This window comes from Rattus norvegicus, chromosome 8 (genome assembly GCF_021556685.1).
Source record: "Rattus norvegicus strain SHRSP/BbbUtx chromosome 8, alternate assembly SHRSP_T2T, whole genome shotgun sequence".
In the NCBI taxonomy this organism is placed as follows: Eukaryota; Metazoa; Chordata; class Mammalia; order Rodentia; family Muridae; genus Rattus; species Rattus norvegicus.
In genome coordinates this window covers 93,837,051-93,909,139 of record NC_141541.1, presented here as the reverse complement: position 1 = coordinate 93,909,139, position 72,089 = coordinate 93,837,051, and positions in this window count along the sequence as shown.

Below are 72,089 nucleotides of genomic sequence, written 5' to 3'. Positions count from 1 at the left end.
AATCACTTTCAAGGTGTCTAGCTTACTGGTACTATAATCGGCCCATGACAAAATTGCTATCTAATACACGCTGATTAGCTTGAAGTTTGTTGGTCATAAAGACAAAAAACAAACATAAGAATTTCCAGTTTTTCATGAGTCTGTATAATTGAGAGTAAATACTTAGTGAACTTAAAAAGTGATACAAATAAATATTTAAGAACAATAAAAAATTGTAAGTGAATGTATGTAGCATCATTATATTCAAAACATAAGTAATTTTATATTCTAATTATATATTTCATATTTTCAACTTCAAGTCTAAGTTTAGATTGAGATTACAGTTGATTCCATGTGTATGGTTCAGTCTTCAATATGCAAGAAAATTTGATGTATTGATTTATATTTCCTTAAACGTACTATGTGATTAAAGACTGATATATAAGCAAATGTTTCATCTTCCTCTTTAATGTCATTTTGAAACATTCTATGCATGCAGATTGAATAAAATTTCCTTCTCTCTACACATTACTTTCTTAGCTTTATAATTTGTTTTATTTTTAGATTGGTTGCTTCTGTGGTTTAAGTTTAATTAAAAAATTATTTAACAATTTAAGTCCTTTAATGTTGATTGGTTTTTCTTTTCTTTGAGAAGGAAGACTATGATTATTATTCTCACTGACTGTCCTAAATGAGGTTGAAGACTTCATTTCAGGCCCTGGTTTTGTGTGGAGGCTTAAGACAATTACAGAACAAAATTCTCTGTATTTCCTGATGTCTCACAATTTAACAGCCTGTGTACTGAGAGGTAGGAGTATTTTGAATGGGTCAGTGTTAACAGCTGTCTTCCTCTGCCTCCTTCTGCTTCACATTGCTGTTTTTGTGCTAATAAGATAGAGGTTGAGGAAAGGGTAAAAGTCCTGCAAAAACAATTACAATCAAAATGAGTCACAGTGCTAAAAGGCAAAGCAGCTTGTCTACATTTACAGTACAGACGTCAATCCAATGATTCTTGACTAATTAACGACATCACTGTGGGCTTTTGTTACCATCACAAATCTCCCAGATTTATGTAAGGGAATATTTCTATTTGAAATAAGAGGAGGCTGCAGATCTGACAAAGGAAAAACAAAAAGTACTCTTCACATGATCACTCTTTCTAATGGGATTTTAAATGTCACTATTTTCAAAATAGATTTGTGTAGAATCTATTTTTGTCTCATTTTTCCTCATAATGTCTGAAGTGACTCTTGTCTTGCTTGGAACAAGATATAATCACTTCTGTGGTTTACATATTGGTCACAGTTACAATTAAATTTCCTAATTGAGAAGATCTTTCCTTTTCCGCTCCCCACTCCCCCAGAGAGAGCATAGGAGGGAAGCTAGACTCCAAATAGTTAATGACTGTTACACCTTTCCATGTTGGCTTGGCAATAAATAAGATTTCAATATAAATTCTCCACTGAACCAAGCATCATATTAAACTAATCACACAGGGAATGAAGCAAATCACTATTAGGAAGGCAAAACAAAGTGTACCACTCATAGCATCTATAATTGTCTATAATTCTCCCCCATTCTCTCTCTCTCTCTCTCTCTCTCTCTCTCTCTCTCTCTCTCACACACACACACACACACACACACACACACACACACACACACACACACACACACTACAAGCCAGGTATAGATTAAAACCCTTAAGAACATATTTCAGATGACTTAAAATCTTATTTTTAGTGATTCACAATGGTAATGCTGCGTTCCTTCTGTTGGGCCTCTGGTCTTTCAACATGGAAAGGATGAGGTAGTGGCTTCAGCCCTTGAATATCATGAGGAAGAAACTTTCACACCCTCAATTCACTGACCATTTTTTTTCCATAGAGGTGAATACCACCGGCCTCTACCTTTCTGTTGCACACAAGGAAGTCACATTGGCTAGTTTCTCACCTCCAATATTCAAAGAGAATCTATCTCCCAGTACAGCAATGCTTGGAGAAAGTCCTATCATGGGGAGAAAAACTTTGTTGATAGACTGGCTAAAGGGATACCTATATGAGACACGGATTGCTGTTCTCTATAGAAATATTGACACAATCAGCTTACTCTGCCAATTTTTTTTGTCTTTTTTCAATAACTGCTATTTCTTCTCCCTCTTTTTACCTGTCTTGCATGGGTATGGAGGGAATATAGGAGCATGAGAACACAGCTTCATCCCTTGGAAAATTGAGAAGACAGAAAAGAGAGAAATTGAGAGTCCTTGCTCCTAAATTTCTGAAATCCTCAAAGGGGCATTTGAGAGTTTCTTCCCACTAAATATTTCATATAATATGCCCTTGTCATTTCTGATCTGTCAGTGATTAAAACAACAACGATGACGACGACAACAACAACAACAACAACAACAACAAAAACAACAGTCCTTTCTTACTAGTATTCCATGTGACTCTTTCACCTACACTGGGGAGGGGGTTGAGCCTTGGCAGTACCAAGGGCTTCTCCTCCCATTGCTGTCCAACAAGGCCATTCTCTGCTACATATGCAGTGGGAGCCATGGGTCTAAGGCAATCTTTCAGTGAAATCAAATGAGTAAAACAAACTAACCTACAACTAGAATATGTTTTTTTTTCCATGTGGTCACATTGAGAGACATAACCCAAAATATACTTTCTGCCTAGTTAATTACCTGGAATGACTCCTCTTAGCCATGAACTCAGACTGACCACCATTTTGAAAGTGATAAATGTGGCAAATTCAAGATGTCATGCTGAATAATTCTGATCCACTCATTCCATATGAGTATCTTTCTTGGGCTAATAAGACATAACAATAGCTAAAGACACCTGTGGGAAGATTCAATCAGGAATAAATCTAGACAAACTGTCAGTAAAAGTAATGATGAACTTAGAGCCTTTCCATGCTAGTTTTGGGAAAGAACATGTACAATGGTTGTGAAGAACTTTCCCCAGACTAGTTGTATTAGTCAAAGTTCTCTACTGTAACAGAATTTATAGAATGAATCTATCTATCTATCTATCTATCTATCTATCTATCTATCTATCTATCCATCTATCATCTATCTATGCCCCATATGTGTTATTTATAATTCCCTATATATCCCTCATGTATGATTTATTATAATGATTTATAGAATATATTATAAACATATATAATATGTATTGTACATAATATATGTACATATATGTAATATATAATACACAATATAACATATATATGTATTATATATTGTACATAACATATGTATACATAGTATAACATATTATGTATAATGTATTATATAATATATATCCTGTAAGTCATCTTAATAAAAATATATCCTATATAAATATACTGGGATTTATTAGAATGACTTTTAGGCAGAGGTCCAGCTAATCCAACAATGGCTGGCTATGAACAGAAAGTCCAAGAATTCAGTAGTTTCTCAGTCTACAAGGCTCATTGTTTCAGATGTTTTTCAGTATATGCTGTACTCCCAAAAAGGTAGACTTCAGTGTCCATAAAAAATGGACTTGCCAGCAAGGTAAAAACAAGCAGGCAAAAATACAAAAACGTCCTTCTTCCACAACTTTGTAGAGGTTTATAGCTGAAGGTGTGGCCCAGACTAAATTGAATTAAAGATCTGAATTAAAGGTGTGTCTTCCTACCTCAGAGATCCAGATTAGAAGTAGATCTTCCCACTAAGCAGAAATCTCTCACAGGTGGCTTAGTTAATTCCAGATGGAGGCATGTTGACATCCAAGAATAGCAATCATACTGGTTGTGTAAAATCTGTGTAGATTCCAGACCTCCACATAAACACAAATGATTACTTATGTTTATACCTTATGTGGTATATGTCAATAGCTCTTAAGTTCTAAAACTCGTATCATCTGAACAGTACATGAAGCCCTGCATTCAATCCACAGTGCCTCATAAGACTGGATGTGGTTGCACATGCCTGTTGTCCCAATACATAGGAAAATTTTACTTAACTAGATAGCAAATTCTAAACCAGCTTGGGCTGTGAGACTTTTTCTGACAAACAACAACAACCACAACAACAATATCAACAACCCCCCCCCGCGCCCCCCAGCCAAGGTTTCTCAGAGCTTTGTGTGTTAGGCAAGTATTGACTCTGGGCTATTTTCTCAAACCTTATGTGAGACTATTTAGTGGATTTGCAATTATTCTAGTGAATTATTTGTTCATATAACATAGGTTTAAGAACTGAAGAGCCTTTGACATGAATCGCATGGAGTTTAAATAGTGTCCTTGAACGCACGTTAATTTTGAAGAACTCATGTAGGAAAAGAACTTTATAACTATTGTACACTTTCTTCACATCTATAATCTATGAAAATTTACCACATGTTAGAATTAATATTGGAATTACTTGTTTAATGTATTTTAAAATGTCTCAAATATGTAGTGACACAATACCACAAAGGATATAGGGCTTAGAGAAATTGTACTGGAACTGATGTGGATGCCTTCTTCCTGAGGACTAGTTCTCATAGTATCAGATTATAGGATGCAATCTGCCAAGGAAAGAAATCAACCTACAATGACCATTGAACAAAGTATCCCCAAGGATACAACTGTGGCATGATAGTCTTGTGGGTAAACAACAGTTGTTTGTACTGACTTAAAGCCCACTCAATAACATGAAGTTCAGGCCTTAGCCAACCTTAGCCTAAGCCAACTATCTATGAGTGAGGAGATCATAAGTTCTACAAGAAAGCCTGCTGTTGCCATTTTCCAAAAGCATTATAGTTTCTAGCTTTATTTCAAATACTTCTCCCTGTTCTCACAGATAAGAGTGGGTTTCACCTCTTATTAATGAAGCTTCTTTTTGCATCGGGTGGAGGCAGCTATGGAGATGCCCGAACTGGTCAAATGGAGAGAATAAGTAATCGCGCTATTCTCAATACCAGATAGTATATCTCCAGTGTAACCCTTACACCTAAGGCTCAAATTACATCATGGACAAGGAGATGAAAGATACCAAGGGCCAGAGAACCATGTCATCTGTTGCATGGTAGCATCTCTCTCTGTAAAAGGAGCTATAGTCATAAGATCTTAACCATATAGTTAACTAAACGAGACCCACACAATGATAGTACAGGGACATTCCAATGCAGACAAGGTAAATATCATAAAGCTTTGCACCTAAGTGAAGAGCCACACCAATTAATGGTTACTGAGAAAGAGTAAGTCTTCTCAGGGACAATCACCCTGATAGAGTGTCTAGTTATGAGTGGTTGGTCAGCCCCCAAAATATGACAGAGGTCCAGCCTTAGTGAGAGAGGATGCACCTAACCCCCAAGAGACTTGATGTCCCAGGGAGGCTTGGTGGGGTAGGATGTGGGTAGGACATCCTCTTGGAGATGCGGGGAGGAAGAATGGGATGAGGAACTGTCAGAGGGCCAGATCAGGAGGTGGTTAATGACTGGATTGTACAAAAAGATCAAAGGTAATTTTTTGACAAGGTGTGATATATAATAAAAGGATATATTATTGATCCTTTTAGTATATACTAGCTATAGTTATCAATTAGATGAATTCATTGTATATTAGTACTAAAAGTTAATCTTGTATTGGTTGGTTATCTCCTTCTTTTTCTACAACTAAGATCCTAAGATTCTAAGACTTCATTTGACAGTAATAAGTTCTCGTGATGGGCATAATCTGATTGACAGAACAAATCACCAATTTTCCAGAGTACATTTAGTACCATGGGGGCCTCTTCCATTATTGTTATGTGATATAGGAAAGATTACCGAGTGGATGGTAGAAACATCTTTATGCAACTTTTTCACACCTCACAATTTCAGGGGAGAATTGATCTTATTCTAACACATCTGAGAAAGTGATGTAGCCTTGGCCATCCAAAGTTTCAACTCCCTGGAATTAAATCTGGCATTACGACACTTACAGACACACATACAAGATGGTTTCTTTTCTGGATTTGGTTAGGGAAACACATAAATCAGACACCTGAAATGTGCAGACAAAATTTCTGACTCCACAAAAATAAATATTTCCTTGGTTTGCATCTACTAAAACAGAGAAGTAACTCACTTGACAGAAAGTGGGCTTCCTAAAGCAGTGGCTGTGCCAACATCTGCTGTACATAGTACTGTATGTTCAGAGTAACTAGACCATGCCAACACGTTGTAACAAATGAGTTTCTGCTAATGCTATTTCTGACACTCACAAATGGGGAAATAGTTTCAAAGATAGAGTCTTCATAACTAAAATGTGATGAATCTTTTTCTTTGGCTGGTGCAGCCAAGGACAGTCAGATAGCTCCCACAGCCAGGGTTATATTCAAATTGTGTTTCCACAGCACTAGGCAGGAGGTGAATGCTGTTGACCACTTTCTTTGATACAGTTGTACTTGGCTTTCTTGTTTGTCTGTGTCTGTGTCTACACACTTAAAAGAAGACTCTTTTGACACAAGGATCCTCTATTTATTCTAACAGAAATGGACAAGGAATATATCTTTGTTTTCCATACTTTTTTCCTGTTTAGGCAAAGAGCTGGCTCCACATGCAGCAGACAAGTTGAGCATCTCTACCAGGCAACTTGAAGACGTGTATTAGTTCTTTATGGGAATCAGCCTCATGATATGAGTGCCTGATGGCAGAGGCAGAAGACTGGCTGCTCAATGCACATGCACTTAGGAAGCAGACCAGAATCGGGATATAGGATTGTGCTATAAATAGCCTCTTTTAAACATACTGTATACCTCGCGTTTCAGCTTTATTATATATTAAATATCCTGGTTTCCTTTTTTTTTTGGCTGAGATTTAAAAACCCAACAAAGGAAACTTTAAGGGAGATGGGGCTTAAAGGCTTATAGTTCCAGGTAACAGTACATCATTAAAGGAAAGACAAGGCATGAACTTGATGGTAATTGTATCCATAGTCACCAGCAGAGAGGAGTGTGGGTATGTGCATGCTGAACCCACCTTCCCCCTTGTTATATAGGACAAAAACACAGGGAATCAAGATACCTATTGTTTTGTGTGTTTGTTTGTTAATTTATTTATTTCTTACTTACTTATTTATATCCAAAACACTGCCCTCTACCAGTTCCCCCTCCCAGAATGCCCCCCTTTATCCTGGTTCATCAAGTCTCTCCTACTGAGGCCAGATAAGGCAACCCTGTTAGGGACAGAATACCATAGTCAGGCTACAGCTTTAGAGATAGCCTCTAATCCAGTTGTTGGGGGGACCCTCATGGAGCCTGAGCTGTGTGTCTGCTACATATGTACCAGGGTGTGTCAGGGCTCATTCCGGATCATACATCTTTGGTTGGTGGCTCAGCCTCTGAGAGCTGCTACAACTACTTTTAGGTTGAGTCTTTCCATGTCAGCTAACATAATCAAGAAAGTCTCTTACATGTATGCTCACAGACCAAGCCCATCTTGATAATTCCTCAGTAGACTCTTCCCAAGTGATTCTTAACTGTGTCATATTACCAACTATAGCTACCACACTGAATGTCTTTAGTTCTCTAAATATGTGATTCTTTCTTCCCTCCAAACTCACCACCTTTTTGTTGCTTTGGGATACTTCACTTTACTCTTCTGACCATTCTTACTGTTGCTCAAACAACACTTCCTGTTAGAGGCCTTTCTTGATCCTCTATGTTAGATAAAAAAGATCTTCTGGATTTTCAAGACTCATTGTACTGATCCTCATTGTATTTTGCAGAATGTGCAAAATTGATGAAAAGCTTCCTCATTGATATGTCAAAATAGACTATGATCTCTATGACATAAAGTATTAAAATTATGTTTAATATACAATACAACATCTGATACATAACGAAATGCACCATGAACCTGATATATGCAAAGTACTTGAGATGGCAAAAAATTTATTTTTATTGGAGTGAAGATGCCATAACTCTTTTAAAATATATACTAGAGCAATGCAAACTGTAGATTGATCTCCCTATCTAAAAGAAGGCCCACAAAGTTAAAGGTAAAATTTGACAGGTTTAGATAGGAGCTGGACAGTGAGTTCTAATGTGAGGGCCACAGATATTTTATGGGTATGGCTGTGGAATTTGGAATCATCTTCTGGACTCTATGAGCAATTGTTTGGGTAATTAATGTATCTTTCATTTAACTCCATGAATTAAGCTATTTGGAAAAACCTCTGGGAACATCTGTTTACAGAAGAGAGACACTTTATAAGATGGCCTAAATACAGAGGCTTGTAGTGCATGATTGTAGCGTGTGATTGTAGTGTGTGATGTGGCATAATAGAGACTTGGGAAGCAGATAGGCTGGGCTTACTGCTAGCTCCATGCTAGGAAATCCTGGATGGCACCATAACTGTTATCCTCCTTCAGATTCATCATTTGTACAGGTCTATGTTCCCATCTGTTGTGGCATATCAAGGAGAGTTTATGTGTATAAGCTAAGCATGGTGGCTGGCTTTGTAATGTCATCAGTGCCACATCAGAACGGAGAATGCTGGGAAAGGAGAGTGAGGACAGAAGCATCATCATGGATGTGAGAATGTTGGAGATCTTCACATGATGGAATACTGCTGAGCAGAAACATATTGTAATCCATATTGGCCACGCTCTAGAATATACCCATTTTCCATCACGCTTAGGTTCAAAGCTATATGTGGAATAAAAGATTTTAAAATACTGCTTTTGACTGTATACTTAATGTGCCAGGCGTATCATGTAAATGTTAAACACTAGCATTTTAATTTCATATATAAGAGATTTACCCAAGAAAATATGACCATGAATTGGCAAGATTAGAACTGTACATCAGGACTAATGTATGCTAGACCTTCATGAAAAAAAATAGAGATGTGGTAGTTTGAATTAGAATCCCCCCTCCCCTGTAAGCTCATATATTTGAATGTTTGGTCATCAGGTAAGGGTACCACTTTCAAAGGATTAGGAGGTATGACCTTGTTAGAGCAGGTGTGGCCTTGTTTGAGAAAATGTGTGACTGGGCAGGGTGTGAGCTCTATGGTTTCAAAAGCCAGTGCCAGTGTCAGGGTCTCGTTTCCTGTTGCCTGTGGGTCCGTCGTAGAATTCTCAGCTACTTCTCTAGTAGTATGTCTCCCTCATGCCACCATACTTCTTTCAGCCAAGATGGGAGTGGACTAAACCTTTGAAATTCTAAGCAAGCCTCAATTAAAAGCTTTCTCCATGTTGTCTCTTTACGGCAGCAGAACACTGACTAAGAGGATCTAACATTTTTTCAGGTTGCTTTGTTAACCATGTTCAATCTTACCTGATTCTTGCCATTTTTTTTAACACTAGCATCAGGTAAAGTCAATAGGCTCTAGAATATACACTGTGGAAACTGAGTGTGGAAACCTTGCTGCCTGATGAACTAGGAATGAAAGGCAGCAGGGGTGATTATAGCTCTCAGTGTGAGATCATGGATACATGCAATCTCAGCTTTCAGTGTTGAACTCTGTTCACCGTAATTAGGGTTTAGATGGAAGGAGTCTGACTAGAGATGGATTTTCTGTAGAAAACACAATCCTTAGGAACATCAGGTAATATTTCAGAAAATAAAAGGGGGTCTTAAAAAAAAGAGAAATAAATAGAATAAAGGAGAGGAAAGGGGAAGGGGGGAGCTTAGAGGAGGGAAGGAAAAGGTAGACAGAGAGGGAGGGAAGGAGGGAGTGAGGAAGAGGGGAGAGGGAGAGGGAGAGAGAAAGGAGAGAGAGAGACAGAGAGAGACAGAGAGAGAGAGGGAGAGGGAGAGGGAGAGAGAGAGAGAGAGAGAGAGAGAGAGAGAGAGAGAGAGAGAGAACAATTTAATTGGCCTGTGCTGAAACAATTCAAAACAATTGAATTTGGAGAAGAGATGGAAAGCCACCAATCTGAAATAGAATGTTGAAGACTTTGAGAAATTTAGAATTTTAATTTTAAATCAAAATGGGATTTGTTAATATGATTTGTCTCCTATTGACATACCATAAATATTTTATTCATTGGTAAAACTAATATTCATTAGTTCAGTATTTTTTTTACAGAAAGTCTTCTTTGAGATGGTAAAATAGTAACATATTTAAATATGTTGAGATTATACCAAAAATAAAAATAATTCATGTTTCTGATTATGTTAGATTCTTATGAAATGTTTTTTCAAGTGATATATATATATATATACATACATACATATATATGTATAAATGTGCCTTAAAATATCCTGAATGTATGTATATATGTATATACGCATGTGCATTCAGGAACCTGTGAATGTCAGAGCAAGCAGCAGATCCCACAGAAGTGAGTTACAAAGAGCTGTGGGTCACCATGTGATGCTGGAACTGAACTCGGGTCTTTTGCAAGAGCTCTAAGCCTTGAACCATCTCTCTTATACTTAATGCATATTTTTGAAGAAGATGAATTTTGTCATTGGTAATATCTGACCAGTTTAGTAAAATGTTCACATAGTCCTTCCTAGAAGAAAGATGTGGCTAAATTGGGGGAAAGCCTGAACTTCTCTCTTTTGCCATCATGTAATCAGATAGGAGTCATAGCCAGCCATCTGGGTGTTCTTAGTAACTGATCACAGTAGATTCTAAGTGAGGAAATTTTACTTTTGGCTGCAGTGATAATTATATAAAATTTGTAAGCAGGTTTTGTAATTTTGACTTCTGTAGCTCCCTTTCCTCACCCCACCCTAGTTCGGTTTTGCTGTCCTCGGCATCCTTTGAGTGTAGCTTGCTAAATTATACGTGGGTGTGTATCTGCTGAAGAGTGGAAATGACTACTTATCTCTTCTCCCATCTCTTTACTTAGCCATATAGTTACATCTTTGGTAATAATGATATGTACATTTATGGAATGTTATGATTTATATAGTATGTTCACAAACATTTCAATTTCATTATTACAAAAAATGTATTAGGCAAGCAGAATACATACCGCTTATCATCTTCACAGGCGCTGAGAACCAAGATTAGAGAGATCAAAGAGTTCATTTTTGTTTGTGGTTAAGGTGTAACAGATTGGACTAAAAAACATGCATACTCTTAAAAGCATTTTTAATAGAAAAGAAAATTTGTTTTCTGTTATAAAACAGAATTGGATTTATTATAAACTGATAGAGAAAATAAAATAAATCATGTCATCAATATCCAAAGATAAACTTTATTCTGTATTTTGCTCAATTTAAAAACTATATATATAATTAAACAGTGATTTTTTTTAAAGCTGTAATAGTCAGCTTCAATAATTCCTATATTTTCTTGTTTTCTGGTGCTCATTTAATATAAGTACTATTTTTAATTTAATCTTTCAAAAATATTGAAGAACTTGCAGATGATCTTATAGAAGAAAAGCTACACAAAGTCTATCCTCTCCTATCCCTAGAGCTAGTGCATGTCTCCTGGTATCGTTGTCCTCTTTATGTCTATGTGGTGTTCACAGCATATATATATATATATATATATATATATATATATATATATATATATATACACATATATATATAATCTGTCTCATGCTGATTCTTGTAGGCAATAGTATCTATTTGAAAATGTATAGATAGAAAAGCTAGAATAATGTTTATGAGAGACGAAAAGTGCTTTCCCTCTGTAGGTCATGTACAGTGAATAGGACTTATGTGACAAGAATTGGTCTGTATGAACCAGAAAGTGAGTGGTGAGAGACTATGCAGACTGGGATTTTACTCTCCATTGCCATTCACTTTATATACCCTGCACACTTGGACTACACTAAACTCATAAAAATGCTTTTCAACGAATAACAAACAGCTTCCTATAAAGTTTTAGTTTTATAAACTTAAAGTTTAAAACAATAGCATAGCAATGTTTTAGCTTACAGCACGTAGACAAAGCTATGAAAAATTATTTTGTCTTTGTATTCTTATTAAAGGATTGTCTTTCTCCTTTCAAATTTGCATTAACCTTTAAAGTTTTTCTGATTTTTTTCATTTTGTTTTGTTTTTTGCTGTTATTGTTAAAAAAAAAACTGCCACAAATATCAATCAGCCCAGTCCTACACAGGTTCAAGATCATCAGGAGCATTGTCTACCATCTTCACATAGTTCCCTGAGTGAACATTCCAACTCTTCTCTCTCTCTCTCCCTCTCCCTCTCCCTCTCCCTCTCCCTCTCCCTCTCCCTCTCCCTCTCCCTCTCCGTCTCCCTCTCCCTCTCCCTCTCCCTCTCCCTCTCCCTCTCCCTCTCTGTCTCCCTCTCCCACTCCCCCCTCTCTCTGTCACATTTATGTGAATGTATGTGGTTGGTTGATGCAAAATAATTTACAAAAACAAAAATATTACACCTAACAGGAATCACATCTTAAGTGATGTGTATGTGAAAATCTCATCTATCCAGTCATACACTGTATAGGGAAATTTCATTAAGGAAGAACAAGCTGCATATAACATGGAGGCCTATGCGGTTCTCTGAAGCTATTTTATTTCAGGTTTCTTTTGCTGTAATAAAACACCACAATCATAGGTTAGTTAGGCATGAACGTATTTCTATTTACATCTTGCAGATCATGCTGCATAAATGAGGGAAGTCAAAGTAGAAACCTGGAGGCAGAAACTGAAGCAGAGGTCATGGGGGAATGCTGCTTATTGGTTTGCTTTTCATGGCTTTGTAGGTCTAGATTTTTTTTTAAATTATTTTAAATAAGGGTTCTTAAATCCTTTACCTCCCTTTTAGCCCACCACCCAGGTAGTGGAAAGGGTTAATAATAGCAAAGGAGGATGTTGACCTGTTTAGAAATATTTCTTTGGAGCTAATCCAGTCTGTATTGTTGGGATATCAGCAGTTCAGTTCAAAAGAATCAGTAGCAGCAGTTCAACCCACTTGCAAACATTATTCATGAGTCATCAATGGCAGTTTGATCCAGAAGAAACTGCAAGGCTCTTACAATCGGCTTGAGTCTGGGGAAGGGACAAGAAGTTGCCTGAACACCACCAGAAGTGTTTTGGTGCACTTTTCTTTATGAAGTCATGACAAACGATCAGCAAGGAGGGGCAAGGTGTACCAACACCACCCAGCCTTGTCCATTGTCAGTTGGCCTATATTTATATCCTTTCTCAACATCATGTGTTTCCTCAAACTTCTGCTCTAGCAAAACATCACATGTCCATTCTCCAGGCTGCCTCCTGAAACATATAATGTGTCTGTTCTCCGCAAAACATCCTTCCATGTGTCTGCTTTAGAAAAAATCCCCTCATATGACACTTTCCAGAAAAACATCACATGACACAACTGAGTCTCCAAAGACACCAGATATTTCCACTTTATGGCCCGTTTAGCTATAACATACAATTTGGGACAATTTACCCAGGGAGTGACAGAACTGAGGAAGGATGGTACCCTCTACCTTCAATTATTAATCAAGATCACATCAATCATTAATCAAGAGTATATCCCATAGACTTGTATATAGGCAATGTGGATGGAAGTGTTTTCTTTTTTTTCTTTATTTTCCCTTTGGTTACTGTTGACCTGGTGGAGCATTATTTGTTTCTTTTTTTCTTTGTTTTGTTGTTTGTTTGTTTCTTAATTTCTTTCTTCTTAGATATTTTATTTAATTACATTTTGAATATTATCTCCTTTCCTGTTTTTCACTCCAGAAACACCCGCCCACCTCTCCCTGCTTCTATGAAGGTGCTCCCTTACCCACCCACCCACTCCTACCAACTTGCCTGGGCATTCCCATACACTGGGACATTGAGCCTTCATAGGACCAAGGGTCTCTCCTCCTATTGATGTCCAATAAGGCCATCCTCTGCAACATATATTGTTGGAGCCATGGGTCATTTCATATGTACTCATTGTTTGGGGGTTTAGTCCCTGGGAGGTCTGGGTGATCTGGTTGATTGATACAGTTGTTTTTCCTATGGGGTTGCAAATTCCTTCAGCTCCTTCAGTCCTTTCCCTAATTCCTCCATTGGGGAACCAGTGCTCAGTTTAATGCTGTGAGCATTTGCCTCTGTGTTTGTCAGGTTCTGGCAGAGCCTCTCAGGAGACAGTTGTATCAAGCTCCTGTCAGCAAGCATTTCTTGGCATCCCTATATAGTCTTGGTTTGGTGTGTGTATATGGCATGGATCCCCAGGTGGAGCAGTCTCTGGATGGTCTTTCCTTCAGTCTCTGCTCCACACTTTGTCTCTGTATATCCTCCAGTGAGTATTTTGTTCCCCCTTCTACAAAGGACTGAAGCATCCACACTTTTCACCTTCCTTCTTCTTGTGCTTCATGTGGTCTATGAATTGTATTGTGGATACTTGGAGCTTTCGGGCTAATATCTATTTATCAGTGAGTGCATACCAGGTGTATCCTTTTGTGACTGGGTTAACTCAGGATGGTATTTTCTAGTTCGATCCATTGCCTATGAATTTCATGAAGTCATTGTTTTTAATAGCTGAGTAAGACTCCATTGTATAAATGTGCCACATTTTCTGTATCAATTCTTCTGTTGAAGGATATCTGGGTTCTTTTCCATTTCGGGTTATTATAAATGAGGCTGTTATGAACATAATGGAGCATGTGTCCTTGTTATATATTGGAGCATCTTTTGGATGTATGCCCAGGAGAGGTATAGCTGGGTCCTCAGGTAGTACTATGTCCAATTTTCTGAGGAATCTCCAGACTGATTTAGAGAGTGGTTATACCAGCTTGCAATCCTACCAACAATGGAGGAGTGTTTTTTTCTCCAAATCCTCACCAGCATCTGTTGACACCTAAGTTTTTGATCTTAGCCATTCTGACTGGTATGAGGTGGAATCTCAGGGTTGTTTTGATTTGCATTTCCCTGATGACTAAGGATGTTGAACATTTCTTTAGGTGCTTCATGGCCATTCAGTATTCCTCAGTTGAGAATTCTTTGTTTAACTCTGTACTCCAATTTTAATAGGGTTATTTGGTTCTTTGCAGTGTAATTTCTTGAGTTTTTTTTTTTTTGATATATTGGACATTAGCCCTTTAGCAGATATAGGATTGGAAAAGATCTTTTCCTAATCTCTTGATTGCCTTTTTGTCCTATTGACAGTGCCCTTTGCCTTACAGAAGCTTTGCAATTTTATGAGTCACGTTTGTTGATTGCTGATTCTGTTCAGGAAAATTTCCCTTTTGCCCATGTGTTCGAAGCTCTTCCCTACTTCATCTTCTATTAGTTTCAGTGTATCTGCTTTTATGTGGAGGTTCTTGATGAACATGGACTAGAGCTTTGTACACTGAATCCTAGAGATAAGAATGGAATGATTTGCAGTCATCTACATGCTGACCTCTAGTTGAACCAGCACCATTTGTTCAAAATGCTTTTTCCCATTGGACGGTTCGAGCTCTTTTGTCAAAGATCAAGTGACCATAGATAGGTATGTGGGTTCACTTCTGGGTCTTCAATTCTCTTCCATGGATCAATCTGCCTGTCTCTGTACCTATATCATGCAGTTTTTACCACTATTGATCTGTAATACAGCTTGTGGTCAGGGAAATTCTTTTATTGTTGAGGATAGTTTTTGCTATTCCAAATGAATTTGCAAATTGCTCTTTCTAACTCTATGAAGAATTGAGTTGGAATTTTGATGGGGATTGCATTGAATCTGCAGATTGCTTTCGGCAAGATGGCCATTTTTACTATATTAATCCTTCCATTCATGAAGAAGGAATATCTTTCCATCCTCTGAGATCTTCAATTTGTTTCTTCAGAGAGTTGAAGTCTTGTCATACATATTTTTCACTTGCTTGGTTATAGTCACAGCCAGGTATTTTATAATATTTGTGACCATTGTGAAGAGTGTTATTTCCCTAATTGCTTTCTCAGCCTGTTTATCCTTTGAGTAGAGGGAGGCTACTGATTTGTTTGAGTTAACTTTACATCCAGCCAGTTTGCTGAAGTTGTTTATCAGGTTTAGAAGTTCTCTGGTGCAATATTCGCGGTTACTTAAGTGCACAATCATATCATCTGCAAATGTTATTTTGACTTCTTCCTTTCTAATTTGTATCCCTTTGACCTCTTTTTGTTGTCTGATTGCTCTGGCTAGGATTTCAGCTACAATATTGAATAGTTAAGGTAAGAGTAGGCAGCCTTGTCTAGTTCCTGATTTTAGTGGGATTGCTTCATGGGTCTTTCCATTTAGTTGATGTTGGCTACTGGTTTGCCATATATTGCGTTTACTATGTTTAGGTATAGGCTTTCAATTCCTGATCTTTCCAAGTCTTTTAAATGAAGGGATCTTGAATTTTGTCAAATGCTTTTTCAGCATGTAATGAGATGATCATGTGGGTTTTGTTTTCATTGAGTTTTTATATAGTGGATTATGTTGAAGGATTTCCATATATTGAACCATCCCTGCATCTGTGGGATGAAGCCTACTTGATCATGATGGATGATCATTTTGATGTGTTCTTGGATTTGGTTTGTAAGAATTTTATTGAGTATTTTTGTGTTGATATTCATAAAAGAAATTGGTCTGAAGTTTTCTTTTTTGTTGGTTTTTGTGTGGTTTATGTAGGGTCTTTTTGTGTTTTTTTGTATAAGCGTAATTGTGGCTTCAGTGAACAAATTGGGTAGTGTTCCTTCTGTTTCTATTTTGTGGAATAATTTGAAGAGTATTGGTGTTAGGTCTTCTTTGAAGATCTGATAGAATTCTGCACCTAAGCTATCTAGTCTTGGGTTATTTTTGGTTGGGAGTCTTTTAGTGACTGCTTCTATTTTTTTGGAGCATTTTCTAAATTGTGGTTTCTCTTCCTTGATAGTTGTAAGTCACATCAAGTGCACGATAAATAAATGAATGAATATATAAATAAACAAATCAATCCAAACAAACAAGGACAAGGAACAATGTCATGAATTTTGGGGAGTTGCCATCAGTTATGGTAATAGTGTCATCCATGGAAGCCCTCTTGAAGGAGCCCCTCAGGCTCTTCCTAAGGAAATATTCTCCAGAGACATGTGGTTGTGGGTATGCTTGGGTTGCTACATACTCATCACAGATTGCTTTGCAAACAGGTGAGGTCCATGAACCCTGCTCTCTAGCACTGGAAACTTTCCAGGGTTGAGTTCCATGCTTTTGTGCCTCATCCTGTTTCTTCAAATTTGTAAATCTTCTTCTAAACTTCACTGTGAATTTTCTTGATCATGTTATTGTTCTCCCCAGTGTTTCTTCTTCTCTGCCTTTTTCTTTGCACATACTATTATTATCTAATGGAAATATTTGATCTTCATCCTAACCCCATAGGCCTTTTAATGAGATTTCTTTATGTAGTACATGGATGGATAAATGAGACCATCACACAAGTATTACTTAAGGTTGTATTTCTTTTTTGTTAAGTATTTTTTTTTTGAAATTGGTTTTTATCTGGCTGTGCCCCTAACCTCAGCACATGGCAAATAAAATTATAGAAGGTTCATGAATGATGCCAAATTTTAATAAAGTTAAGAATTCTAGGACACAGGATCAAAAAATTAAGCATAATATTTTAAACACATGAAACAAGTCATATGACCTAAATCATGTTCATATGAAGCTCATGAATTATTGGAAAACAGTATGTATCAGAGAAAATGGTAACCAAATTTACATAGAGTTTTCTATCCATGTAAAAATTCATAATAATAGGAAGTAAATACACTAAACTCCTCATGGTAGTTTCCTTCAAGATGCACTTAAAATTTATTAAAAATTATTTATTTTTATTTCAAATAGATAAAATTACTAACAATGAGGATTAAATAAGGTTTGAGCTACAGATGGAGCTTTCAAATTTAATCCTTAATCTTTTCTTCACGTGTCCACAGATGAAAGCTGTTTTCATGCCAAATATTCTTCCCTGTCTGCGGTAACAATTTGGATGAGAATCAACACATGCTTCTTCATAAAAGATACCTGTCTAGTCAAATACTTATCAATTGATTTAAAGAGCTTATGCTTTAGAAGTCTGGCTTTGGATTAGATGCACTTGGGTAGAATAAAAGAGAAACATCTTTGTACTGGGGAGTCACGGCATTACTACAGAAAATAATAATGAGCATGCTGACATTCGGCTTTTGAGCGACTCATTTAGACAATCAAGACATGACATTAGGATACTCAGTTAAGCAAAAGAACATTTGAAAAAAATCACTGAAAATAAAAGAAATTCTCAATACTGTTGTGAGTGTCAGTAAGTATCAAAACACTTCAGGAAAGCTTTTAGTTCTTCAGGAAATGTGAAGCAATGCAAATGATCCTTCCCTCAAAATAAAATAGCAAGCTCTAAGCACTACAAAATGGGATTTTGCTCTATTTTATTTTAATTTTCCCTATCTTTATGCTAAGTGTAGTCTGATGAAAACATTTTATTACTTCCTTTTCATGTGATGTGTCAATTTGTCACCGAGGTAACCAAGCCTTTCCTTAATGTCCTAGACTTTAGTGAAATAAAATGCATGTTGTTTTAAGTGTAGCATTTTTATATTAGAGATGGTTTTCAATCTTACTTTAAATGAAAATGCAATTTTTAACACACCTACTTCCACGAAATACATGTTCTTAAAGTAAACTTTCTCAGAAATATGATTGCTTCATTCTTTCTTGCTGTTTCTAATGTTGATACAGTGGAAGTTTGTGTCTCTTTCTAATATAGACACATTTTTCAAAATTTCAAATTTATAGTCAAATTTTATAAATTTCCCTGATTCTTTCTGAGCAATATGTTAAGACTGTATCAGATATACACATAGTATCAATACTTACTCTTTGAGGTTTTTGTAATTGCCTTCTTCTTGGTAATGTATTTTTACCTGTTAGTAGAAATCACTGTCTCCATTTGCAGGAATGTGATCTAGAATAACTTTTGTAAATTTTCAAAGCCTTCAGAGTAAGTCCACTTCCACCGTAGGTGAGATAGATTTGGTGTTTTATACACCTAATGGTAGAGTTTGCTCTTCCATTAAAACGTATCTGTCTCAGAAAGTAAGGAGGAAATCTATTCAAATGTAATTTTGATCAGATCTCTCTGAGGATCTAAAGTACAGGGGTAAAGACACAAGCACTTGTTAACTCCTCAAAACACAGCCAGCTTCTGAGTCATATGTGTCACGACAATAAGAATTTTGTAAGAGTCTCAAAATTGATCATTTCTAATTGTACACTTTATTGCACATTGTTACTCCAAAGCTGAACAGAATAGTAGCTTACAGACTTGTGTCTGTGATTTGTCCTGGATGAAGTGAGAATATTTAGGGGCTATTGAGGAAGGAATGTTAATAATTCATGGTTTATGGAGATGTATTACAAGGAGATGTATATACCATGGAAAAGGATTAATACTGGGAACCAGCATAAGTTTGAAGGAGTCCAGTATCATATATGGTTCCCATCTCAGAATCTGGTTACTTAAATTGGTTACTTCAATAACATTTATGCTTCTGATGCATAAATGTCTGTCTCTGTTGTAGGACACAGAGTTTATAGATGGGCAACATTAATAATTTCTCTCTCTGGTAGAGCTCAAAGTTTCTTCCAGCACCATCAATACTAGTTAATAGTGATGAACTCGTAATTGGGCATCAGCTCCTCTCTTCTATGTTCAGAGACACGTAAGTTGTGTCTTCAGCAACAGGGCCTTGACATTGGTTTATGAAAAGCCACCTGTAGTCTTGACAATAGCATGTGATGTCTGCTTAGGGGCATCTATGGCCAGTGTGATCCTTTTGGCCAATGACTCAAAAACACATTACCCATTCCTGGCACTCACGGTTTTACTTGGAGCATTTTCTCCCTAATTATATGTTAACTCCATTTAACCTCCCTCCATAGATGTATATATTTTAAAGACTTTTTGTTATAGTAGATTTCTATGTGGCTAGTTAAAAGTCTGTCCATCTCTATTTTCCCTACCTTAACCTGGCCTCACATGCCATCATTTGATTCTGCTCATCTGGTTTGCCCTGTTTCTCTATGTAATATTACGATTGTATATTCTCACTATTGAAAGAGCCCTTCCTTCTTTGTGTGCCCTTACTAGCTGAGATTATTCTGACTGAAGCAAAAATATCTAAAGTTTAAAAGCTATCCTCTATGTACATTAGAAAACATGAAATATTTGCCTTTTTGACTCTGGGCTATCTCACTAATTATAATCATTTCTAGATCCATCTATATACCTTCAAATCAAATTTTCTTAACAGCGAAATAGCAATCACATGGTGTATTGTGCCACTTTTTCATTATCCATTTTTCAGGCAATGGACACCTAGGCTGTTTCCAAATTCTTGCTCTTATAGAGTTGCAATGACCATAGATGAGCAGGTTTCTGTGCTGTAGGCTGCAGAATCCTTTGGTAGATGGCAAAGATTGATCTACTTAGATCTTGTGATGAAGCAATTTTTAGCTTTTAAGGAACCCTCTCGGTGATATTCATCGAAAACGCACCAGTCCACACTTTTCTCAACAAAGAATATGTTTTCCCATTCTTCTGAATCTTCACCTGTGTGTACTGCAATGTGTTTCATTGACCTTGACCTTTCTGACTGGAGTAAGAGGAAATCTCAAAAGCATTTTAATTTGCATTTCCATGGTGGCTTTATATATTAAGCATATTAAATCATTTCTCAGCCATTTGTGTTTCATATTCTGATCTATCATATTTAATTGGCTTGTCCTCTTCACGATCAGCCTTTTGCTTTGTTTTATTTTTTTCTATTTATAGTTCTTTATGTATTGTAGATACTATCCCACCATCAGATGTATAATTGGTAAAGGTATTTTTTCATTCTGTATTCTGCCTCTGAGTGAATGATGGTGACTTTGGTTTTTTAGCCTCACGAGTTCCTCATTTGGTCTTTTATTTTAAAATATTTTTCCTCCATCTTTATTAACTTGGGTATTTCTTATTTACATTTCAATTGTTATTTCCTTTCCCGGTTTCCGGGCCAACATCCCCCTAACCTCTTCCCCTCCCCTTCTTTATGGGTGTTCCCCTCCCCATCTTCCCCCCATAACCACCTTCCCCCCAACAATCACATTCAGTCTTAGCAGGACCAAGGGCTTCCCCTTCCACTGATGCTCTTACTAGGCTATTCGTTGCTACCCATGCATTTGGAGCCCAGGGTCAGTCCATGTATAGTCTTTGGGTAGTGGCTTAGTCCCTGGAAGCTCTGGTTGGTTGGCATTGTTGTTCATATGGGGTCTCAAGCCTCTTCAAGCTCTTTCAGTCCTTTCTCTGATTCCTTCAACGAGGGTCCTGTTCTCATTTCAGTGGTTTGCTGTTGGCATTCGCCTATGTATTTGCCGTATTCTGGGTGTGTCTCTCAGGAGAGATCTAAATCCAGTTCCTGTCAGCCTGCACTTCTTTGCTTCATCCATCTTACCTAGTTTGGTGATTGTATATATATGGGCCACATAGGCTGAAGGAATACCCATTCAGAGCCCCACATGTGGTCGTTGTTGGTCTTAATGCCGGTGCTGCTGCTCTCCTGTTCAGAAAGTCCTTTAATGTGCCAATGAGTTCATGCCTATGCCCTCCTTTCTCTTCTATCAGAATCCTGGTACCTGGTTTCAAATGTTTTTGATCTGTTTGGAGTTGAGTTTTGTGTGGGGTGATAGATAGAGGCTCATTTTCATTCTACTACATGCAGCTCTCCAGTTTGATCAGCAGCATTTGTTAAAGAAGCTGTCTTTGTTCCAATGTGTATTTTTGTGTTTCTTTGTAAAAATCAGGTGTCCATAGGTATGTTGGAATTATGTTTGTGCCTTCAAATCTATTTCATTGGTCAACATGTGAGTTTTCATGCCAATACCATACTGCTTTTATCACTATAGCACTGTCATACAACTTGAAATCAGGGATGCTGATACTTCTAGAAGCTCTTTTGTTATTCAAGATTGTTTCAGCTATCCCATGTGTGTGTGTGTGTGTGTGTGTGTGTGTGTGTGTGTGTGTGTGATCCTATATAAAGTTGAGAACTTACTTTATGCTTTCTGTGAACAACTTTTTGGGGAAATTTTGATGTGAATTTCATTAAAACTATAAATTACTTTAGTTTATAAAGTAATAGGTAGGATAATCATTTCCTGTTTTCACAACATTAATCCTACTGACCCATCTTGTGGTGTCTTCTTCAACTTTTTCCTTCAAAGTCTCAAGTATTGTACTATACAAGTCTTTAACTTGCTTGGCTAGAGTTATTGCAAAGCATTTATAAGAAATTTCCTGAGTCCTTATGGTCATTTATGTATATAAAATAATATCTTATGTAATAGGGATATTTTGACCTTTTCATTTCCTATTTGAATTGTCTTTATCTCAGTTGTGCTATTTCTCGAGCTAAGACCCCAAGCGTTATGCTGGATAGGAATGGAGATCATGGACATTCTTATCTTGTTCTTTGTTTTAGTGAAAATGATTTGAGTTTCTCTCTTTTTTGGATGATGTTGGATATAAAATTGCTATAATTAGGCAAACTTACATTCCCTGTATCCCTAACATTTCCAATGACTTATTTCTGTATCCTTATTTACATCATCTATATCTATCTATCTATCTATCTATCTATCTATCTATCTATCTATCTATCTATCTATCTATCTATCTGATGAAGTCAATTGGATCCTGGCAGATAATCATTTTTGTTTCTTCTTGAATTTGGTTTCTAAGAATTTTATTGAGGTTTTTTTTTTTGCATTTATCTTCATGAGAAACATCAGCTTGTAATTTTTGCAAGTTGTTTTGCCCAGTTTTTACATCAGGGTTATAGTGCATCATGGAAAAAGTTCTTCTCTGAAGGTTTGGGAGAATTCTGCATTGAATTTATCTGGTCCTAAGCTTATTTCCATTGGGAGTTTTTTTACTTATTACACTGTCACTGGGGGCCATGGGTCTGTTTAAATTGTTTACTACATTTTGACTTATTTTTGGGGTTTATATATATGAAGAAATCAGTCCATTTCTTCTAAGTTTTTCAATGTGGTTGAATACAGATTGTTCAAGTACCTTCATGAGTCTGTGAATTTTTTCAGAGTCTGTAGTGATTTCTTCCTTTTCATGTTTGATTTTATTAATTTTGTATTTTTTCTTTTTGTGGTTATTTTGTTGAATGGTTTGTCAACCTTGTTGATTTTTCTCATAGAATTAAATCTTTATTTTGATTAGTCTTTGAACTTTTTGTTTTGTTCTTGAGCCCTGTCTTGACACAGTTATCATTCAGTAGTGAGCTGATTAGTTTCTGTGAGTTTGTATACTTGTTGCCATTCTTATGGTTGATGATACACATCTTCAATCCATGGTTATCAGATAGGATGAATGTTGTTATTTCACTTTTTTACTATCTGTTGAGACTTGCTTTACACCCTATTATGTGATCAATTTTGAAGAAAGTTCCATGGGCTGCTGAGAAGAAAATATATTATTTAGAGTTTGGGTTTAATGTTCTGCAGATATCTATTAAATTCATTTGATTCATGACATTATTACCTTCAGATTTCTCTCTCTCTCTCTCTCTCTCTCTCTCTCTCTCTCTTTATTAACTTGAGTATTTCTTATTTACATTTCGAATGTTATTCCCTTTCCTGGTTTCTGGGCCAACATCCCCCTAATCCCTCTCCCTCCCCTTCTATATGTGTTTTCCCCTCCCCATCCTCCGCCCATTACCGCCATCCCCCCAACAATCACATTCACTGGGGTTTCAGTCTTAGCAGGACCAAGGGCTTCCCCTTCCACTGGTGCTCTTTCTAGGATATTCATTGCTACCTATGAGGTTAGAGTCCAGGGTCAGTCCATGTATAGTCTTTAGGTAGTGGCTTAGTCCCTGGAAGCTCTGGTTGGTTGGCATTGTTGTTCATATGGGGTCTCAAGCCTCTTCAAGCTCTTTCAGTCCTTTCTCTGATTCCTTCAATGGGGGTCCTGTTCTCATTTCAGTGGTTTGCTGCTGACATTCGCCTACGTATTTGCTGTATTCTGGCTGTATCTCTCAGGAGAGATCTACATCCGGCTCCTGTCGGCCTGTACTTCTTTGCTTCATCCATCTTGTCTAATTGGATGGCTGTATATGTATGGGCCACATATGGGGCAGGCTCTGAATGGGTGTTCCTTCTGTCTCTGTTTTAATCTTTGACTCTATATTCCCTGCCAAGGGTATTCTTGTTCCCCTTTTAAAGAAGGAGTGAAGCATTTGCATTTTGATCATCTGTCTTGAGTTTCATGTGTTCTGTGCATCTAGGGTAATTCAAGCATTTGGGCTAATAGTCACTTATCAATGAGTGCATACCATGTGTGTTTTTCTGTGATTGGGTTACCTCACGCAGGATGATATTTTCCAGTTCCCTCCATTTGGCTGTGAATTTCATAAAGTCATTGTTTTTGATAGCTGAGTAGTATTCCATTGTGTAGATGTACCACATTTTCTGTATCCATTCCTCTGTTGAAGGGCATCTGGGTTCTTTCCAGCTTCTGGCTATTATAAATAAGGCTCTAATACCTCATCATGTTCCTCCTCTCCCCCTATACCTTTTCCATTCCAGGTCCTTCCCTTCCTTTGCTCTCTATGACTGCTTTATTCTCCATTCCAAGTGGGATTGAAGCATCCTCACTTGGGACCTTTGGGAGTTGTGTCCTGGATATTCTGTACGTTTTTTGGCTAATAACCACTTATTAGTGAGTACATACCATGTATGTCCTTTTGGGTGTGAGGTATCTCACTAAGGATGATATTTCCTAGTTCCATCCATTTGCCTTCTATTGTAATGTCAGATGTTATTCTAATTAGTCTTTCTTTTTAACTTGTTTTTTTCTGGCAGTTTTTAATATTTTTTGATGTTCTGTATATTTAGTGTTATAGTATTATGTGTCATAGGAACTTCCTTTTCTGAGCTAGTCTGGGTGTTCTGTATGCTTCTTTTTCCTTCCTGTGGTTAGTAAAGTTTTCTTCTATGATTGTGTTTAAAATATTTTCCGTGCCTTTGATGTGGGTTCCTTCTCCTTCCTCTGTACCTATTATTTGTAGATTTTGTATTTTCATAGTATCACAGATTTCCTATCTATTTTGTCCCTAAACTTTCTGAGATTTAACATTTTCTTTTACTGAGTTATCCATTTTTCTAACTGATCTTTAAAACATGATATTTGTTCTTCTATTCTTTTAATCTATTGGCAAGACATATCATTGGGGTTTTTTGTCTCACATCTTGAGTTTCATGTATAGTTTTACTTCACTTTAGTGATTCTAAAGTGAATCTTAAGTGATTCTGTTTCTCTGTACAATTACATTTCATGTCTAGAATTTTCCCATTGTTTTACTCTAATGTTCGTATTTTCATAGTCTTCATTAAGGCATTTATTCATATCCATTTTAAGATTTTGAATATATTCATAATTGCTATTTTGAAACCCTTGTGCTTTGGTAAAATTGCTTGTCTCAAAGCCTAACCTAATAGGACTTCTGGCTTCTAGAGGAGGCATATTACTTCGATTGTTCACATTCATGCTTCTCTGCTGGGATGTCGCAATCTGAAACTTTGGTGTTTGAACATTTTGTGGTGTACATGTCTGCTGTCATCTTTGTCACCATGGTTGTTATTTCCCAATCTGGTTCCTAGGCAAATATGACAACTCTAAGTCCCCGCCAAATATGGTAGCTTTGGGGTCCCCAGTAGAGAGCTGTTTTGTAGGTCAGCAATGAGTCACAAAGGAATGGAGAAAGGCAATAAGTAAAAGGTGAAAGAAGTGGTAAGAACAACTAGGAGAATGCTACATCTGCACCAAGACAAGAGGCTGGGTGCGTAGCCAATGAGGTAGGGCCATTGGTAATATTCTTAAATATAAAAATCTTGCCTTAAACATCCTGTAGTTTGGTGCTTGGTCATAATGTGCTCTGAGGCATGATGACTGTTTTAAAAAATTATTATTATTAATATTTTAGTAATGTTCTTTGGTTGGAGAACAATAACAGCTAAAACTTGTAGAGGACTTACGAAATGCTAAGTCAGTATACAACTCTGAGAGACACTGGCCATTGCCATTTACAGACATGAAAAGTAAGAGAAAATTGGCATGATTAAGTGGCTTTGAAATCTGGCTCCCCATATCTCTTTTAATTCTCATGCTTTCCCAAGAACTACCTCATGGGCTTCACTGAACCTGTAACTACTCTAACTCAAGGAAAGAAAAGGGAGCATTCGTACCTGTACGACATGGGCATGTGGCCATAACAGCTTCTGAGTGTTCTTTCTGTTCAGGGAAACTGTGAGTAGTGATTGCAAAGTCAGAGGACAACTTGAAAAACAAAAAATGCAGTTGTATCCTGTTGCCCTTGTAGTTTCTCGTCCTCAGGAATGTTCTTTTGTTTCTACTAGAAATTCCCACATAGATATGTTCATGCTCTGTAAACTGAGAAAGAAGAATAGTTACCACAATACCAACATTTATTTAAAATCTGGAGCCATAATATGCTGTCCAGCTAATGAATGTATGGCTTCAAGAGTCCATCAATTTGGGTGATTTTTGAAACTGTGACTCCCTTCCCAAATACTTTTAACCTGTCCTGAGAATAAATAGGTCATGTGACAGAAAGACTATATCCAATTGGGACAGAAAGACTCTAGGATCAATACTAGATGCCCTATGAATCAGCTACATGCATTTGGTGAATGTATATAACTTCACTGCTCCTTAGGGAAGGCTCACACTAGGGAACAATGAAGTATGTCACTATGGAAAATTCTAAGTGTCAATGTAGACAATGAGTATTATTGAGCTGCTCCCATTGAGTTGTGCCTGCTGTACCAGTAGGGCTGCTCATGGCTTCCATGTGTACTAGAGAAGTTACACAATTAAGTATTTCCCTCGAGCCTTGCAAACTGAGCATAGACTTCCAAGGTTCTTAGAAAGTCCAAATGATAATAGTTCATTGTATTTGCTGCAAAATCACTACATTATAGCTTCTGATGTTCTAAGAAGCTCTTGCAAGTGCTTTTCTGTGAATCTTAATTTGACACACAATAGATTACAAAATTTGTTTATATTGAGTTAATGGCTTAATGTCAAGTTTCTGAGTTCTAATGTAAGTCTAAAATACACACTTGTTATCCCATATGATTATAATAAATGCTAGCTAAATGTGTTAAAATCAAACCAATGGAGGCACAGCAGTCGAGAATATGTGATGTTTTGAGTTTTGCTTTTTAATTGTAAAAAGTAAATAATTGTACTTATCCAATATTGTCTGTTGGCAACCAGATTTAATAATGCAAGTTGTTGGGTCCCCCAGTATTGATGTTGACCTGAGCGATCATCTTGGTTCCTGCAAAACAGGAACTCAATATTAACTACTGGAAAGTCCCTCATAAGATGAAACAAATTGTTCTTTATGCATTTACAAATAATCTTCCCATAATTAAATCACTACATGTTAAAATCACCTTTACATAGTTGCTTCTAAATAAAAGAAAATTATTTCATATTTAGATTCAATTCTATGTTTTATTTCATTTCAGAATTTACGACTGGGTAATATATATTAACATTGTCAGAAAAAGTTTGATTTCTATTGAATTCAAATTTAACTCAAAAAAAGGGAAAATTTTAAGTGTACGTGGCTGAGAATTAGCCACAGATTAATTTGAGGCTTTATAGCTATTTACCTTTTCAAATTTCCCTGCATCTTGCAAGTGGGTAGCTTAATGTAATAGTCCAAATATTATATTAATGTATTGTAAGGGACTAGAGTCTTTGTTGTGGAAAGTTTGGAGCTATATCTAAACTTTAGCATAGTTTTAGGGAATTTTTATTTTAAAAAGAAGATATTTTTCCTAAAACACACAATATCAGAACTTTAAAAATTTAGGAAAATAAAAGCTTAGAAACAATAGAATTTCTGGCACAAAAATAATTCAATCTTTTTCAGGACACTGTGGACACTACAATTTTTATTTTCTAATAACCCCCCACCACCCCCCCAAACACGCACACACACACTAACCTCAAGGATTGAGATATTCTGAAATACATGTTTCCTCATCTATTGATTTATATCTGTGTGTGGCACCTGTGTGAAGTCAAAGGACTGGTTGTGGAAGTTAGACCTGTTCTTCCACCATTTGGCTTCTGAGCCTTGAACTCAGTTCCTGAACTTGGTTCATCCTATTTGGTGGTTTTGGCCCTTACCTACTGAAGTAATTGGCCTACATGTGGTTCTCTTGCTGTTCTAATGCTAAGTACTAACTTGTCCTTCTGCTCACTACCAGCCCTGTTCTGTCTGCTGCTGAACAGTTCTAACACCTATTAGCAAGGCGGAAGGGATTGCCACATCATTACAGGGCTCACAAAAACCTGTAAGAGCTGAAGATCTCTACCAACCACCCACCTTCATCCAAGTTTCTCTTATTTGTGTTAACTAAAGGGAAAATTATTTTCTAGAAGAAATGAACCTATGCTACTATGTAATACTGTACAAGCTAAGCAAACATCTGTCTCTAACCATATTTGAACATGAGTAAAATTCTTAAAGAAGAGAAAAAAGTCTAAATGTGTGATTCTGAGGCTAAAGGGTCTGGTTAGGTGGAGGTAAATGAGGGTCGATGCTGTTGAATCTGAAGAGATTATTATTCAGGAATTTTCTGGAGAGAAAATCTAAGGGCCATCATTGTCTGGCTATGACTATCAAGCTATATCTAAGGCCTATGCACTTATGATCTGTTGAGAGCTATTTATTTTCTTTACTTTAGCTATGATTCAACATTATATAAAACTCATTGGCATCTTTGAATTCTTAGAGACAAAAGTAAGTTTTACAGTATTCATTATGTCCAGGTCACAAAGCCATGGGAGAGGGGAGGATCTATAACTGACAGACTAGAGAGTGATGGCATCCGAGAAACTATGGGCTAATGGAAATCTTCAGCTCATAAGTATTTCCATGAGACTTGTCACTGTGTGGCAACTCATTCTTTCCTTCAAATGGGACCATAGCTGTGTTTAGACATCAGTCAGCAGCCATAGTCTATATAGGTTCATTTGTAGCATGCATACACATGTGGATGCACATCTCAATCCATTCATTTATTGGTATCTACACACACCCATTTTCCTATAGACAAATACGTTAATTTGACTTCAGGTCTCATCTACTTCTCTCCTCACATTTCTCTGAAACTTTTCTTCTGTCATTTGTGTTCTTCCTGAATTTCCATATGGAGCTAGATGTCTTTAGTTACTTTAAAAAGACTTTCACTGATTCCTATTTTGTACTTTCCTCTGATTTCCTTGATTCATGCTTCATGTTTGAAGTCATCCGGGATTTAGCAACCACACTGGCACATATCTTCTACAATTCCCAGTGAGTTAGAGATGCCAATAAGGCGGGCAGTGGTAACTCAGGTCCCACTACAGCTTCACATCTTGCACAGTGACACCACGGGTCCACTTTCCAATCTTTCTTCATTGTCCTTCTACTGAAAGCTTGAGCAACACTGGAAATCAGGAAGGCAAAGTTTCCTCAAAATACTATGAATAGAATTGTGAGAAAGCATCCCTCAGGGACTCCAGTCAGCATGTCCTAGAGACACTAACACAGCCATGTTTACTGATGGCAAGTGATGGAATCAGTACAATCACCCATAAAAAAGTGAATGGATAAAGAAATTTGGTATGTATATACAGTGAAATGTTACTCAGTGAAAAACTACAAAATTAATGACATGTTAAGGAAAAGTCATGAAACTGAAGATCATCATCTGAAGAAGTGAAATTATAAAACTCAGAATAATAAATCTTACATCTTTCATGTCTAGAACACACATGCATGAGCACACAGACATACACACATGACATAGCAGTAGAGAGAGATATTGGAGAAGTGAAGGAGGATTAGGGAGGGGAGCTTGGGTAAAATAGTGTAACAAGGATGAATTTGATCAAAGAATAAGTGTCATAATGAGGTCCATTATTTTTAGAATCATACACATGAACAAATACTGAAAATGTTATATTATGGAATAATTACCCCACAAGTTCTGTGCTTGTCAAGCTCACACTAGCAAACACTTTTTTTTTACAATAATCAGTAGTTTACTGCGAGAATTAATGGGGCTGACATTATAATCATAGGAACCAGAGAAAGGTTTTTCTCATCACAGTGGAAGACTATATTATAATTTTGATATGTTACTGATTATGTTTAGTGTCAATCTTTCTTTACAATGAGAACTCACTCACAGACAGTAAGGCAGGCCTACTATAAGAAGAAATTATGTTGTAAACTGAGAAATCCCCTGTATTCTTGATCTGTCTGTTTAAAGAATATGCTTGTTAAATGCCCAATTGTATTTGAAAAATACTCAAGAGTACTAAATATCAGGAAAATGGAAAATAAAGCCACAAGATATTATCTCACATCTGTTAGAATGAATAAGATCCATTATAAAAATCATCTGCCCTTAAATATATATAAATGTGATTTAAATGGACTTGGCAACTTGTACTTGCACACACACATATACACACAAGCTACAAATAACAACCTATCATCTATCTATCTATCTACCTATCTATCTATCTATCTATCTATCTATCTATCTATCTATCATGTATCATCTATCTATTTGTCTTAGGGTTTTTATTCCTGCACAAACATCATGACCAAGAAGCAAGTTAGGGAGGAAAGGGTTTATTCAGCTTACACTTCCATGGTTCTGTTCATCACCAAAGGAAGTCAGGACTGGAACTTAAGCAGGGCAGGAAGCAGGAGCTGATGCAGCGACCGTGGAGGATGTTACTTACTGGCTTGCTTCCCCTGGCTTGCTCAACTTGTTTTCTTATAGAACCCAAGACCACCAGCCCAGGGACTGTACCAGCCACAATGGGCTGGGTCCCCTTCCCTTGATTACTGGTTGAGAAAATGACTTATAGCTGGGTTTCATGGAGGCATTTTTTCAAGGGAGGCTCCTTTCTCTGTGATAACTCCAGCTTGTGCCAAGTTGACACACAAAATCAGCCAGTACACTGTCTGTCTTCATCATCATCATCATCATCATCATCATCATCATCATCATCACATATCATTGATTGATATAGATAGATAGATAATGATGATGATGATGATGATGATAATGCCATCAATTGAGAGCCAGTGAGGGTGCGATATAGAAGGGTTGGAGGAAGGATTGGAAAGGGAGAAAAGGAAAGTGATTTTAATTTCTAAAAACTTTATTTAAAAAGATAAAAGGATGATTAATAGGATGTATAGACTAAGCAATATTATATACTCATGCTGGGAATGTAAAGTGGCCCAGTAATTATGGAAAACTGTATAGAGGCTCCCCAAAAATTGAGTGTAAAACCATATAATATAATATACTAACCCCGTTATTGGCTACATATACTGTAAAGAAATTAAATCCGTATGTTAAAAGGATATGTGTATTTCCACATTCACTTTAACAATATCCAGAATAGTCAAAATGTAGAATTATTCTTGCTATCTGATGATGAAAGAATAGATAATGTCTGATAAGCTAATATGGAACTATTTATTCTTTGTAAAGAAGGAAGCTCTATTTCTGTAACACCATGGATAAACGTGGGCAGCAAAATGTTAAGTGAAAGCAGCCAGTTGTGGAAATATTGGATATCACTTTTCTGAGGACATAAAAAAGTTGAAACAGACAGTAAGATGATGGCTACTAGAGAGTAAGGGGCATGAAAAGAATATATAATAATGTCAAAAAGTATAAAATTTCAGGTAGACGGAAAAATAAATAAGCCATTGCGGCATCGAATCTATCATAGTGACAATAGTTAATAATCTATTGTCAGTAAGAGGATAAAAGCTGCATAGTTCACACTCCCCAGCAGTGTGCTACCCACAAGGAAGTTCTGTGTGGCCGCTCGGATTCCAGGTAGAGCTGACACCCACACAGGTTGTAGTTTCAAGCTAGGACTTGTCACAACGTTCTCCAACCTGTTGTTCATTTTAAAACAAGTGTGCCTATGGTTCAGTACCCCAACCAAGTAGAGAACAACTAACAAATGGACATAGGTAGTGGATACGTATGCTGGATGTTAAACAGATTTCTGGAAAGCTAGACTGGATTCAATCTATTATAGTTTCAGGTAACAATTTCATAGAAGTTTTCATTTTGTTTGTTCTGCTTTTACTTTTACAAAGAAGGTAAATGTTGCTGATTCAAAAGGATTGTAATTTTGCCAATTTCATCATCATCATCATCAGCAGCAGCAGCAGCAGCAATCATCAGACTAACTCCATATCACTGAAAATGCCTGAGTAAGGAAATAGAGATATAATGCTTTACAGATATTGTATAGAAAATCTGCTCAAATAGAGATCACCATTCTTAAGGAAAACTTCATGTGTGGCTGCCACCACATCTAATCCCTGGCCTTCTACTTGTTTATCTCATTTCCGAGCTTCCCCTGCATTAGGTATGAAATACATCATCATGGTACACTCCCCACTACACCTCCATCCTTCTCCAGTCATATTTCTCTCCTCATTCTTACACATCTGTAAGGAGTTATCTCTATATTTTTTTCAATGTTGGAAATCTCCCTTTATTTCTCAATCTATTTCCCAAAGTTGCTTTCCTTTCCACAGGGCAACCCCAGTTGAAATAGCTTAAACACATTGGCACCAAAAAGAATTGCTCCAGTGCTCATGGTACAGTCCTAGTCTAAGATCCACATCTGGTGACTGTGCAAAGGTCTCTTTACTTGCTTCTTTGTGTGTGTGTGTGTGTGTGTGTGTGTGTGTGTGTGTGTGTGTGTACTATCTTTTTTTCTTATTGATAAAACTTTTTAAAAATTCACCTTACATCCAGTTCACAGCTTGCCTCCTTCCTCTCTTCCCAGCCCCACCCTTACAAATCTCTCCCACAATTCCCTCCTTCTCTCCTCCTCAGAAAAAGTGAACCGCCTCCCTTGGGTACCACCCCACCCTGGGACATCTAGTCCTAGGAGGGCTAAGCACATCCTTTCTCACTAAGACTCAACCAGACAGTCCAGGTAGGTAGAAGGGATCCAATGCCAGGGAACAGAGACCTGGACAGCCTCAGATCCACTTGTTAGGGAACCCACATGAAAAACAAGATGTACGTTTGCTGTAAATGTGTAGATCTAGGTCCAGCTCCAGTACGCTCCCTGGCTGGTGACTCAGGGTCTGTGAGTTTCTATGGTCCCAGGTTAGTTGACTCTGTGGGTCTTCTGTGGTTTCCTTCCTCATGCATCACCAACTTCTATGCTTTCTTTCCTTCTTGGTATCTAGCTGTGATGAATCTCTCTCCCCATTTTTCTTCCTCTCTGTAGTCTGACATTTTAACTATGCATTTCTTTGGAGCCCCAATAAATCCAGAGCTTTAAATACTTCTCATGTTCTAGAGAAGTACAGCTGTCCATCTCTAGTTCTAATACTTGCCAAGTTCCCTGTGTGTAGAGTGAAAGCCATTGTCTGTTACCTGCATTTAAACTAGAAATTCATGGTTGGTTGCTGTATTTTCTCTCTTCTCTACCTAGAAGCCAAAAACATTTTTGACAAAACAAATGGTAGCAGGTCAAGGTTCTTTTTGAAGCTGTCCAACAGTTTATTGCCTGTCATAGTTGGGATGAATCTAAACTGTGTTTTCAATAAAATAAGGCCATAAAGCATTTACACTCATTTATCCCTCTAGTATCTCACACTGTCTGGTCTGTCTCCATCTCCTTTGCCCCATATAATTAGGTGTTAATGGAATTTCTTTAGCCCACAAGGTTCAGTCTTCATTAAAACATTGTGAGTGCTGTTAATCCTCTCATGATCAAGGCTTCCTGCTAAGTAGAGAGCAGCTTGCTGTGGCCCATGCATTTGAAAACTTCCAATTTTCTCTAGCCTTTTAAAAATAATAAATACTGCTGTACTCTATTTAACTCACAGATTATGTTTTGAGAGCAGATAAGGTTTACAGAAAACTAGGCAAAACCAATCAAATAAAAGCAAAACAAAACAAAACAAACAAACAAACAAACAAAAAACCCCACACAGTTCCTATATCTCCTCTCACCAAACTCCAACAATAGTTCCTCTCTTACCTGCACCTCTGACTGAAGGGTGTGTAATTTATTACAAGTGATGAGTCACCACTAGTGCATTATTATGGTTTACATTAGAGGTTGCTATTTGTGTTATATACTCTATGTGGACGATCTTAATTTTTTTATCATAGTATAACTGATAAGAGTCTCGTTTGGCACTTGTTCTTTTGAGGACCTGAGTTTTGTTACCAGCATCTGTATCAGATGGTTCACAGACACGTATGACTCCATTTCCAGAGTATGTCTTCTGGCCTGTGTAGGTATCTACACTCATGTATAGAAACCCACCCATACCCGCGGATCCCGGCCCGCAGCAGCTCTCTGCCCCCAGACCCTGTGAGAAAGAGACCCAACCGCCTGGTCAGGTGGGCACTCCTGAGGCTGCAGAGCGGAAGAGACCACCAACACTGCTCACCCCTGCCCACATCCCTGGCCCAAGAGGAAACTGTATAAGGCCTCTGGGCTCCCGTGGGGGAGGGCCCAGGAGCGGCAGGACCCCTGCCGGAGACACCGCCGGACCCTGAAGGAAACAGACCGGATAAACAGTTCTCTGCACCCAAATCCCGTGGGAGGGAGAGCTAAACCTTCAGAGAGGCAGACAGGCCTGGGAAACCAGAAGAGACTGCTCCCTGCACACACATCTCGGACGCCAGAGGAAAAAGCCAAAGACCATCTGGAACCCTGGTGCACTGAAGCTCCCGGAAGGGGCGGCACAGGTCTTCCTGGTTGCTGCCGCTGCAGAGAGCCCCTGGACAGCACCCCACGAGCAAACCTGAGCCTCGGGACCACAGGTAAGACCAAATTTTCTGCTGCAAGAAAGCTGCCTGGTGAACTCAAGACACAGGCCCACAGGAACAGCTGAAGACCTGTAGAGAGGAAAAACTACACGCCCGAAAGCAGAACACTCTGTCCCCATAACTGACTGAAAGAGAGGAAAACAGGTATACAGCACTCCTGACACACAGGCTTATAGGACAGTCTAGCCACTGTCAGAAATAGCAGAACAAAGTAACACTAGAGATAATCTGATGGCGAGAGGCAAGCGCAGGAACCCAAGCAACAGAAACCAAGACTACATGCCATCATCGGAGCCCAATTCTCCCACCAAAACAAACATGGAATATCCAAACACACCAGAAAAGCAAGATCTAGTTTCAAAATCATATTTGATCATGATGCTGGAGGACTTCAGGAAAGACCTGAACACACTTAGGGAAGCACAGGAAAACACTAATAAACAAGTAGAAGCCTACAGAGAGGAATCGCAAAAATCCCTGAAAGAATTCCAGGAAAACACAATCAAACAGTTGAAGGAATTAAAAATGGAAATAGAAGCAATCAAGAAAGAACACATGGAAACAACCCTGGATATAGAAAACCAAAAGAAGAGACAAGGAGCTGTAGATACAAGCTTCACCAACAGAATACATGAGATGGAAGAGAGAATCTCAGGAGCAGAAGATTCCATAGAAATCATTGACTCAACTGTCAAAGATAATGTAAAGCGGAAAAAGCTACTGGTCCAAAACATACAGGAAATCCAGGACTCAATGAGAAGATCAAACCTAAGGATAATAGGTATAGAAGAGAGTGAAGACTCCCAGCTCAAAGGACCAGTAAATATCTTCAACAAAATCATAGAAGAAAACTTCCCTAACCTAAAAAAAGAGATACCCATAGACATACAGGAAGCCTACAGAACTCCAAATAGATTGGACCAGAAAAGAAACACCTCCCGTCACATAATTGTCAAAACACCAAACGCACAAAATAAAGAAAGAATATTAAAAGCAGTAAGGGAAAAAGGTCAAGTAACATATAAAGGGAGACCTATCAGAATCACACCAGACTTCTCGCCAGAAACTATGAAGGCCAGAAGATCCTGGACTGATGTTATACAGACCCTAAGAGAACACAAATGCCAGCCCAGATTACTGTATCCAGCAAAACTCTCAATTAACATTGATGGAGAAACCAAGATATTCCATGACAAAACCAAATTTATACAATATCTTTCTACAAATCCAGCACTACAAAGGATAATAAATGGTAAAGCCCAACATAAGGAGGCAAGCTATACCCTAGAAGAAGCAAGAAACTAATCGTCTTGGCAACAAAACAAAGAGAATGAAAGCACACAAACATAACCTCACATCAAATATGAATATAACGGGAAGCAATAATCACTATTCCTTAATATCTCTCAATATCAATGGCCTCAACTCCCCAATAAAAAGACATAGATTAACAAACTGGATACGCAACGAGGACCCTGCATTCTGCTGCCTACAGGAAACACACCTCAGAGACAAAGACAGACACTACCTCAGAGTGAAAGGCTGGAAAACAACTTTCCAAGCAAATGGTCAGAAGAAGCAAGCTGGAGTAGCCATTCTAATATCAAATAAAATCAATTTCCAACTAAAAGTCATCAAAAAAGATAAGGAAGGACACTTCATATTCATCAAAGGAAAAATCAACCAAGATGAACTCTCAATCCTAAATATCTATGCCCCAAATACAAGGGCACCTACATATGTAAAAGAAACCTTACTAAAGCTCAAAACACACATTGCACCTCACACAATAATAGTGGGAGATTTCAACACCCCACTCTCATCAATGGACAGATCATGGAAACAGAAATTAAACAGTGATGTAGACAGACTAAGAGAAGTCATGAGCCAAATGGACTTAACAGATATTTATAGAACATTCTATCCTAAAGCAAAAGGATATACCTTCTTCTCAGCTCCTCATGGTACTTTCTCCAAAATTGAACATATAATTGGTCAAAAAACGGGCCTCAACAGGTACAGAAAGATAGAAATAATCCCATGCGTGCTATCGGACCACCACGGCCTAAAACTGGTCTTCAATAACAATAAGGGAAGAATGCCCACATATACGTGGAAATTGAACAATGCTCTACTCAATGATAACCTGGTCAAGGAAGAAATAAAGAAAGAAATTAAAAACTTTTTAGAATTTAATGAAAATGAAGATACAACATACTCAAACTTATGGGACACAATGAAAGCTGTGCTAAGAGGAAAACTCATAGCGCTGAGTGCCTGCAGAAAGAAACAGGAAAGAGCATATGTCAGCAGCTTGACAGCACACCTAAAAGCTCTAGAACAAAAAGAAGCAAATACACCCAGGAGGAGTAGAAGGCAGGAAATAATCAAACTCAGAGCTGAAATCAACCAAGTAGAAACAAAAAGGACCATAGAAAGAATCAACAGAACCAAAAGTTGGTTCTTTGAGAAAATCAACAAGATAGATAAACCCTTAGCCAGACTAACGAGAGGACACAGAGAGTGTGTCCAAATTAACAAAATCAGAAATGAAAAGGGAGACATAACTACAGATTCGGAGGAAATTCAAAAAATCATCAGATCTTACTATAAAAACCTATATTCAACAAAATTTGAAAATCTTCAGGAAATGGACAATTTCCTAGACAGATACCAGGTATCGAAGTTAAATCAGGAACAGATAAACCAGTTAAACAACCCCATAACTCCTAAGGAAATAGAAGCAGTCATTAAAGGTCTCCCAACCAAAAAGAGCCCAGGTCCAGACGGGTTTAGTGCAGAATTCTATCAAACCTTCATAGAAGACCTCATACCAATATTATCCAAACTATTCCACAAAATTGAAACAGATGGAGCCCTACCGAATTCCTTCTACGAATCTACAATTACTCTTATACCTAAACCACACAAAGACACAACAAAGAAAGAGAACTTCAGACCAATTTCCCTTATGAATATCGACCCAAACATACTCAATAAAATTCTGGCAAACCGAATCCAAGAGCACATCAAAACAATCATCCACCATGATCAAGTAGGCTTCATCCCAGGCATGCAGGGATGGTTTAATATACGGAAAACCATCAACGTGATCCATTATATAAACAAACTGAAAGAACAGAACCACATGATCATTTCATTAGATGCTGAGAAAGCATTTGACAAAATTCAACACCCCTTCATGATAAAAGTCCTGGAAAGAATAGGAATTCAAGGCCCATACCTAAACATAGTAAAAGCCATATACAGCAAACCAGTTGCTAACATTAAACTAAATGGAGAGAAACTTGAAGCAATCCCACTAAAATCAGGGACTAGACAAGGCTGCCCACTCTCTCCCTACTTATTCAATATAGTTCTTGAAGTTCTAGCCAGAGCAATCAGACAACAAAAGGAGATCAAAGGGATACAGATCGGAAAAGAAGAGGTCAAAATATCACTATTTGCAGACGACATGATAGTATATTTAAGTGATCCCAAAAGTTCCACCAGAGAACTACTAAAGCTGATAAACAACTTCAGCAAAGTGGCTGGGTATAAAATTAACTCAAATAAATCAGTTGCCTTCCTCTATACAAAAGAGAAACAAGCCGAGAAAGAAATTAGGGAAACGACACCCTTCATAATAGACCCAAATAATATAAAGTACCTCGGTGTGACTTTAACCAAGCAAGTAAAAGATCTGTACAATAAGAACTTCAAGACACTGAGGAAAGAAATTGAAGAAGACCTCAGAAGATGGAAAGATCTCCCATGCTCATGGATTGGCAGGATTAATATGGTAAAAATGGCCATTTTACCAAAAGCAATCTACAGATTCAATGCAATCCCCATCAAAATACCAATCCAATTCTTCAAAGAGTTAGACAGAACAATTTGCAAATTCATCTGGAATAACAAAAAACCCAGGATAGCTAAAGCTATCCTCAACAATAAAAGGACTTCAGGGGGAATCACTATCCCTGAACTCAAGCAGTATTACAGAGCAATAGTGATAAAAACTGCATGGTATTGGTACAGAGACAGACAGATAGACCAATGGAATAGAATTGAAGACCCAGAAATGAACCCACACACCTATGGTCACTTGATTTTTGACAAAGGAGCCAAAACCATCCAATGGAAAAAAGATAGTATTTTCAGCAAATGGTGCTGGTTCAACTGGAGGGCAACATGTAGAAGAATGCAGATCGATCCATGCTTATCACCCTGTACAAAGCTTAAGTCCAAGTGGATCAAGGACCTCCACATCAAACCAGACACACTCAAACTAATAGAAGAAAAACTAGGGAAGCATCTGGAACACATGGGCACTGGAAAAAATTTCCTGAACAAAACACCAATGGCTTACGCTCTAAGATCAAGAATCGACAAATGGGATCTCATAAAACTGCAAAGCTTCTGTAAGGCAAAGGACACTGTGGTTAGGACAAAACGGCAACCAACAGATTGGGAAAAGATTTTTACCAATCCTACAACAGATAGAGGCCTTATTTCCAAAATATACAAAGAACTCAAGAAGTTAGACCGCAGGGAAACAAATAACCCTATTAAAAATGGGGTTCAGAGCTAAACAAAGAATTCACAGCTGAGGAATGCCGAATGGCTGAGAAACACCTAAAGAAATGTTCAACATCTTTAGTCATAAGGGAAATGCAAATCAAAACAACCCTGAGATTTCACCTCACACCAGTGCGATTGGCTAAGATCAAAAACTCAGGTGACAGCAGATGCTGGCGAGGATGTGGAGAAAGAGGAACACTCCTCCATTGTTGGTGGGATTGCAGACTGGTAAAACCATTCTGGAAATCAGTCTGGAGGTTCCTCAGAAAATTGGACATTGAACTGCCTGATGATCCAGCTATACCTCTCTTGGGCATATACCCAAAAGATGCCTCAACATATAAAAGAGACACGTGCTCCACTATGTTCATCGCAGCCTTATTTATAATAGCCAGAAGCTGGAAAGAACCCAGATGCCCTTCAACAGAGGAATGGATACAGAAAATGTGGTACATCTACACAATGGAATATTACTCAGCTATCAAAAACAACGAGTTTATGAAATTCGTAGGCAAATGGTTGGAACTGGAAAATATCATCCTGAGTGAGCTAACCCAATCACAGAAAGACATACATGGTATGCACTCATTGATAAGTGGCTATTAGCCCAAATGCTTGAATTACCCTAGATCCCTAGAACAAACGAAACTCAAGACGGATGATCAAAATGTGAATGCTTCACTCCTTCTTTAAATGAGGAAAAAGAATACCCTTGGCAGGGAAGGGAGAGGCAAAGATTAAAACAGAGACTGAAGGAACACCCATTCAGAGCCTGCCCCACATGTGGCCCATACATATACAGCCACCCAATTAGACAAGATGGATGAAGCAAAGAAGTGCAGACCGACAGGAGCCGGATGTAGATCGCTCCTGAGAGACACAGCCAGAATACAGCAAATATAGAGGCGAATGCCAGCAGCAAACCACTGAACTGAGAATAGGTCCCCTATTGAAGGAATCAGAGAAAGAACTGGAAGAGCTTGAAGGGGCTCGAGACCCCAAAAGTACAACAATGCCAAGCAACCAGAGCTTCCAGGGACTAAGCCACTACCTAAAGACTATACATGGACTGACCCTGGACTCTGACCCCATAGGTAGCAATGAATATCCTAGTAAGAGCACCAGTGGAAGGGGAAGCCCTGGGTCCTGCTAAGACTGAACCCACAGTGAACTAGTCTATGGGGGGAGGGCGGCAATGGGGGGAGGGTTGGGAGGGGAACACCCATAAGGAAGGGGAGGGGGGAGGGGGATGTTTGCCTGGAAACCGGGAAAGGGAATAACACTCGAAATGTATATAAGAAATACTCAAGTTAATAAAAAAAAAAAAAAAAAAAAAAAAAAAAAAAAAAAAGAAACCCACCCATAGACACAAAGCCATATACACAGGTAAAACACACAATGTTTATAATTTATCCAAAACTAACTTTATGTTAATTTTGTATCTTGACACTATTGAAAGGTTTTTTTTTCAGATGTAGAAAATTTTTTTGGAGTCTGCTTCTTTATGCAGATGGGTATTTTGTCTATGTACCATGTGTGCACAGTGCTCTTGGAGATCAGCGACGGGCATCAGATCCCTTCAAATGGAGCTACAGTCTTAAAGCAGTCATGTGGGCACTGGTAAGATCAGCTAGCATTTAAACCACTGCACCATCTCTCTGGCCCAGTCACTAAGATTTTGTTTTGCTTTGTTTTGTTTGCTTTTGGTAAAAATCACAGCATTGACAATAGAGAATAATTTGACTTCTTTTCCACTCTTTATTCTTCTTAAAAATTTCTTTTGACTTACTGTTCTGGCGATAAGTTTGAGCACTGGGTGAACAGGAGAGGACAGAGTGGCACCTGCATCTTGTCCCCCATCTTACTTTCCCATGTAACGTAACCTTAGCTACAGCGTTGTGGTACTGCTACATAGCTTTCACTATGTCGTGATGTTTTCTGACTCTTCATAATTTCTTTAGGACTCCTAGAATAAAGGAGTGTTGAGCTTTGATATATGGCCTTTTGGAATCTATTAATATGCTTGTGTGATTTGGGTCTTAAAGTCTACTAAAATTATATAAGTTTAAAGTTTTAATTTTACTAATGGTTGTTGTGCATGTATGTGTATGCTGGGGTGTATGTTTGTAGTACACTGCATGTATGGAGGTCAGAGAATGACATTGTAGAGTCTCTTATTTTTCTCGATCTTAGATTAGTTGTAAGGGTTAAGCTCAGAATGTCAACCTTCTCTGGCAAGCACTTTTAACCAATCAGACACCACACTAGGCCTATGATGTGTTTTTTTTCAGTCAGAAAGAGGAATAAAATTAAAACATTTGCAGGAAAAATGGATGGAAGTGGAGATCATCATTTACTGTAAAATAAACCTGACTACGGAAGATGAATACCACAATATTTTTAAGTGTGTGTGTGTGTGTTTGTGTGTGTGTGTGTGTGTGTGAGAGAGAGAGAGAGAGAGAGAGAGAGAGAGAGAGAGACAGGGAGAGACAGAGACAGAGAGGCAGAGAGGTAGAGACAGAGAGAGACACAGAGAGAGACACACACACACACACACACAGAGAGAGAGAGAGAGAGAGAGAGAGAGAGAGAGAGAGAGAGAGAGAGAGAGAGGAGCACATTACCTCACTATCTGAGGGTGGACAGAGATGAGGGTAGGTAGAGATAAATTGAGATCAGGGCATCAGAGAGAATAGCTGTGGGTAAATCTGAGCCAAGCACAGTGATACACGTGGATGGAAAGGTCATAATAAATATTTACTATATTAAGAAGCCTAATAATACATATGTATGACCTTTCCACCCTATTTAGCTATCACTTTTCAGAAAACACTTTCCTGATCACTCCATTATTAGCTGAGAATATTTTGGCCAGAGGAGTTGATCTTGCAGTTTTAGTAGAAGTATTCTATCCTGCCTTAGTGGCATTCTCTATACAGTAGCTCACCCACATCATAGTCCCTGTATGCTTCCCTAATGGCAGAAAGGCAAAAAAGATACTGAGCTTTATAAGCAAGTGGCTAAGTTCAACTCACCCTCAACGTGTGTTCACATTTTACCATATGTGGCCAGCTTCTCCCCTGCAAGGGAGAATGCAGGGCTGGCTTTGTCTGACTCTGGTACAGGGTGAAATGGCCTTTGAGAGAAGTCCTAGTAGAATCATTCCATTACCGTGCAGCCAGAGCAGTGACTGAAGGAGAGGCGAGGCTGGCAGCTGTGGGCAGGCCTTGACAGGGAAGCACAGAGAGCTCCCAGCGCTGCTGCCCAGTGCCAGCGCCCCACACCTCCTGGCACATTCATTCAACACCTCAGTCTGCAGACTGATCGATTTTTTTGGTGAGGGGAAGGTTAAAGAAATCCTGGAGAGTCAAAACAGACAGAGACACAGTTCTTCTGTCCTGAATCAATGGGGCCATTTGAGCCAGCGTTTTGCATTCCTGCAACTAGAGTCCAGTGTGGAGCAAATCAATATTTGTTGATGCATAATTTTGTGGAGCAGTCTTGTGTTTTCTATAGCAAGGCTGCCTTTTAATAAGATGACCAAGCACGACTTTTATAAGGCAAACAAATGAAATAAAACCTTCCAGACGACTACTGGAAATGTTCCTTTTTTTTTCAACCCCAATACAGACCTTTTAGTGAAATAACCTGACAGTTTTATGTGCTTCTTCCTGTTTCGCATGGCACCGAGGGATGGAACTTGGGCTTATTCTGTCTGACTTCAGGTCCATCATGACCTGTTGAAGTCACTCTCTCAAAATAAAGACAGACTTAAATAATAAACTTAGACAAAACACCCTAAACCCCAGCTTTATTGGAGTTTTCCCTTTATTTATATTTTTTTACTATACAGATTTCAAAAACATAGAACCAAAATTAATTACATTAAATACAATAAAATAATTGCTCTACTTTCCTGAATACAAGTTACCATACAGATATGTAAGGATGTTTCCTATTCTGTCTGGACTTGGGTTAACAGCAGTAAGGAGGACTGGAGGAATTAATACAAGGGGAATTAATACAACTTAATAATTTTCTCTTCTTTAGCTAAAGAGAATTCCAAGCAAGAAGGTTTTTAGAGTGGCAACAGTGAGCCTCATATGGAAAAGGAATATGTGGTTTTCATATAATCTGCTTAATATTTATTGAAAAGATAGGTTTAGTTTGTTTGTTTGTTTGTTTGTTTGTTTGTTTGTTTTGCTTTGCTTTGCTTTTGTTGTGATGGAATTTCTCAGTAGACAGCTCACTGGGCTGCTGAGTGCCTGGACCTGCATTTGAATTTTCCAAACGCACTTGAAGCTCAGAAGGGAAGCACCCATCTATAATCCTAGTGTTCCTGATAAGATGAGAGATGGGGACAGGGGAACCTCTGGAAAGTTATGGGGCAGCTAGCTAGGCATATGCTGTTTCAAAAAAAGTTGTCATCTGCCAGTGTGCTGTGATTCATGTATGCTCATATTATATAAATGAATACATGTGTGTGTATATATTTCCTATTCTATTTTCATATATATTTTCATATATACATATATATATACACACACATACACACACACACACACTCACACTCTCTCTCTCACACAAACACACACACACATACTTTTTAACTCTATCCTTTTTGAGAAGAAGGAAATAGAAATCGAGTAGAAAGCATAGTATTTGGAGCCTTCTATCCTACTAACCCACAGCCTCTGTCTGTCTCAGCAGTCTCAGTACAGGGAATGTTTGACACATCCAAGGATCCTATGCCCCACACTGATGAGCTGTCCATAGTTTACATCAGGACTTATACTGCGCGTTACACAACCTGTTTGTTTGGACAAGTGAAAGATGCCATGCATCGATCACAGTAGTGTTCTATGCCAAATTTCACTAATACATCCTGTGTTCTGTCTGCTTTCCTGTCTTTGCTCTCTAGCTTCTAAAATCTACTGGTCTTTTTACTATTTCCAGGTCAGATATTCAGAATCATGCAGAATGTACTTTTCTGTATTTTCTTACACTTTCCATGCATATATTTCAGGATCCTCCATAGCTCTGATAACTTGATAACTCATTTCTTTAGCACTGTATGGCACCGTATTTCATGAGTGCACAGTATTTTATTTGAACATTCATAAAATAATGGACATCTTGTTTGCTTCCTAGGTTTGCCAATTAACTTTAAAGCTTATAAAATATCCAATGTGAAGCCCTAGCTTTTCATGTCATTTGGGTGAATACAAGAGTGTGGCTATTGAGTCATCTGACAAGAGTATGTCCAGTGTGATAAGAATTGTCCTAGAAGAGTTAGTACGGTAGTTTAATAGTACTTCCCTAGTGTGTGTGTGAGAATGTAGGTTCAGTCCTTAGCTTGAAGAAAGGAAGGAAGGAAGAAAGAAGGAGTGGATCAAGAGGTGAGGAAATAGAAGGGAAAGAAAGGAATTGACCAACTGTCTTTCAAAGTAGATGTCCTTCTCTGGCAGCATGGTGGCTCAGTAGTTAAAAGAAAAACATATTACTTGCCATGCAAACCTGACCATCTGCATTTAAAACTTTGAACTCGTCTAGGAAAAGATGCGTGGTTTGGCACTTATTTGTAACCACAGCACTCCTACAGAAAGATGGAAGGAAAAATCCTGCCCAGAAGCTGGTGGGTCAGGTGGCCTGGAGTTCCTTAGCACAATAGCAGAGATAGCAAAAGATTCTCTTCTTACAAAATGAAGATGAGAACAAATTCTGGAGGAGTGTCTTCTGACCTCTGTACACATGTGCTAACCTGCACTCACTCATACCCCCCACAAATACATACACAGGAGCACACACACACACACACACACACACACACACACACACACAGAATAATTAATAATGTAAACTTTGACTAAAATTAAACTCAAAGTGGTTCAAGCGTACATTTTGCTCCATATCCATGCCAGCATTTGGCGTTGGCTTTTGTCTTCTTTCGTTTCCATCATTTTGAAAGGAGTGTAGTGGAAACTAGTGTTTTCATCCCTACAGCTGGAAGATGGCCTCTACACATTCATCTCTGGTCTGAATGCCCAACTTTCAAGGAGGAGGAGATGCTTGTAAGATCTGAGGAAACATGGTAGGAAAATTCTGACTAGGTATTCCTGGACTTGAGGAGCTAACTCTAACATTCGATTTAAAGCCCTGATATACAGAAAGGAAGCTCAACTCCAAATTACTTCACATCAATCCCTGGTCCTCAGATTTGTTTTGAGATTTACGACATCATATTCAGAGCAAAAAGTTCATTGCCATCAGAAATAAACATCCTCATCTTTTCTTCTAGCCAATGCATGCATGTGTCCATGTGGTATGAGAGCTTGTCCTCTTTTTCAGAGGCAACTGCATCCTGCTGTCTTCTGCATCCTCACCTCCATGACGTGACATGACAAAGGAGTTACATTTCCAAATGTCCTATTCAACACTCAGGTGTGCACCACCTCTGTCTGTCTCTGGAGGGATTTATCCTTTACTCTTTAGAGCACAGTTTTCTCCCAGCCTCCCTCCTTCTTTGGTCCATTCTCACTCTTTTGTTTTCTTTCCAGACATCCTCTTTAACCCCCTCTCTCATTTGGCAACTCAGGATTGGTCTCAGGGTGTCACTTTTTCCATCTCACTTTTGTTCTGGATGAGCTCACCCCGTCTGATGACTCCCACATTTTCACAGGACTCATCCACTTCACTACTGTGGTCCTTGCATTCATATCCAGATGTGTGCCTGACATTTCTCCCTGGATGTAACTCAGGTTCTTCACTTAAAACAATGAAATTCTGGGAGGTGTTCCCTTCTATGTACTCCCTTCAAGTTCAGGTATTCTTTAAGCCCCTGTATTCTTTAATGTACAGCATCATGTTTCATCAAATTCTTAAGACCAAGCCAAACGAATACCTCAACATTGAGTATATTAGGAAGTCGTATTTGTAGGATGATGTCATTAAGCAGGTGAAGGCAGGTACAAGATAGAATGAGGCCTGTCATTGGACAAGAAGGACGAATGGGTGGGAGAAAAGTTTTAGAGAGGAGGAGACTGGAACTGAGGAAGGAGAGAGGCAGCCAAGAGAACATGGAGGCAGAGGTTAAGATTCCTCTCTGCAAATTTACTGGTGTTATGAATAGTCTTAAGGGATGGATGTGTACAGGGCCTTGTATGTCAAGATGAGCAAATTATATCTTATCCATTGGATCAGAGGTTATTATGTTGTGTGTTCTTTCATGTGGCGATTTATGGTCAAGAGAACATGTGGCAGCTGGCAATACTTGGCCGCCATGGAATTGGGATGTAGATTTCTGGCATGGTCGCAACCTGCCTTGGGAACTAGATGGGTAGAGAGATTGTTGCCAGGCTCAGAGAGAAGCCATTGGCAATGTGATGTGGAATGGAGCAAAGTGGGTGAGAGACTTTGCTGACTGAGATGAAGACGTCTATCAGATATCTTGCTGGACCTAGTGTGGGGTAAAAGATACCCCCCTTTTTATAAGTTTACTCGTTTGGGAATAAAAATCTAGTATTTTATTCTCCTCATTTCCATCTGCTGGGTTGAGACCTCTTCCTTCTCTTTTCATAGTGGACACGCCAAGTGTTCTGCCTTCATTCCTATGGATTGCAGCACCCAACAGCTGCATTGATAGAATCCATGTACAGAAGGTGGCTTCAGTCACTTCATTGTAATTCTAGTACTAGGTGATAGAAACATGAGAACCCTAATGCTCACTGGCCAGCCAGCCTAACCAATCAGTGAGCTTCAGATGAATGACAGACTCTCCAAAATAGCATAGATCGTTCCTGAGAAGTGACATCCAAAGTTGACCCCTGGCTTCTACATGCATATCCATAATACACACATTCTAAAGTATCCTCACCAATGTGCATTGCACCAACATGAACCTCCATGAAATATACACAAACAATAAAACTCACACAATAAGCCTACCCCTGTGGGTTTATTCAATAAGTATAGTTACTACTGAAGATACGAATTAAACAATGATAAATTTGCATGTATAATATCATGAAGGACTCAACACTTGTTAGCTCCCCTCTTTACCTCATCTCCTGCTTCAAGAAGCACTGTGTTTGGAGGTAAGTTAGCCATCATAAATCTACCACTTGTCCAGTGATACTGCACCGGTTTCATCACTGCTGATGCAGAGACTATGCCGTTCACCAAGTGTCTGCCCTGAATGGTGCGTTGTTGGCGGCTTCACATTATGTTTTGAGCCTCTCAGCACCTGGGTAGGTATTTTCGGATAGCTTTGGCAAGGTATTTTTTCAAGGAAATGTTTTCCTAATAACAGATAGTAAAGAAATTACGTGAACAGCTTTGCTGTATAGGTATAGCTTGTGCTCTCTTACTAGAAAAATCAAATGTCTGAAGAAGCTTATTGAAAAGGAAAGGTAAGCTGATATCAGTGTAGGAGTCACTCATTCGTGACTACCGTTTTGTTTGTTCGATGTTAGGGCATGACAAACTCTTGCATTCTGTGATCTTAATGTTCCTTGGCACACATATTTTCATTTAACATACTAGAGTTCAGTTAAAGTGTCTCCAGATTGCCTAAAAATCTAGCCTAGCAGCAAAAATCTTGAGGCTCTGTTTTCCTTCTTTCAGCAGTGACTTCTGCTTTATAGAAGCCTTTTAATACTATGCAACCCCAAGAAATACATCGGGAGAAAGAGAGAGAGAGAGAGAGAGAGAGAGAGAGAGAGAGAGAGAGAGAGAGAGAGAGAGAGAATATTTAGAAACTGTGAAGCCAGAATTTTATCCTGAATTAAATACTGAGATTTGGTTCTTAAATTTTTAAGCCACTGGGGCTGGTATTAAAATAAATATGACCTAGAATATGAATGTTTCATTAATTTTTTTTATTTTGGTGCTTTGAATCTTCTCCATGGATCTCCTTAGTAAGTACTCAAAGCTTCCAGTTTCTGATCATTTCTATAACTATCTAAGGTTCAGTTACATTCACCTGTTATTGTTTAGAATGTCCAGAGACAGCCACTGGTTATACATTTCATCTTTTAAAATAACGATTAGATGTTTCTTCTGATAATCTGTTGGAAAATTGTTGTCATTAGGCATATTAGAGGCAGAGGGCTCTGGTAGTAATGAGATATTTGACTCAACCCTGTGAAGATAGAATCAATAGATGAACGTCACTATAAGGAAACAGCAGTTAGTGGGAATCTGGAAAACAGGACATTTCCTGCTTTTTTTATGAGAATAGACCAAAAGGAGGAGACATCACAGAAGGCAAAGTGGGTGAGAAAGGAACTAATTTGTCGGTGGCTAGATATTATGGGTTGATATCCTTGATAAACTCACTTAAGCACAGCTCATTGCTAGAATTGCTGAATTTTATGTGAAAGTACAGGTGGCCAAAGAGCAAGGATGGTGTGCCTCACTATATTTTGGTTCAAGTAAGAATCTTTTGCAGAACTCCAAGTTATTGTCAAATATACACCTTGGTTTCATCATTAAAATTGAAATTCTTGCCTATTTGTTTCTTGACATTTTGTTTTGTTAAACTTAGATGTTTTTGTCCTTAGAATTTCTTTATCTACTCTTACATAAAATGCTAAGTTTTCTTTTATTTATAAGTCCCAGAGACTACCATAGGAAATAGCTAATAAATTACTAGACAACATTGTGTTCAAAGCATAATTTCTGCAGAAAATCATGAGCATGGGGTTAGTTTTATAATTCTTGAGAGTATCTGTATTTGAGGACTCATGGATAGCCAGGGCAGAGGTAGCAGTTACCCATATTTAGATAGTGAATATTTTCTTAAGAACATAACAGTTATAATGTTTTCCTGAGGCTAAACTTAGTTTAAGAACTTGTGGGACATTGGTTATAGACAGGAAAGTAGTACAGCTTGGGATAAACAAGTTCTTCTGGGTTTCTAGTTCCTTTGAGCAATGTATGGCACGGCCCTGCCACAAGTTCCAAGTGAAAGTCACTTCGCCCTTCAGAAGTGGGGACAAAGAAAAGAAGGAACATGTGCTAAGATTTGCCACATCTGCCTTTGCCAAGCTCTACTTCACTTAAGACCAGACTTCATTTTCTCATTTGAATACATTGGAAGCTTTATCTGACAGCTCTGTGGCAGGCAGAGGGGTTTACCTCTGTGTGTACATATGTGCTGTCCTTTCTGAAAAATGCTTGACTCATGAGACATAGCCAAAAGCAACAGGATGTTTGTCGGATTCCTCCTTGTTCAGATCAGTCATGTAGGTGAGACTATCTGCGTGTATAGCCAGATGTTACTAAGAGACAATCTCACAGCAAATTCCTTGATCCTCTAAACTTTATAATCTTTCTGGCCACTCTTCTGCAATATTTTCTGAGCTGTAGGTGTGGGAGTGTTTTGTTGGTCTATTCATTGGGACTGGACTCTATAACTCTGTGCCAGGAAAAGCGCAGGAGGCCTCAATGCTGCACAAATAACTACAGGCAGCTCAGTCAACCTGGGAGTGGGAGAGGTGGCCCTAGCCTCCAGAAGTATTCCCCAGGAACGAACACACCAGTTGGTTGTACAATGCCGAATGTCAGCCCTGAAAACATATATATGTAACATTATATGGAATTATTACATTTAGAAATATATATAATTATTATACTAGGGATTATAGACTTCTTATTTAAGAATGTATTTGTGTATAAATTATATATAATATATATGATACACACATATCTATATCCGTATCTATCTACCTATCTATCTATGAATTACAATTGGTGAAAAAAGAGGCCATGAATTTGAAAGAGACAGAGAGGGGTTATAGGAGAGTATGGAGGGAAGAAAGAAACGTGGAAATACTAGAATTAAAATACAATCTCAAAAATAAATAAGAACAACAAAAAGCAACATGAAATGAAGTTTTAGGAAGGCTTTATTTATGCATGTGTAAGTAACACTGATGAAATAGTCACTGAGCTAACATATAGAACACTAGACACTGATGGAGCTGAATAGTGAGAGAGCTCAGTGATGCCTATCTATTGTGGAGAAGAGCATGCTTACCCTTTTTCTGACTGGAAATGCAAACCTTTCTGCTAGTTATTCCTTTTATGGTTGGTGGAGTTTTCACAGGTTAATATCTCCTTTTATGTTAAGCTACTCTCTTTATCTCAGCCACCATCTCTATATGACTTCCATCACCCTCTGCTCTATGAGGATACAAAGAACTAACTTCCTTTCTGCTCTGCATGACAGCTGGCCATTCAATTATTCATTCACTCATTCATCCAACAGACCTTCATTTAGCACCAATCATATGCGAGCACCAAGGACTAAAAGGTCAAGAATGCTAATACTTCTTCTCAGTAATGTTACAGTCCAGTATATCAGTTCTTTAAAGTCATTATTCTGCAGTACAGACAACCCTTATCCCCTTTGCCTTTTGCCATGTGTCACATTTCTAGCCTTGCTTAGCATTACACTCGTTCAAATAAATTGGAGTTCTGGTAAGTCAAGAAGTGGAGTCCTGAGCTGGACACAACCCCAGGCATTGCTTGACCAGAGTAGAAGACACAGAATCAATATTCCATGAGCAGACTTCTCTCAGGCTATGCTATAATCAAAATATTTGTTTCTCGGTCAAACCATATTGGCTAAGCATTTTTCTCTTAATTTTATTTAATAAAGCCCAAAATTAGTATCTTGCTTTGGAAATTGTTCCAAAGCTACTCCTGTTAATTTATCAAGCTCTGCTCCCAAGTGTGAACTCTGTGTTTTCTCTCCTTCGCTTTATTGCCCTCTTCTCTCTTTTTCCCGTTGGTCTCAGGATAATCTCTTTCAAATGAAAGTAATTTTTAAAAGGATGCCTGTTGGAGTCTTTTTGTTGCCTGGTTTTGAAAAATTATATCTCTGACACATGGAAAGTTCTATGACAATGGCTGTCAAATCAGAGTAAGGCTTACTATGGGATAAATATGTATGGGTATTTATTAAACAGTAAACATTGTCCTAGACTGTAAACTATAAATTCATTATCAGCTAATTCTGACAGAACTCTGAAAAGTAGAGATGACTTTCATTGGCTGACAGGATAAAAGTGAGCCCTTTATTACTGCTGCTCCTGGTCAGTGGTATAAGAATTACCCAACTGCATCACATATGTTGCTAAGGAGATGTTTGTTATTTTAATCATGATCCAAGAGCGCCTCTTAGGGAGGCAGCTGTCTCTGTTTAGGAAATTATCCAATAGATTGCTTTATGGTAACATGATGGGATTACAAAGGCATACTGTAGAAGAAGACAATGGAACACAGAAGTACTTCAATAGGTCAAGGGGAAATGGGACTTTGGGGGTAAGCAGGGATTTAAAGTGACTGGAAGGCTTCTGAGCAGAGGCCTCTCCAGTGCCACAATCAGACATTGTTTAGCTTCAGGATGTAGCTCTGTTTATATTATTGTCACAAAAGGTAGGTAGTATCTGTCACCTCAAAATGACATGCAAGGCTGACACTCGGCTTGAAATCAATTGTAAGGGACATGACTGGAAATCTAGATCATTCAGGCAGACAGAGAGCATTGAAAGAGAAAGTACAGAAGGAATGAAAGGAAAAGGTGTGTGTCCAGACAGATTCCCTACGTGTATGCTTGTGTTGTTGGAACTCTCAAATGACTGAGCGGCTACGGCGAACATACAGCTTACATTACATTGCCTAGACACTGACTAGACACGAAGCAACATGACTGTAGAGTGTGGATTCTATTCTGCTGTCCCCTGTGTCCAGCCTTCAGATTTCCTCATTGCTCACTTAAATTTCAACTTCTAATTTCATACTCAGCAATTTTTGGGCTGTTATTCAAATGTTTATCATTTGCAGGGAAATTTTTCATTTGCATGCATATCTGAAGTTTTAGGCCACTCTTTTGACCATGTTTATACAAATACAGTATGTTTTTCATTAGTAACTATGAAAGATGTTCGCATGTGCCATTTCCAATCAAGTCTGATTCTCTTGGTATTCTGTGGCACTGAGGTTAACATCAGCACTGTTTCTTCTTTTCAATCAAGAATTCAGACCTCTATTTATGCCAAAAGTATTCCAAAATTCTATCCCTTTTATGCTTTCTTGGACATCATATTAATTTTAGGAAAACAGTAGCAATTAAAATCTACTGCTCAAGCCAAGTGTTTATGTAGGTGCATTGTATGATCAAAACTTAGTTTTATGCTTGGCAACTTATATAATAATCATGAAACTGGATTTGTTGAGATGAATTTTAAGAATCAGTTTGATCTCATTTCATAGCAGGTAAAATAGCTCTAACATCACCATAAACAATACAAAATTGGAACATACCTCTGCATTTAACAGGAGTCAGAGTTTTCTTTTCAAGGAGTGAAAAAATGAAAGTGTATTTCCAAAAAGCATGGAATTCTACCCCATGTGCAAAGCAGTCTAAAGAGAGATGGGCATTTCATTTTATGGGGAAGTACTGCATTGTTTATGCTTCTCATAGGAAAGAGAAAACATCCACTGTCACATGATTCTGTGCTCGTAACTTACAATGTGCCCCTAAGGGTAGGGAATTTACTTCACAGAGTAGTGTCCCAGGGTCAGCGCTTGGTGATTATGTGACACCATCTTGGCTGTCATTGGCCTTCATCAGCTTGTCTCTAGCTCTCTGGTACTCTGCTCATTACTAGAAGTGTGGTTGTCTGTTGTCGTTGGTGTTGCAGAAGCCTGCCTGTTTCTTCCTGATTCTGAGGCTAATACCTTAGTCCCCAAGAATTACCGTCTTCCTTAAGTTTACATGATCTGCAGGGACATGGAACATCTTGTGGAGTTGTTCCATAGCCGGTCAAGGCTTCACATTTTACCTAATGATGAACTAGAAACCCCAGATTCCTGATCTTGGAGCCATGGTGAAAGATATTGGCTTCAGATGTCAACTGGCTACAAATTACATGTGACCATCAGTTTTACATAAAATTTTAATATCTGGAAGACATAAATTTAACCAAGAAATCAAATAGGCAGGCAGTACAAATAAGCAGTAAAACAAGAGGACTTAATGGAGTTTGAAGCCAAATGCACTTGGACAGGACAGCTTTTGACTCACACTGTGGCTATTGCTGCCTCTTCTATATTCTACCCTAAGGCAGCCGGTGCAAGGCTTGCTCTCCCTTCTCCAATCCACTCCAGCTCTCATCGTTTTGTATCAGCAGTTGCTCTCCTTTTGGCTACTCACTTTTGCTAAGCATTTAAGACCAAGTAGATTAGTTAGAGGCTTTGACTTCAACATTTGAACTGATTCCTTCAACAGGGGTCCCGGTCTCAGTTCAGTGGTTTGCTTGAGACCCCATATGAACAACAATGCCAACCAACCAGAGCTTCCAGGGACCAAGCCACTACCCAAAGACTATACATGGACTGACCCTCGGCTCCAACTGCGTATGTAGCAATGAATAGCCTAGTAAGAGCACCAGTGGAAGGGGAAGCCCTTGGTCCTGCCAAGACTGAACCCCCAGTGAACGGGATTGTTAGGGGGAGGGCAGTAATGGGGGAAGGATGGGGAGGGGAACACCCATGTGGAAGGGGAGAAGGACGGTTGAGGGGGATGTTGGCCTGGAAACCGGGAAAGTTAATAACAATTGAAATGTAAATAAGAAATACCCTATTTAATAAAGATGCACCTTATCAAAAATATACCAACATACTCAAGTTTATCATGGTATATTATGCAAATGATAGTATGTTAATGCTAACTCATATGAATGGGATTATGAAAAAATGTATGTATTTATAATTGAATACTAGCAAAAGAAAAGAAATCCTTACATATGTAGCAAAATGGCAAGAAATAAAGAATATTATTTTAAATGATTAAAAAAAGAAAGACACCAAAAGATAGCTGCATATAACAGCCATATAGTTCCCACTGCATGTGTATATTAAAACATCTACCCTGGTCACACAAGTGATGAGTGGGTGGTGAAAGGGGATGGGGCACAAAGGTTTAATAAAGGGAGGCTGAATTTGAACAGGGTGCACTTCTTAAATGTGTCCAAAATCATAGTAAACGTCTTTAGTATATAAAATTTATGCAAAATTAGATTTTTGAAATGTTATTGTATCTATAGCTATGTACTTATTCATCATCCATATGTAAATATATGGAGAGAGAGTGAGAGTGAGACTTGTCAAAATGTCTATAGAATCTAAAATTGTCAAGTTTAATCATATGAAAAAATGACTATCCTTAGAGTTTATAAAATCACACCTCATTCTCACCCCAAAATAGTCTAAAAAGTATAACCGCACACACCACTATTACATCTATATTCTACTTAACGGAATACTTAGTAGTGATCATACAATTCGAATAATGGGATAGTTCCGGGATGAAGGGATATTTGCTAGTAAGACTCAGAGATTAGTAAAAGTCCATGATTAAGAGCAGAACGATAGACTCTGATGCTTCCTGACTCTGATGCATCAACACATGTACTGAGACACGTCTGCCTCCACACAGAAGGGCGGCCATTTATTTATTGGTTTGGTTCATTTTATTTAGTCTGATAATGAACTCTATCATTTCAAAAATAACTTTGAGAGGACAAAAACAAAAAAACAAAACAAAACAAAACAAAACAAAAAACATTGGAGCAAAGATATCAGTGACCTCGTAGGCTTCCACCTTGGTGCTTGACTACTTCACTGAGTGTGCAGAAGGTCATTTTGGCATCTAAAGTCTCTTTGTTCCTGTGTCTCTTATTCCTCTCTGTAGCATTTCAAAGAAAGTTGTCTAATTTCATCCTGTCTGGCCAACTTACAGGGAGACGCTTCCTAGAATGATTGCCCAAGCTGTCAGTTCATTGTGGTGTTGTCCCTTTGGGAAAAGCCCTTTTGAAACTTTCACTGGGAAGAAGCCTGTTTCTCTAAGACAGGAATAAAATCGCCAGAGAAGAGAGCTCCAAAAAGATTGGTAGTTTCCAAAAGAACAAATAGATAAATTATAAACATTAAGAAAGGAAATGGGAGGATGATGAGTTAGGAATGGGAACATTTATCTGGAAGTGCATAAATACAACTGTAGCAGGGTTTTTTTTATAAATATATTAAAATGTAGTTCAAAATGTCGTATCCTGACTTTTGCAGCAGTTTTTTTTCATTTCTTTTCCTTTTCTTCTCAAAGTTTAGTGCTGTAAATATATCACTCAATAAAAGTATTTGTATAGAAGATGAGTCTTGATCTTTATATTTTGGGTAAGGATAAGATTAAATCCATTGGACAAATGGACAGGAATGTCTTTTCTCTACTAGAATTTAAGTACAGCAAGAATTGTATGAGTTTATATAGTAGCGATATTACAAACACACAAAGCAAACTTTCATGTAGAAATTATACATACATAAAACCAAAGTTTCCACCTAAGGATCCATCCCATCTGCAGACATCAAACCCAGACACTATTGCTACTACCATGAAGTGCTTGCTGACAGGAGCCTGGTATAGCTTGTCCTCTGAGAGGCTCTGCCAGACCCTGACCAATACAGATGTGGATGCTCACAACTAACCAGCAGACAGAACACAAGGACCCCAATGGAGGAGTTAGGGAAAGGACTGAAGGAGCTGGAAGGGTTTGCAACCCCATAGAAAGAACATCAAAATCAACCAACCAGACCATTCCACAGCTCCCAGGGACTAAACAACCAAACAAAGAGTACACATGGAGGGACCCATAGCTCTAGCTGCATATGTAGCAGAGAATGGCCTTATCTGGCATCAATGGCAGTGGAGGCCTTTGGTCCTGTGGAGGCTCAATGTCCCAGTGTAGGGGAATGCTAGGCTGGTGAGGCAAGAGTGGGTGGGTGGGTCAGGGAGAACCCTCACAGAAGCAGGAGGAAGGGGGATGGGATAGGGTGTTTGTGGAGGGGAAACCAGGAAGGGGGATAACATTTGTAATGTAAATAAATAAAATAACCAATTAAAAAAAGGGAAATTCCCCATAAGTTTCTTGAAAGATAAAATGCATAAAAATCTACTCAAAAGAAATTGAAAATAAAATCAAAATAGTAATATCAAGTGAAAATGAATTAAAATTTGGCAAACTGTGAACAATCGCCTGTCCCCTTCTTGACTGCCTACAACGGCGTGCTTTGTCATTGAATTCAAAGCAAAGACATGGCAATATATGATTTGTTAGTTAGCTTGACTTTGTTTGGACTGATGGGTCCAGAGAAGTTAGTGGTGAGATTTTACCTCATACAAAATGTGGTGAAAGCAAATTGAACTAGATATTAAAGGGCTCAATAGCCTGTTCCCTTCAAAGAATCCTCAGCATCACTCACTTCCTGAAAATTTTGTAGAGGCAGTGTAGGTGATAATCACTGTGGCTTACCTGAGATCTCTTCATGGCTCGTAACACCTTTAGGAAAGCATGAGCAAACCCACACAGTCTTCCACTCTCCGATCTCCCACCAACTCCCTTGGATATTGCTATTTCTCATTCACTGACTTTATGTTGCCAGTTTTATCACTGGGAATAGTAAAGGCTGGCAGGAACCTGTAGGTTTCTGAGTTGAAATAAGTATAATCTACAGAATTTCAGCTAAATCACATGTGAAGACTTAACTGATTTTTGATGGGAATATATCTTCACCCGCTATGACTCAGGCAGGGTTTAATAACCAGTCTGTACCAAGACCTGCAGACATTAAATACCAAGGAAATCAAACTGCTAATTGATAAGCAGTCTACTGAAATGAACAGCTTTCAAAGAAATATAAAAGCCCAATAACTAGTTTAAAAATTGTTCAGCATCCTTAGAGATTGAGGATATTCTAATTAAAAATATCTTGAGACACCACCCCACTATGGTCAAATGGCTACCATCAAGAAATCTGACAACTACTGCAGAGAATGTGGGAAAAAGAAAACTCTATCTTCTGCTGGTGGGAGAACAAATGAATACAGACATTGTGGAAATCAATTTGGAGGTTCCTTAAAAATTAAAAGTAGAACTACCATCTGACTCAGCTTTTTCACTCCTTGGATATACCAAAGAATGACATATTCTAACATAGAGATATTTGCATGTTTATGATTATTGTTGCTTTATTTAAATATAAAATGGATCCAATATAAATGTCATCAACTCATAATAAGACTATATATACAATGTTTTACCTCATTTGAAGATTCTAGACAATAGTATATACACTGATATATGTAAAATTGTATGGATACAGAATAGCCCTTCAAAGGAAGACAACAAATGATGATATTAAATGAGGAAGAAGGATAGAATGTAAGTTACAGGACACATGCATCATGAAAAGAGATAAAGAGCTATAATTGATTTTCTAGTTTCAGCTCTACCATAGATTTTCTATTCTCTTTTGTGATGGGTGTTCTGCTTGGTGATTTTTCAACTTGTCATCTGGGAAGAGGAAACATTGAAACTGCCTCCATTAAATTACCTATGAGAATATCTTTGAGAGATTCCCATGAATAATGATTAATGTTGGAGTGACCAGTCAACTGTGGGTGGTACCAATCTTAGGGAGGTGGTCCTTTCTTCTTTCAGAAAAACAAGCTGAGTAAGTCATGGAGAGCAAGCCAGTGTATAGCAATCCTCCATTGTTTCTGACTCACTTTTCTGCCTTTAGTTTCCTCTCTTGAGTTCATGTTGACATCCTTGAATCATGTGCTATTACCTATAAGCCACACAAACCATTTTCTTCCCCAAGGTTGTTTTGTTCAGTGTTTTAACATAGCAACAGAGAAACAAGCTAGGACACTAAGTATAAATAAAAGTAATTGATAGTGAAAATGAACACACTAAATGGGGCTTCATAGCTTCAGAAGGGCAATTCTTACTCTATAGAAATTCACACCCTTTGTCTTGTGAAGGCTCATTTCCCCAGTGTAGGGGAATACCAGGGTGTTGAGGTGGGAGTGGGTGGGTTAGAAGGGGAGCATCCTTATAGAAGCAGGGGGAGGAGGGAAGGGGAAGGGGATAACATTTGCTATGTAAATACGTAAACTATCCAATAAAATCAAGAAATTCACAGAGATGTGTAATGTCTAAGACTGAGAAGTGTTTGAGTGGCTACCGTAATCTAAATATGTAGAATTCTATTTATGAGTTTATTGAAGTAGGGCAGTTTCATTAAAATGAGAGAGAGAGAGAGAGAGAGAGAGAGAGAGAGAGAGAGAGAGAGAGAGAGAGAGAGAATGCTTGTGAGTATTTATAGAGCTGTCGTTCCCAGAAGCTTGGTGACCTTTGACTTGTAATAAAGATTTGGATGGAATTTGGACGTTGAGAAGGGTGACTCAGTCTCATGTAATGTCAGCTTAGCCAAGGAACCCAAGAAAGGATGAAGGGAATGTCGACTGTGCCCCAGAATTTTGAGTTTGAATGACCATAGGCCAGAAGGTGATCCATACTCTATAAGTGAGCCATTTGACTCATGGTATTTCTTCCATTTTTAAGTCCAAATTGGCTTTAGCTTTATGGAATATAGCAAAAGTAATTTTCAACGTTTCCCTCCAATTGTACCTAATTCCCAGCTCAATCTTTCAAATATTTTTTAGTTCGTATTTTGAAACTGTAACCATTTTGGCATTTTTAATTTAATTTAATTTTTGTTCAAAGTTTATTTATACTCAATCTTCAAAACTTTTCAAGAGACTATATTTTACCTAAGGCAGAGAGATGCTAAATAATGCTATTTAAGTTGAAATGGCAAGAGGAAAGTTTTAACATTATATGTCATTTCCTCCAAATTGTAAGTCAAGTTAGTAACAACTTTGCATCTGAATATTTTATTTGACATGAACTATGGTACATCGACTGACAGCTTACAGAGGGAGGTCCAGCTAGATTAAATGTCTCATTTGGCTTTGGTCTGATTAGCATACTATGAACGAACTGCCCATTTCAGAGAACTACAATAAATGCTTCTCAAAGTAGCAGGGCGATACTCAGAAATACTTGGAGACTTTTCCTGACACAGTAGAATGCTATTTTACATTCTGTTCTTCTAGAGTCGGATAGTTATGGCATATTCATTCTTTCCATCTAGATACCTAGGTAGACATATTTCCTCAAAGGTCTATCACACTACCTTTCTTTTTTATTTCTAATTTATAGATTTATTCACTTTACATCCCAGTATAAGGCTCCCTCCTTCCAGTACCCCTCACACGAGTCCTCCCTTATTATTCCCCCTTACCCTTCTCTTTTGAGAAGGTGAAGCCCCACTCTGGGCATCATCATCCCACCCCACCCCTGTTGCACATCAAATCACTGTGGGACTATGCACACTCTCTTTCAATGTCCTCTGAATCTAGGGAAACCATGAAGCTCTTAATTAGCCAATGAGATATGAACAGAAAATCCTTGAAATTCATGCAAGAAATCATGTTTATGTCAGTTTTCTTAATTTATTGCCTTAGGAGGGTAGACTATGGCAGACACAATAGCATATTGTCTGGACCATGACAATGTAAGTTTGCTTTTGTTTTTGTTTTGTTTTCAATGGAGTTTTGTCAGTTACGTGAGAAGTACTTTAAGTGTATTTTCTACTGTGTGTTATCAAGCATTCTAAGTATGGCGTAGAATTTTTCAAGAGAGGTGGAATCTCACAATAATAAATAGTAAAATGCCATCATTACATCGTATAGGTACTAGGTCATGAGAAGCAAACTGTGGTCCAGAGGGCGATGTACCACATTCCCTGCTACAGTGTGAAAAATAGGTGCCGGACATTCGGAAGCGGAGCATCCAGAGAGTGATACACCACATTCTGTGGTAACATGCATAGGGACAGGTGCCATGCATTCAGAAGTCGAGCATCTTGACTTTTACAGGCTGTATTTAAAGAGGTTTTAAGGTAAAACACAATGGAAGCCCACCTAACACAGGCAAATAGATTCAAACCCTTGGCTCCCTGTGTAACTCATTGCACTGGGATGTTGTAAACCTCTAGGAGGTAAAAATCACTGGAAGTGTGTAATATGGGGTGTTATATCTTAGCCTCACCTCTTGCCCACTCTTCACTTCCTGTTCCTTCACGATCTGAAGAATGAGGAATCCCAGCTGCCATGCCTGTCACCGCATATTGCTCCCTATGATGATGGACTACACCTCTTCAAACTGTAAGCCAAAATAAATGTTCCCTCTTAAGGATTGAAAGAGCTGAAGGGGCTTGCAATCCATAAGAACAACAATGCCAACCAACAAGAGCTTCCAGGGACTAAACCACTACCAAAAGACTATACATGGACTGATCCAGGACTCCAACTGCATATGTAGCAGAGAATATCCTTGTTGGGGCACCAGTGGAAGGGGAAGCCCTTGGTCCTGCCAAGGTTGGACCCCCAGTGCAGGGGAATGTTGGGGCGGGTTTTAAAGGGGGGTAGATGGGTGGTGAGCACCCATATGGGGGAGGTGGAGGGGATAGGGGGCTTATGGACAGAAAACAGGAAAAGGGGATAACATTTGAAATGCAAATAAAGAGATATATCTTTATATATAGAAAATAAAAATAATATAATATATAAAGAAATATATATATATATATATATAAAGAAATAAAAATAAAAATAAAATTTAAAGGTAAAAAAAAATTACAACAATGCCTGCAAAGTGCATGTGTTCATCACATCTCAAATACACTGGCTTCTTCCTTCAAATGGTTGAGTAAATTCATGGGCAGATTTCCTTTAGATTCTTTTTTATTTTTACCCCAACCCTGAGGCTGGTACCACTTTCATTCTACTGGGTCTCTAATGTCCACAGTATGTAAAAGAATATTCTAAAGTTTAACAATCCCAGACTTTCCTTTCCACCTTGTGAAGTCCATCTCTAAAATGAAGAAAACAAATGAAAAAGGAAACTTTTTACAAGATGACGTATGGAACTCTACAGTTGTATATTTGGATCTGTTGTCCCTAAATGAATTGGAAGTTGCTTTTTTAAACATCGTGTCTAGGGGACTGAAATTTATAAAGCTCTAATTATATTACTTTGGCCAAAATTTTTTAAAAAGTTTCCTCTTTTAACTTGCTTCTTATAAGATATTTAGTTCTAGTGACAAGCAGAGTCATCAGAACAAAACTTTTTGTGATGAGAAATTACTCTAAGCGTCACTTGAACTTGCCATTTTCTGATGCCTAGGAATGTCAAAACATTTTTTCCATGTAGTTGTAGGCTGTTCGTATTTCTTTGTTGGAGAGCTTAACATGAAGTTCATTTGCTCTTTGTCTAATTAGAAGGGGTTGAACAGCTCCTCCATTTTTTCCCTACTACTTTGAATCATCAAAAGTCCCCTCTTCACATGTTAGTCTTTGTTGACCATACAAAATAACTTAGAAGTCGAGTCATTAACTTTCTTACCTATACATTTACAAACACATTTCTTCAGTTTCCTCTTTTTCTTCCAAACCTTACAAAGGGGGAATGTTGTTCCTCCACAAGCTTTCTAAGGCATCAGGCAAAGTTAATTTTCTCACTGTCTGTATTGCCTCCACACATTGCACATCTTCAGGAATATTATAGTCTCAGTGATTTCCATAGAGACTTTTATGTATATATACATTATGCTTTCTCAATTAAATTGTAGGTTTCATAGGATTATACTATGCAGTGCAATAAAAATATATCCATAGGGGGTCATTACATATTTATTCAAGTGACTAATAAATTTTCACACTTAACTTATTTGTTGTAAATAAGTTTGTAAAATAGAAATAAAGTAATCCAAAGTAATAATAGTGACTCCTTTTTTTCTTTTCTGTTATAAAGAAAATCTCTGAAGGATCCTGGATTGCTTGGGAAGTTACAACATTTTGTAAGTCAAGAAATGTCCTTCATTTTAATCTACCATTTCATGATGGCAGCCGGAGCTATAGCCATCCTCTGTTGTGCTGAACCACATAGCCAGAGTGACAGCAAACTCAGGATTCTCAAAGTCCACATAATACTTTTCTTTCCATACAAATATTGAGAATTTAGTAATGATTACAAATCAGAAAGAATACTTGCTATGTCATCATGTTTTTGAAGCTATTTATCAGCTAAAACTTAGGTTCTATAATTATCAACATGATAAGTTTGAATACTAGATATAACTGGACATCTTTCCAATTTTTTTCCAATTCTTTAATGTGTGCAGGTGTTTTGCCTCTATGTGCATCTAAGCACCATGTGACTGTCTGAAGTCAACAAAGGCTAGAAAAAAGGGCAAGGATCCGTTGGAACTGGAGTTACGATAGTTGTGAGCCATCTTGTAGCCAGCTCAGAACTGAACTCACGTTCTTTGGAAAAAAGTCAGTTCTCTAAACTTCTGAGCAATCGATTTCTTCAGTCCCAGTGGAATAGAGCTTTTGTGTTTGTCTTTTCTAAGATGCCAGGATTCATTTAATTTGTCTGGTTCGCACCTGAGAGCACTCTATGCCAGACTCCAGTGCCAGCTCTGGAAGCCCAGTTTCTGCAAGGTTGAAGAAGAGTAAATCAGTGTGTAGATTAGGGCACAGGCAGAGAAGTGTGGGAAGAGCAAAGGTAATGAGGTGTGTGGTGACGTCAAACACCAGCCAACAACAGTGACACAAGACAACTGAATTTGGCCCTTTACAAATCATTTGTGACATTTCAATATCCACTTCTATTAAGAGGCACCTGACAGTGGAGAACCCACCATACATTCTGGAGAAAGGGTGCTAGTAAGTCACACACGGGCAAGTGTCATTGCCTGAGTTCACTCTGTCTCTTCGAACTTTGTATCAAGTTATAAACAATTACTGGAGTAGGAGTCTGGAAGCAAGTCCTTCTTTCTGGCCAATTGATTTTGACAAGGTACTTGAGATGGAAGGAACGTTCATCAAAAGTACAGGTACCGCTGCATATCCACAGCAGTAGGATGGACTTAGATACAACAACCATGCAATACCCAAGAACTAACAAGATGGATCCCAGACTGAAATATGAGAGGGGATACTCTTACAACTCACAGAGGAAATTCTTTGTGTATTTACTAAAAGTCTTAATAATATATTTAAAAAATGTTGGACTTATTTTTATGTGAATTATATCTTAGCAGCTATTAAGATAAAACAAAACAAGAAAAATGAACAAACCAACCAACAAACAAAAAAAGAGATGAGTCCAAATCAGGATCAGTTTTTATGATTGATAGTAACTGGCAGATATTATACTCTACTCATATAAGAACCTTGGATGTGAGCAGAGAATGTGTATTAGTGCCCACCCCTTGCTAGCTCCTTTGAGTAGAGTTTCTTTCTGCTCTTTGATATGGACCTTCCATTAGTCGCTACTTCATTCTTGTGACTATTTCCCTCCATCCTTTTCCATGCAGCAAACCAGAAAGACCATTTGCTTGGAGACCCAAGAGAACCATCAAATCTCCACTTACACAGTTTCCTCCTTCCTCTCCTTTTTAAGCCTGGCACTTGCTTCCCACTTGGGAGGATGCAGCAGAGGGGAGAAAGTATATTAGAGTGGCTGGACTGGATGCTACTTACTGCCTCTAGTGGTCTTTAGATGTCTTTACTCAGGATAATTGAATAAGAATTGGAATTTCTAAGCACTTCATTTACAATTCTCTGTGCTTACAAGACATTTAAATGGGCACATTAAGGAATTAAAACAGGTTCCCTGAGTAGATCATTCCTTGTATTTATTGTAATAACAGGGTGAATCTGTCAGGGACTGTGTACCAGCCATTCTAATTGGCTCATGTGTAAAGCATTTAATCTACATTGCATCCTAATGAAATAGCAATATTATTCTGATTTTACAGATCAATGCACTGACATTAGGAAATGTTTGACTGATCATCCAAGATAAAGTAAAACATCCTCAGAACACAAAAGCCTCTAAAGAAGACTGAGTACCTGACTATTTTACTCTTTTGGGCCTCTTCAGCTTATCTCGCACACACACACACACACACACACACACACACACACACACACACACACACACACACACCAAGAACATCTGGACGTGCCAGTCATGGTATGAATTTAGCATTGTCAGAACATGACTTAGTTACTTCTATACTGTTGTATAAAAACAGTATGACTGACAACACTCAGAAAAGGAAAGGTTTATTTCATCTTAAAACTCTCAAATTACATACTCTATCACTAAGGGAAATCAAGGGAGGAACCCGAGGCAGGAACTGAAGTGAGACCATGGAGAAATACTGTTTACTGGCTAATTCCTATGGTTTGCTCAGCGGACTTTTTTTTTTAAATAACCCAGTATCTAAGGGTGGCCAAGGATGCCAACCCAGATACCATAATCATTAGTTAAGAAACTGCCCTCTAGACAATCTGATGAAGACTTTTTCTGAAGTAAGGGTAACTCTACCATGTGTGATTGACAAAAACAAAACAAACCAACAAAAACAAAAACCAAAAAACTAAGAAGCACAAAAGAAAACTAGCTAAAACGTATCAAGGCATATTCTTGTTTCTTAAGAAGTATTCCAAGATTTGGAATTTTACTATGAATAGATTTATAGATTATTTTTCTGTGATAGGGCAGAGAGTCAAATCTGATATCTGTAGCTTTGGACACACAGCTGAGTGTAGTTGCAAGCTAAGTTGGCTTTATATGTGGCCAAGTGAAGGGGTTGTAACAAGTGAAGATGGGTCCCAGAGCCACTCTGTGAGCTGCCCCTGTGTCAGCTTTTTCCTTCTTGTGCTGGGCATGCAGATGTGTGCTATCATATCACACTTATGATAATACTAAAAGCCCCATTTGGGGATGGTGAAGAGGCTGGCAGCCTAGATCTCAAAGGGCAATAGAAAGGAGTTGTCTTTCTCATTGGAATGGAAAAGGCTGGATAAAATACATAAGAAAGAAAATTCTACAGCTTTAACACATGGAAATGCTATGGTCTACTTTAGTGATCCGACAAGCATTTATATTAATATGACTATTAGCATATTGTTCTTCTGAGCATTCTTAGCATTTTTCTGGAGTTTCATACGCTGTTTCAAATCTTCATGATCCCTGAAGTAAGTCATTAACATGGAGCGATGCCCATAATCTAAAAAATTAAGTTTCTACTACACCAGGATGTCTCAAATAATTATAGCCTCTCTTTCCTCTGAGGTTGTTAAGTAGAGAAGAAAATCAATCTGATTGCTCCTTGCTTATATCCGTAAAAGGACGGATGAGTTGATGAATTCCTTATGGTTCTAATTTTCCTAAGCAAAGTCTTCAGAGGCTTTGACACCACGTTAAGGTTTTTCACCTCAGAACTTAGATTCTTTTTTCACTTTCTTCTTTATAGCTATTTGTTTTCATTTTAAAAATACATTTTTATTACTTTGTGTTTGTGTTCGTGTGTGTGTGTGTGTGTGTGTGTGTGTGTGTGTGCATACATACCATTGGTATGGAGGTCAGAGTTCAACTCTGAAAATCAGTCCTCTCTTGATATGATCTTTGGCCCAGGAACTGACGTCAGGTGGTAATTTTAACTTGAGGAGATACTCCACCAGCCCTGGATTCTCCTCTGCCCTTTGGGTCTAATAGAAAGAGTTTAATTTTATCTTCAGTTGTAACATTCTCTTTACATAATCTCAGAACACATATCTACAATTTTATCCCAGGAAAGCAGTCAAATGCCCTTTCGTTTAATGTGGCTACCCTAAATCTATATCAATAAACCTGCAATAAAAAATTCTGGCAGATAAAGTGGTAACTTAAGATATAAAATGTTTTCTGTAAGTAATAAAGTAATAGTTTTACATATTTTAGAAAACATTTGTCTTTTGTCTTCTCCTCCTCTTCCTCTTCCTCCTTCTTCTTCCTCTTCTTCCTCTCCTTTTCCTCCTCCTCCTCTTTCTTTTTCTTCTCTTCTTCCTCTGTTTTTAAAATACATTTTTGACAGGATCTCATGGCATAGTTCTTGCTGCCTTGGGATTTACTGTGTAGAAGAGCCTGGCCTTGAACTCACAGAGTAAATTCTGCCTTTACTTCTTGAGTAAGGCACAAGAAAAGGCCTGTGCCATCCAACCCAGCCACAAAAATTGTTTGTAAGTGAACATTTTCTCAGTATGCAATCTTATCAGAATTATATAAACATGTTCTATAATAATAATATTAACATGTTAAGCATGTGTTATGTCATTTTAAAGAATGCATGTTAATGTTGATTTGAAGAAACATTGTATTGCTGCTGATTTTGCAAACTTCTATGCCTAAGGTAGCATTCCATTAAAGACTGGTTTGACAGTTAACTTAAGTAGGGATTTGTTTCTGTGCAGCTGGGAGAAGACAGTGACTCCTTCTAGAGACATTGTAGCATACAAGTCTGTTCTTAATCTAAACTGAAACGTTAGGACTGTAGCTACAAAATCTGGGCCTTGTCCAATTTGGATATCATTTGGAGTTGATTTAAGCTTATCACATGCAAACAGATTTCTTGTTTTAATTTCAACTTGACAGCTACAGATGCTTTGGAGATCATGTGTACCACAAGATGAAGAACTTCCCTTTTTCCTTATTTCTCCCCCCTCCCAGTGAATATGGATATTTATTGGGAAATTGGCCTTCAAGAACATTATTCTTTAAGTCCTAAGCTGAACCCATTTGGCAAAACATGCGAGACATCTCACAGAATGTACAAGTTTTCTTTATGTACAAATCACTGGAGAATTTTAAACAGCACCTGCATTCATGGTTCAAATGGTTATTCTCTTACTCTTGCTGTGCTGTGTGCTTAAAGTTCTCATCCATAAATCATTTTTACAGAATGAATGAATGACTTCTTTCACTGACCAGGTACAAACTGACTGCCTTGGTTACATTATAGCTAAGGCAACATATTGATAGGGTCTTGCAAAAAGGAAATGAATGCTGGTCTGTGCCTGAAAAAAAAACGGAGCTTATTAAAGAACAAGCCCAATAAGATCCCAAATTCAAGCCTATTGACATTTTACTAATAATTATTTAAGAAGCCTACTAGTAATTTTTGTCAGAAATTTTAGACAGTGGGTGATTATTGATGCACAGGGAATAAGCTACTTTAATACTTAATGGCAGTCACCAAGGCCAGAGAAAATGACCTGTAAAAGAAAATCAGAGGTACTTATTTTCACCTGACATTTAACATGAGGAGAGTTTATTTTTGAGTAATTAGCACACTATATCTCCTTACTGCTAAGTAAATGCTGCCATTACCACTGCATATAATAATAAAAAATTGCAGGGAGGGGAAGTACGAAATGGAGCAAAGGAAAGAGTTTATGAGTCTATTAAAAGGGCCAGAGACTTTAAAGTCCACCAGTGAAGTTCTGTGTTGAAAAAGACAGTTTTATGTACCCACATAGCTATAATGACACTATAAGACATGATCAAAATGGATGTGCTTTGAAAAACTGGTTTATTTCACCAGGCTTCAATTACACAGTCAGAATGCATGCTTCATGTTTCATGCCGTGGAATCCACAGTCAGATTCATGGCTCACATTGGGATTGAGCTGTATGTTTTCCTGATGCATAAGTCTATATAGATGTTAATGCTGTACATCATTTTTTTTATTTAGCTATGTGCTATGCCTTCAATTTGAAATGACACTAATGTAATTTTCATACTAAAGTTCCTATATTTTAGTAATGAACTTCTTAGATAATGAAGAGATTACAGAAGTTTCAGATTCTTCAATGTCTTTTAATATCTAATAAAAGAGCTATTTACTGACCTCAAACTATATATATATATATTTAAAAATCTGTAAATAATGAACTTCTGAAATTGAAGATTTAACTGTACAGCATTTGAACATTTAACATTAACGTGTATAAAGTCACTGACTACAAGGCTATTGCATTTATTATTCCACTTACGAATAATTTCTTCCAACGAATTTAAATTTATTGCAGTCCCATTATCAATGTCAAAATTGTTAATTGCTCTCAACTTTGTAAGTAAAACATACTCTCACCTCTCATTATACCTCTTCATGCCTCCGTGGAGATCTCTAACCTCATCCAGTACATGTTACTGTCTACTATTTGTATTTCCTTCCCTCTTCCAAGCCACCCCAGCTGTGGTGAGAAGTCTTGCTCATAAAGCCTTTCCCTCAGAGATAAAGCCCGCCTTCACTAATCTTAGCATTAGCATTGTAATCTTCTATTTCTCTTGGGTTGAGTCCTTTTAAAATGAAGTGTTTTTAGCCTGAAGCATGTCAAAAACATCGTGTAACGCATTGAAGATAATCATCCGCCATCCCATTCTGCTAATACCCAGGGTCGATAAACCCACTGCCGTGACACAATGGAGTCTGACCCATCCGTAGCACCAGGAACTGTAGACAATATGGACTGTCAGCCTGGCTCCAATTTAAAGTGAAACAATTGGGGGCTACAGGATCAGTGCTGTCTTTGAGGCTATTATCTTGCCTCATTTCCTCCTCTCTAGCAGGGTTAGACAAGAGTCATTTCTACTGTTCTCCAGTACAGGGGAGTAATTACGTCAGCAACAACTTTATAATGTGGTTTCAAATAAGATGGAGGAATTTCCCCCAGATAAAGATGATAAATGCCTGAAGAAGTAGAAATACTAATTACATCATTACACATTGTGCTACAGATCAATTTATTGTACTATATCTCGCAAATACGTGTAAATACTACACATTCATTAAAATCAAATCCCTTTCATGTTGGTATCCATCAAAATCACATTCTTAAGCAATTTGCAATTTTTAAGAAATTGGCAACAGAATGGGAGATTAGGCACGTTCTAAGTCAGCAAAGAAATTTAATAATAAAAACACAGAAGGTTAAATGACTTTGAGAAAAGCGTTTCTCTCGTCTTGACAAGGGGTGGGGTAGAAAAGTAACTGGAGAGACAGTATGCCTGGTGTCCATGAAGAACGGAATCATTTTTTGTTTGTTTCTAGAGTATCCTTCTCATGGTTGTGGTTACCAATTTCAGCTCAGAGGGACAGCCATTCCCTAAGCAAGTTGCTCCATGTTGGATTGTTCTGGTAAATGGTTCTTCAGAAGTGCCTCAGAATCTATCCAATAACTCTTCAGCATGAGAACCCTTAACACATTAGAAGGTCACACAAGGTTTTCTCCCTGCCCATATGCTCCAATATGCAAAAGTCTAGCTCTTGCCATATAATTCTCCTGCGATATGACTTCGCAAGAGATAGAGACGTCTTCTTATGTGGTGCTTTTCTTTGAGCATTGAAAATGATGATGCCAAAACCAGACCTAGGGTTGCAAATGTAACCTAATGGACATACATAACCTAATGTAACATCTATTGCTACTTATGCTGCTATGGGAACTCACTAACTTTTCAAGTAGATACATACATTTTTTTTAACCCATGGACTGGGGATCCGACTGTGCTTTGCTTGTGTTCTGAGAACCTGAATAAGGTTGAATACAGGAGTACAGCACTAATGAGCTTGCTGAGGGGAAATTTTCAGAAAGCAAGATGCAGGATGTGGTAAGATTAACGTTTACTTCCCTTATCAAGGTCTAAAGTAAAAGAGAGAGTAAACAAAAAGAACAGAAGAAAATATACGTTGTGATGATGGAATGAGTGTGAGAAAGAATGGAGAAGTATGGTTTTATTTCCTTCAGTTTTTTTAAATCTATTTACTTTGAAGAAATATATGTTTCTCAGTGGGATAAACTATCATTTGTTACAGATGACCATCTTAAATAAGAAACTCTTCTTAAGACATTTTTCTTGGATTAATAATTGTATTATTTAAATAAACTAAGAGTTTACATTTCTAAGACTCGAAGAATCTATGCAGTTTTATGATTTCTTCATGCGTTTTTGTTTTTAACTTATTTCTTCAGTATAGCAATACACAAAACAATGAATAAACTTTGAAAATGGTATAAAACTATGTGCAAATGTATTGTATAAAATATATAAATCTTAAATATATGTAACGAAGCTCTTTCCTGAAAAGGACACTGTAAATCTCAGTTCAAAACCTCAACAAATATACAATTTTATCTTTTTTCCTTCTCAGGCTTTGCAAAGGCTTTGTTAGGTAGTAAGTAGCCATCTCTCTAAGCAGCATGCTAAAATGTGTAAAAATTTAATGTGGAGCCTCACAGCTCCTACTTCAAATATTAATTATAACTGTATATAAGCTCATTAAGCTCTGAAGACTTTGAGTTTGACTAATTTTTGTGTTTGTCGTGTTTTATTCATTTGCAAGCTTTTAATAATCAAGTTTATTTATAAAAATAATTATGAGCAGTAAATCAGCTTTTTTTCCATGTGAATATCCATGGGAAATCAATATAGACTGCAGTCATGTGTCCTATAATGGACTTAGGTCAGCCGCAGATCAAGTGGGCCAGAGTAATTTCAGAAAACTATAAAAAGAAGCTGAAAAATTTGCTCTTCCCTAACAATGCCATAACTGTCTTGTTCATACCACACATGCTTGTAGCATACTGACTTGAACAGACATTTTTCCCTGCATCCGTATAGGAGTATGGCACATGTAACTATATAGAGTATGTATTTGATACTATTAATAACACTCTATTAATTGGGTTCATTGTAATAGTACATATTAAATCATTATTTATGGAACACTCTTGGACTTGCAAAATAATTCTAACCTACTCCAAGCCGGTCCTTTAGAAGAGATGCTCAAGGATGTCACCATGGAAGGGGTCAATACAGGAAGTCTCAGAATCTTGCTGTGCCTCCAGGGTTTACACTGGAATAAAAAATGTGCTCGGAACAGTGGTGCCAATAATCTTGAGCATTTGTAGGTCTAGGCTAATGTGAATCGCTGCCTTCATTTTTAATAACCCCCAAGTCTTAAAAAATGAAAAAAGTTTATAAAACTAAAAGTAGGAAAGGAGGAGGAAGGAGAAGAGGAGGAGGAGTGAAGGAAAAAGATCTTTTATAGGGTAAAAATTTTATAACAAACATATTGACCATTGAAAAGGTTTTAATGAAGTTTGTCCAGCCCAGATACCCAGTGTTTATAAAGTCTATTGCAGTCGACAGTAAGGTCCTAGCCTTTCCCATTTATTCCTTGCTTCCAGTCAAAGCAACCATGAGGCTTGCAAACTTCATTCATGTAAGTGCATTTATAGATATACGTATTTTCATATAATATTTTATACTACTTTTCCATGCCCAGATAATGTTTATGCACGCAGATGCTTACCATTGTATTATAATTATCTACAGTGTCCAGGACAGTGATCTCATGCAAAGGCTACATCCTAGAAAACAGGTGAGACCATACAACCTAGGAATCCAGTAGGTTCACTTGAATTTGTGTATTTCATTTAAATCTTGTTAAAAACAATGAGAAGTTCTCTTAGATGTTTCTTAATCAGTACTATTCCATTCATTAACCTATTATATATATACATACATACACATATATACATATATACATACATACACATATATACATATGCATATATACATATATATGCAATCTATCTATATCTCTATAGATATGGATATAGAGAGACAGAAAGAGTAATGCTAAATATATCACCATTAAAATTAGGCATAAACTGCTCACAAATAGTAGTAGCTAATGCTTCAAAATATGTCTTCAAATTTGCATTAGATAGAATTTTACTATGGATTACAGAATCAGGATTTCAGAGTTCATGTTTTAAGTATAATGAGAAATAAAGTGAT